We start from the raw sequence: 71,807 nt of genomic DNA, 5'->3' as shown, positions 1-71,807 counted from the left end.
ATAACCTTTATGTGTTAAGGTCGTTAGCAACAAAGACCCTCCTTAACACTAAACTTTTTAAAACTGTGGTAACTCAAAATAAAAGATAGAAGATTTCTCCTAAAGAAAATGCCCATATTTGGCACCTAAGATTAGGTCACATAAATCTCAATAGGATTGAGAGATTGGTTAAGAATGGACTTCTAAATGAATTAGAAGAAAATTCTCTATTTGTATGTGAGTCATGTCTTGAAGGCAAAATGACTAAGAGATCTTTTACTGGAAAATGTCACAGAGCCAAAGAACCCTTAGAGCATGTACATTCGAACCTCTATGATCCCATGAATTTTAAGACAAGAGGAGAGTTTGAATATTTCATCACTTTTACTAATGATTATTCACGGTATGGGTATGTTTATTTAATGCAACATAAGTCTGAAGCCCTTGAAAAGTTCAAGGAGTACAAGGATAAAGGTGAAAATGCATTAAGTAAAACAATTAAAACATTTTTATCTGGTCGAGATGGAGAGTATATGGATTTGAAATTCCAAGACTATTTGATAGAACATAGAATTTATTTCAACTCTTGGCATCTGGTACACCTCAACAGAATGGTGTATCAGAAAGGAGAAATCGAACTCTGTTGGACATGATTTGGTCTATGATGAGTTACGCTTCCTTAATGAATCATTTTGGGGTTCTGTGGTACAAACTATAGCCTATACTTTGAACTATGTTCCATCCAAGAGTGTTACTGAAACACTTTTGGAGTTGTGGAATGGTCATAAAGGTAGTTTACACCATTTTAGGATTTGGGGTTGCCCAGTGTACGTTCTTAAGGCTAATTCTAAGAAGTTGGAACCTAGTCCAAAATTATGCCTATTTGTAGGCTACCCCAAAGGAACGAGAGGTGGTTACTTCTACAATCCTAAAGACAATAAAGTGTTTGTGTCGACAAATGCTACATTTTTAGAAAAGGACCATATAAGGGAGCATAAACCACACATAGGATAGTATTAACTGAGTTTTCTAGTGAAACTACTAAACATTCAACAAAAGTTGTTGACGAGCAAAATACCTCAACAAGAGTTGTTGAAGTTAGTTCATTTAGTAGGTCACATCCACCTCAACCTTTGAGGGAGCCTCGACATAGTAGATGTTGAGGTTGATGCCCTAAATCTCGTAGGGTCCTATAGTTTGTAATTGCAATATACAAACCTTTTATTTATGTAATAAAATATGTGATATTTTATTTCAAAATTAGTTGCATTAACCACAAACCAATAAACTATCATCCAGGGTTATCTTGTAGCTTAAACATGTATGTAGAGATATACAGATGGATCATGTTTAAGTGATAACCTAAATGGTCTGTAGTAGAAGGATAAGGTTAGATACCTTATCCTGGTGACACTACGAGTATGGTCCGCTTTGTAGTTGTTACAATTATTGTAAAGTGCTACAAATGATCTGATCCTGATCATGTAGAGACATGTGAGCGGGGATATTCCATACAAAGAAGTTTGTATAAGATCGAACCATGAAATGTTTAGTCTCATTATATAACATCATACATAATATAGACTTACATTCCACCAAGATGACCATAAGTAACATGACCTGAATCTTGAGTGAGTTGTGAACTCTTGCCTGTGAGGGCGATCCTTTGATTTGTATGGGTGAGAGTGGTCAGATCACCGACTTAACAAGCCTACCATTTTATGGATTCATCTGATTGAGGAGCTAGGAATACAGCTACAGAAGAAAGACTTCACTCCTTCCTCAATGTCAAGGCAAGTAGACAAATTATTGCCTTAAGGGTTGATTCCGGGGCTTGAACAATATGGGGCCACACACTCTCTTGGCTCAAGAGGTGTTTGATCATAGTTGGGCAATAAAATTCATCCATTTCATATCTGGTTGGCTCATTGTCTTCTTCAAAGTATAAAAGGAAATCATACTCCTTCTGCATATTCCAATCCAAAGAATTTTCCTCATCAAAAACAACATCACAACTAATAATTACCTTCTCATTCAAAGGATATTGTAGAAACAATAACCCTTTAAACTTAGTGTCATAAGCGATGAAGATGATTTTCTCGCTTCAATCATCAAGCTTAGTTCTTTTTTCCTGACACATCAGCATATGCAATATGTTTCCGCCAACACTTATCTTCTTTTCCCACAAAACTTTTCCACTGTTGCTAAATTGAACAATATTTTCTTAACCAAAATCAAGGCTAAATAATTATTGTCTTCTTTGTTTCCTTTGTGCAGTAAAGATATACATGTTCATCTTATACACATATTTGACACACACAGAATACATATTGTTCTTTTTCCATCTTCTTTTTTTTGTCCCTTAGGTGGATGGGTGATCGATCCTCCTTATTTAGGCTCACTTGGGAAAGTATGTGTGTTCTTCTTTGTTAGATTTATGTGTTTTTTTATTATTAGATTGTGATATTGACTATATTTTTTTTTTTAAGACTCCTGACATTTGCTCCTTGGACTATTTAGAAGTTCTCTATTTTTATCTATATGGATATTTATCTCAAAGGTTGTTCTTCCAGTTGCCAACTCTGTAGAATATTTCTTTCTTTATTTAAATTATTCTACAGAATATGTTCTCTGGGATGTTTTCCTTTTTGGTGATTTTACAATTATATATTAAGATATTTTTTATCATTCCGTTGTGCTATTTAAGGCTAAGAAGTTTGTGTGCTAGAGTTGTTGCATGTATTGTTTTGTGAGATCTTGTGTGAATTCTTCTGAATACTTACTGCTTTGTATTGAATTGAAGAATAAGGCTTTATGCTTTGTTTGTGGCAAAGTGTTCTTCACTTGCTCTTACAGTGAGCATTTTCATAACCACAAAGGTCTATACGGTCTTAAGAGGAGCCTAAGATAAAGTTGATTGAGAAGGATTCTCAGGGGGGAGCCTGAGCTATTATTCAACGATAAGGGAGTTCTCAAGACTTAGGGGGAGCCTAAGTCCACTCGTGAAGGAAGTTCACAAATAGAAGGAAAGATATCTTCAAGTCAGAGGGAGTCTCACATGTTTAGGGGGAGCTAAGTGTTACCGTACTAATATTTATTTACTTAAAGGGAGCTTAAGTTCAAGTGAGAGGAAATTTCACATCTAGAGGGAGCCTAGGTGGTTAGATAAGTTGGGCTCTACATGTGTCACTGTAGTCTTCGCTATTTACAGATAAGTATAACGTTATATATGTTTGACCTTTATATATTAGTGGATTATCTTTCAACTTATTAAAATATAAACAAGTCATAACAAGAGGTTACTACGCAAACTCATTTCATCTCCCGGGTCGCCGCATACCCCATCCGTTACTCCACCAAACACTCCCCCTCGGCCCAACTCTGATAGCCCCGCGCTAGAGCAAAATAGCGCGGAACTTGCGGAATTGGCTCGAATACGAGCAAGAAGTTTTTGAAGAAATTTTGGCAAGTTTGAATCAGGGACAAGTCAAAGAGGAACAAGTGATCCGTCCTGACCCAACCGACGCATCACTTGAAATTGATGAAGCGAAGCGTTATGCGATGATGCTTGAAGCAGAGTTGGAAGAAGAAGAAGAATAGGGAGAAATGGAAGTTGGCCCAGAAGCATCGCATCCTCGCCAATCTGACGCAGATGAAGGGCTATCGAAAGAAAAGAGAGTGATGAGAAAAAGGAAATTAATTGTGGAGGATGAAGAAGAGAAATTCGCATCTGGTCCTAAAGGTGCAACGCATGAGAGCTACTCAAGGTCTATAGTGTTAGAAAAGGAATTTGAGCAATACCAGCCCGCACGACAGGGGCGAAGGAAGTCAGCCCTCCAAAAAGAGTTGGAAAATGAATTAAGGGAGCTGGCTCAAGAAGCAAAAGCACACGAGGCAGTTAAATGCAAGGTAACTGACGCGTTACCTAAAACGACCAAAGGGAGGAAGCGCCAGTTTAGTGACATTCTTCTTGAGAAGGGCTTTCTCCCCGAGCGCAACCCATTGCCACCATATATAACCAAAATTGTGGACGCAATGGGCTGGGGTCAACTATGCATCGGGCATACGAGGATTTGGCCCAACCTTGTCCGCCAATTTTATATTAGTGAGTTTGATATGGAGAAAAATACGGCGTTCGTTGATGGTGTTTTGGTGCACTTCTCAGCCAACAAAATTAATGAAATGTTCAATATCGCAAGCAACCCGGAAGCAGAGGGAAACCGCATCTCGGAACATCCGACTCCAAGCGAGATAGAAGATGCGTTAAGAGTAGTGGAGAAACCTAGAAGCAAATGACAAACATCAAGAAGTGGTGTAAAGATCTTAGCTTTCAGGAATCTAAAACCAGATACAAACTTATGGTATTATTTGATTAAGAAAAGCATCATGCCTACAATGCATGATGAAACATTATCAATAGAACGCGTTCGAGCCACTTACTACATCATGCAGCGCATTTCTCTAAATGTAGGGAGGACAATAAGGGACCAGATTAAAGCCATTACAGCAAAACCACAAGGACAACTTTATTTCCCTTGGCTGATCTGTGCGTTGTGTGAATGCAGGGGGAGGGGGATGATTATGAGGAAACCGATGGTCTGATGGATATCAAGTTAATCAGGCATCTTCTTCGTGGTTCGCCGCACCAGCCTGCCCTACCTCACAAGGACGCGGCAGCCAGACCTCGACCCTCCCAACACACCCCCAAAAGAAAATGCGTCCAGGGGATTGAACACAGCAATGAAGCTTCGGAGAATGAAGATTACGAAGTAGAGCATGCGTTTACTGATGAAGAAGCACGACCAGACTTAAACATCCCTCTCTCAAACTCACCTTTGTCCTCACAAGAAGGGATTCTTGATCCAACGCGGCACGAGACTACCAATTTAGATCAAGAAATCCCTAGTCCTCTTTCTTTTCCCTTACCGGCTCCAATTCCAACTTTTGTACCACCTCCAATTATTTTTTAACCAACTGGGTTAGGGTCAAGCAACGTAGGAAATCTTAAAGACCCAGTTGAAAGAGCCGAAGAGCCAACACCGCCACAACCACACATTGATCTTGACGAGTTGAAAACTTTCATTAGCAATCAACTCAGACCACTGGCTGCGTCCATTGAAACTCTTCAACAACAAAATAGGGTTATAAGGGATTACATGCGGCAATAATGAAGAAGAATGTAGAACCAGTTCGTCTATACAACGCAGTATATTAATCAGGTCTTGGTTGGAATGTTTGCCTTGCCACCGTACCTGCTCAACTAAGGAACCCTCTGTGCTTCATGGATGAAGACCCTACAGAAGAATGCAGGGATGATGCGCCAGCACAACAAGTTTGGGGGTGTTGGTTACTTTGTTCTTTGTTTCTTTTGATCTTTTGTATTTGTTTGTTATGTTTGTTTATTCCATTACTAAGTTATCCAATGAAATGAATGAAATTTCTATCATTTTTCATCCTTGCGTTTGTCCTTAGCATACCTTTTTTATTCTTTAGTTATATTTCTGGTCTTGTGCGTTGTTTTACCTCAATGATATTAGCAATATGAAATTTATAAGTACAAAGTAGGTGTTAGGAAAATCAACAAAGCCTGAGCTTTTCTAAAAAGTCTACATGTTTTCTTTCTAACGCATGCAAGCTTTAAATCAAAACTTCTTTCGAAACTCTCAAAGCCTTTTCGAAATTTTGTTTCTCTTTTAGTAATGAGGATTTAGCTGATCTCCAAAATTTGGAGGTAAGGGAAATCTGATTAAAGACAGATTAATCGAGTACATCAAAAAGAAAGGAAACAAAATAGAAAGATGTTAAACGCAAACTCCTCTGTCAATACTCTAAAAGAAAAAAAAAAAACTCAAATTGGCATGAGTTAAAAATTGGAACAGGCACTTAGTCGTAGTTAGATGCTTGTATGAAACACGTGGGGGCAAGCCAAAACAAAGTTAAGTCTCCTAGACCAATGCATCCCAAAACTCCTCTATCTAGTTTAAAGAAGTTGTATCCTGAAACGCATGCATGCTAAATATGAGTTTAGTGGTGAAGGGTTCTCACCCGTAGTTGGATGCTCGCATGACACCCGTGCAGGCAAGTCAAAACGAAAGTAGGATACCTAGAACAACGCATGGGTAACCCAAAATTCATACTTTTTCTTTTAATCGGCATCTATTTTAAAAGCATCTAACGTATTGCTGGTTTAGAAAAAATGAGAATGTTTTGAGAAACGAAAGGAGTTATTGACGAAAAGCTTGCTGCACCTTAAAAAAACATTCTTCCTTTTAGAAAAGAATCGACCTACGTTACATTTTCCAAACTCCAGTCTCAAGCTTATAAGTGAATATGATAAGAGGTGAACCCTGCACAATAAATACAATGGAGATAACAAAGAATTATTTATGGAATGCTCGAGGACAAGTATTATTCAAATTTGGGGGTGTGATAACTTGTAGAAATACAAGTTATTGTGGCTCAAAAGTTGGAACAATTAAGGTCTTTAATGATAAAATATCATCATTTTTAGAGGAAACACATGGAATTACTCGAACACTCTCAAACTCATGCAAAAGAATGTTTATTGCTAAAATACTATGGCACTAACACATGATATTGTAGGATCTCAACAAAGTCTAACGCATGATTAAGAAAAGTGTCGCAGGAAAAGTCTAACGCATGGGGCATGCGTCGGAGGGATTCAACGCAAGGAAGATTCATTGATTCAGGCTGTTTGTGTCAAATCACCACTTGCAAGCATGGGCATCTGCAGCGGGCGGCGTCTGAAAAGCATCTGAGTGTCAGGCGGCCAACCAAGGAATGGAATTTAATGTTGCCCATCATCAAGTTGAAGAAGACCGACGCCTATAAATAGAAGAAATCCTACCAGATGAATGAGCTTAATCTTAGACCTTTTTAGCTCATTGCATAATTTTGAAATTTTGAGACCGCAAAGCTGTGCTGTGGTGACGAAAGAACAAGAGGGAAGAGAACCACCACCATCGCCGATCAAGGAGCGGAGGAAACTAAGCTCAAGAGAGACATTTCTTCCAATTCTTCCACAAGTGGTTGTACACGAACCAGAATTGAGCCAAAAAGGACAAGAGATTGTACTCTGCGGTTTGACTCCTTTCATTTCATCTTACTTATCGTTTTCATCTCTTCATTTGATTAAGTGTTAGTTTTGTAAAGACAATCAGTTTCTTTATAAATTAACATATTTGATCTATCATACTTTGCCACTATTTATTTCTTGTTTATGTCAGATGCATCTATAACTTCATGCAAAATTCCATTTCAAAACGCTTAAACTAACTAAATCAATTGGTAAAAGCAGCTTTAGCTTAAATTATTCGAGAGAATAAGTAAGCCAGCATCAAGATAGAAATGCTAGTACATCTAGAGATAGACACACTGATGTTTTGTTGCATCTTGTGATTGACGCATACATCCTAAAGATAGGTATTGTATGATATTCGCATTGAGAAGTGCCGAATATAAGTCTAATGCATAAACGGAGATAAACAAGTCATCTCATTCGCATCATATTCTTATTTGTGTACATCTAACTTAGATCGACGCATATCACCTACATCAAACTCCATTTTTCACACGACCTCTTATCCTCTACTTGACCCTATTGTATCTTCTTACACACGCACAGTAACTTAGTGTAAATAACTCATTTCTACATACACTTAGGATATTTCTACAGCAGTTACAATGCAAGGCCTACGTTAGCTTTAATCTGAATCCCTGAGTTTCGACCCTGGACTTACCAGGAATCTGAGTTAGATTTATACTTGGATCTGAGTCAGAAAAACTTGAACGTCTATAGAGAAGTGTCATGCATCCTGTTGCACATCACTAACGCATCAACGCGTCACTAACACATCATAAACACATCAACGTATCATTCATATTTACACTTATTTTACCAATTACTTTATACAATACACTCCTAAGCTCGAATCATAAATTCAACGAACACAAGACCCGACATTTGCTATGCAGTAGGGATTGCTAGTCGGTATCAGTCCAATCCAGGATTTGATCACTGGACGGCGGTCAAGACGATCCTCAAGTATCTTCGGAGAATGAGGGACTACATGCTTGTGTATAGAGATAAGGATCTGATCCTTACAGGATACATGGACTCTGAATTTCAGACCGATAGAGCTGTCTCTTATACACATCTAGATGTGTATAAGAGACAGCTTGTGTATAGAGATAAGGATCTGATCCTTACAGGATACATGGACTCTGAATTTCAGACCGATAGAGATTCTCACAAATCGACATCGGGGTCAGTTTTTACTCTGAATGGACACTGTCTCTTATACACATCTAGATGTGTATAAGAGACAGAATCTAAGGATTTTATCCTTACTTGATACACGAACTCTGACTTTTAAACCGATCGTGATTCTCGCAAATCGACATCGGGATCAGTGTTTACTCTGAATGAAGGGACTGTAGTATGGCGAAGTATCAAGCAAGGATGCATCGCCAACTCCACTATGGAAGCTGAATACGTAGCCGCTTATAAAGCAGCTAAGGAGGTTGTTTGGCTAAGGAAATTCCTTTTAGATTTGGAAGTTGTTCCAAATATGGATTTTCCTATCACACTGTATTGTGATAACAGCGGGGCTGTGGCAAATTCGAAGGAACCTCGGAGTCATCGTTAGGGTAAGCACATCGAACAGAAATATCACTGATCAGGGAGATTGTGCATCGCAGTTATGTGATAGTCACGAAGATCGCATCAGAGCATAACATTGCTGATCCTTTTACAAAGGCCATCACGGCTAAAGTGTTCGAGGGTCACCTGGAGAGTCTGGATCTACGGGACATGCGGCATCTTGTCTAGGACAAGTGGGAGATGATACTGGGGTATGCCCTAGTTTATTGTATATTGTACATTTTTATATTGTATTGTACACTAGTCTCCCGAGTCATTAGGACAAGTTGTTGAGATTGGTGTCCTAATTCTTCTAGAGTCTCGTTGTTTTGTAAAGATACACATTGTTTGATGAATAAAATAAATGTTATTTAATTCTGGGATTTACTCATATCCAATAAACAAAGCTCCTTGATTATCTTATGTGAACTTAAGCATGTATATATGATATACAAGTGGATCATGCCTTAAGTGATAACCTAAATAGGTCTGTAGTATAAGGATTAAGGTGGGATACCTGATCCTAGTGACACTATTGATACGGCCCGCTTTGTAGAGGTTTGCAAGTGTTTTAAACTACTATAGATGGTAGATCCTGATCATTCATGTGGAGACGTACGAGCGGGAGTGTCCTATACAAAGAGTTTGTATAAGACCTGAACCACGAGATGACTAGACTCTGTATATAACATCGTTGATACTAGAGACTTACATCTCACCTAAACGACCATAGGTGACACGACCTCAATCCTGAATATTTTGAGAACTCCTACCTTTGAAGGCGGTCTTTTGATTAGTATGGGTGAGAGTGGCCAGATTGCCAACTCAACATGCCTACCTTTTTGGGGACTTGTCTGATTTAAGAGTTGGGAACTCAATCTACAAGATGGAATTCACTTCTTTCCCGAAGCAGGGATAAGTAGAGAGATTGCTCCCTTAAGGACTGATTCCGGGGCTTGAACATAGTGGCCACAGCTTCTCTTTGGAAGAGAGGACTCAGTCATAGTAGGACTATGACTTATGTTCTTTAGAAGGATCAGTGGTACTTAAGGAGTTAGATGTAACTATAGGGGCATAACGGTTATTAGCCCAATTGTACTTACGAGCGATCTGTGAAGGGTTGTTGCACTGCTGATTGGTTAAGATGGACACATAATATATCTGTGGTAAGGAGAATTCAGTTGTCGGTCTTTAGTGGAGTGTCTGGCAGTTAATGGATGGTGGATCCCATGACTAAAAAGTTTAGTCAGTTATTCACGTACCGTTGGAGCTTCGAGCTACAGGTTTATAAGGTCCCCTTGGTAGCTCAATGGATTCAGTTGAGGATCAGTTCTTGGTGTTAATTTGAAATGTTCAAATTGACATGAGGTATTTTGATTATATATGATATAATCGATATGATGTATGAGATACATCGAGTGGAGGATTGATGTAAATAAGATTTACATTAAGTACCATGGAATAGAAAAAGAAACTATAGGTTATAAATATAGCATGATAAGTTGGTTATCAATTATATTTATAATAATATTAATTATTGGATAATTAATTTTTTTCTTTAATAACCAATTGAGTGAGAGGTTATTGGTGGTTCATGGTAACCGTGAGATAAAAGAAAATTTGTTTTCCTAAGTTTTTTCAAAAGGTTGAAAAATTGTTTTGAGTTTTCTCTCTTGCCAAAGAAACTCACAGAAGCTTGTCAAGTAAATACAGATTTACTAAGCGTCAGCTTAAGTGAAGTAAACGATCGTGTAGTGTTTTGTAGGCGACAGACACTGAGTTAAACGATCGCTTAGCTTTAGCTAAAAAATTGGGCATTGACCTATGCGATAGGTATCTGTCTTCACCCACTTGCTCAATCGTGTACACGATTGTTCATTCCTCCTTCGTCTACCTCATTCCAAGTCCACATAGAGCCCACCCTCTGAATTATCACACCGAGAATACTAAGGTAACCTTTTTGGTGGTGTCTTACTCAACTCGACACCGTCGAGGTTCTGTAGAGGCCGTTCGTGTTGCTGGGGAGTTCGTGATCGAGGCGATCGCAGAGGACAAGTACATGGTGTTCGTGCTGTGGAGCGGTCGTGTTGTTCGAGCGTTTGAGGTTGCTGTGTTCGAGCATTCATGAGCAAGGAGCATGGAGACGAGTCGACAAACTTTCGTAGCGTTCTCTTTGTTTTTTTTATTGTTCATGTTGTAATTTCTGTATTGATTGCATAACTGTATGTTTTGTTTAGGACTGTAATTTGTAATGTTCATTCATGATTGTAATTTAGAATGATCTATTTTTGCTGCTGATGGAAATCTCGGATTCGATTTCCTTCAGTTCTATGCACCCATGAAGTCCCTTTCTAACCTCGAATGACCTTAGTGCATAATCAAACTTCGCCCCATGCCTTTACCCTTCAACATCAATGCATAGCAAAGCTTATTAACGCATGACTAGGGATCTTCAATGCATAGCTAGTCTCGGCCACCAAACTCTTGGCCAACAACTCCATGCATCCAACATATCTCTCATGCCCCGCCTAAACATATGCGTCCAACTAGCTTCTCAAGGCTGACGCATAGTCCAAATGATCGCATTCTCTTTCCCACACTTAGCCTTATGATTGGCGCATACTTCATAGGTCGACGCATAGTACCTTCGACGCATGGTCCTACAGGCCTTGGCATCGCATGAGCATCACACGGTCTTGTCAATGCCCATCGTATACCTTATCGCATAGTTTTCTAGCTTCATCGCACAGCCCCAGCCTCATCGCCTTACCTTTGCATCGCATAGCCCCAGTGCACATCGTATTCCCATCAGTCGCACGCTCCAACGCACATCGCATGCTCAGCGGCTTGCGCTTATCATCTTGCGTCTGGTCTTGTGCTCAGCCTTGCACTCATCTCCGTGCAGTCCCGTATGCAACCATACGTACACCCTCACGCAACACCCCAACGCCCAGTGCCCACGCTCGCGCGCAACCAAGCGCTTCTTTGCTCGCACCTGGCCCATACTAGACACATGATGGCCCATACTCAATGCAAGATAGCCTTTCCTCGATGACATTTGGTAAATACTCGATGCTTACCTAGTATTTACTCGATGCTTGGCCCTTCAATTCCTAGGCTACTTCCATGCTTGGCCACCATTTCCATGGTCAATACTTAGCCATCAAACGTGTTCACCTAACCTCCAAGTCCTTGTGTGTCGCAAGCCTCTTATTAGCGCATGGCACACCCTTTCGGCCAACTCATTAGCCTAGGGCATGCCTCGCATGCCAATGCTCATACCATGCTCCTTCATGGTTTTTCCGAGCACCATACCCATCGCTTAGTGTCTTTGGACGCACACTCCATCTATCACATGGCACCCCTATACACACCACTTAGCCAACAAGACACCTTCTTGGTGTTCGCCTTACCTCTAATGCCAAGACCAATGCCTATTAGTGTTACATACTAATGCCCCACAGCTTGGCATCATGGAAGTCCAACTCATGCATCAATGTTTCCTAACACCAACACATGCCTACTCTTGACTTTTATTCTTGCCAATTTTTCACTTGCTTGCCAACACAAAGACACCCGAGAGTCCTATTTCAATACTTAGAATTTTCTTCTTCCTTTTCCTCTAACCTTTTTCCTACAACATAAAATTAACTTATACCTTGTTTATCACCCTAATTACTCGGTTAAGTAGGGAAAATGGGATTCGGGTTTCACAATGTATGTTCAACATTCTTTCAATAATATCGATAGAGAGCCCTTGGGTAATGTGTTATCTCCTCCCACAAATGGTACTCAATGTTGATGCAATTTTCTAGAATGAGGTGGGGTGAAACATGGTGTCTACCAACGGGTACTTATCAAAAGCAATTTCCAATCTATCACAAAAACTCACATCAATGTGGTACTTAACTACTGCATTTTGATGCTCAATATAGCATTGGGTTTGATGTAGTGTCAAACACACCATGTATGCAATGTGTCACAATCTAACTTTGAGATAGTAGATTGGAACCCACTTGTGCAGACAGTGTAATGGTGACATGCGAGCGTCGACACATCTGGCAAAGACAGAGAGCCAAGAGACGTGTCATGATGCAACCGATGAGGACAATGCATCATCCAGCACACCAACGTAAGTGGACAAGCATGTCATGTTGAACATTAAGTAAAAGGATAAGCAACCTTGTCATCGGTGGTGTCAGTGACAAGCTCTGTAGGGGCCAGTTGGAGCCCCAGGCCGTGACCTCGGAAGGTGGGGTTCTATCGCGAATTTGGACGAGTGGCTCTAAAGTTAGATGCATATTGATAAGATATGCAAGCATGTCAAATTTCATGTCAATCGTGGTTCAAACAAACGCTCTACATTGGTGAGAGACAGTTCGCCACATTTCATATGCAAGGGTGGCAAAAAGGAACATGTTCATAATGCACTATAGGGGAAGGCATGGTATCAGCTCTTCACCACCCCTGGGCTCCATGGCCTAAGTGAGCTACCCCATGGCACAAGCGTGTATCATGGCGTGGGTGAGCATTACAAGACAAGTGTCTTGGGCATCTTCCATCGAGAATGGGATCTCATGGACAGTGTCGGACGGCTCGGGTGTGCCTGCATTGTGCCCCTTCCTATGGGCCAGAGGTTCGATGTAGCATCCAGTATTCCAATTTGATTCGACAAAGACTCGAAAGGGTCTAAGTCTCGATTATGTCCGGATGGATGGATGTCCGAGAAGTCCCGAGTTGGATTGTTGCTCATGGATCAATTGATGATGGTTCTCGATAAGCGTGTCCATATTGAAGAGAGAAAACCGATGACATCCTGACACTCTGGATGGCATCCTAAGGAATCAATGGGACTCCATAGTTCCCGATTGACCCGATACTTACCCGAGTTGTCCCGGTAAGCAATGTAATGGCCCGATTGAAGAAACTCGACTGAGGAGATTCTTGAGTGGAAAGGGATCATCCAAATTTCATTAATTATTGGAAACTAAATTTACAATAAACATACAAGATATATGCATTCAAAATAAATTATAGCATGCTTTTTACAGAAAAGGGGTTCAAGATAGTTTGGGAACCTGAACACTACCACAAAGAGTCCTTGGTATTCTCGGGGTGAGAACCTAGGAGTGGTGAGCTCTGACTATTTTGGTTAGAAGGGATAGTTTGGGTGGAGGAAGAAGAAGATTGAGAAATCTCTGAAGAACATAAGATCTCATAACAATTTTGTAAAAATTCTCAATCGTTTAGCAAAAATTACAACGTTCTTCAAGAAAGAAGAAAAACAAATTTTTCTTTTTATTCCTTTTACCATAAAATAATAGCTACCCACTAAGATGGTTGGAGAGAAAAGATGGAAAGTTATTGTTCAAATAATAATAAAATAATAGAAATAAATATGATAACTAACTTATCATATTATATTTATATTAAATTATATGTTATATCAAATATAACATATAACATATAGTTTTGATATTTTATCACATACAATATAAACTATAGTTTCTTTTCTCTACTTTATGGCATTTAATGTAAATCATATTTATATAAAATTTAACAACTATGAATCATATTCATAGAAAATATATTTGAATCCCATTCAAATATTTATTTCCTCTTTTTAAACTTTAATGTATCACATACATTATGAGAATTATATCATATATAATTGAAACAATTTAATTATCATATATAATTAAATCTCTCTATCAATTTGAACAATTCAAATTAACCCAAAAACTGATTCTCAACTAAATTCTTTTGAGCTACCGAAGGGACCTTATGAACATGTAGCTTGAAGCTCCAATGGTACATGAAGAATTAATTAAACTCTTTAATTACATTATTCACCATCCGTTAACTATCGGGCACTCCACTAATGACCGACAGCTACACTCTTCGCACTACAGATATATTTCTGTGTCCATTTGATATAACCAATCGATAATACGATGACCATTCACAAATTGCTCGTAAGTACAGTTGGGCCAATGACCGTTTTGCCCCTGTAGTTACATCTAACTCTTTAAGTACCACTAATCCCTCTAATGAACAATAGATCATAGTCCCACTATTACTAAACCCCTCTTGGGCCAGGAGAAAGTGTGGCGTCACATAAGATCCGGCATCAGCCCTTAAGGGAGTAATTTATCTACTTACCCCTGCTTCGGGGAAGGAGTGAATTCCATTTTGTGTAGCTGTGTTCCTAGCTCCCTAATCAGATGAATCCCCAAAATGGTAAGCTTGTTGAGTCGGCGATCTGGCCACTCTCACCCATACAAATCAAAGGACCGCCCTCATAAGCAGGAGTTCACAACTCACTCAGGATTCAAGTCATGTTACCAATGGTCATTCTGGTGAAATGTAAGTCTCTATTATGAACGTTGTTATATAATGAGACTAAACATTTCATGGTCCGGTCTTATACAAACTTCTTTGTATAAGACTAAATATTCCCGCTCGCATGTCTAATACATGAATGATCAGGATCAGATCATTTGTAGCACTTTACAATAATTGTAACACCTTCAAAGCGGACCATACTCATAGTGTCACCAGGATAAGGTACCCAGCCTTATAAATCTACTACAGACCATTTAGGCTATTACTTAAACATAATCCACCTGTATGTCTTCACATACATGTTTAAGTTATAATGATAACCTTGGATGTTAGTCTATTGGTTTGTGGTTAATGCAACTAAAATATCACATATTTTATAGAAAAAGTGAATAAAATATCACATATTTTATAGATAAAGTGAATAAAATATCATATATTTTATTAATCACATAAAGAGTTTGTTCATATAATGTTTACAAACTATAGGACCCTACGAGATTTAGGGCATCAAACCCAACACCGTTAAAGTTCAGTAGGTGACCATATTTAGGGCATCAAACCCAGCACTGATAAAGTCCGATAGGCAACCATTAGACTGGTAGAAGCCCGGTAGGCGCCGAAGTAGGCCGGTAGAGCCCGGTAAGTATTTTTATGTCCCAAAAGGCCTCGATAAGTGTCTGAATCACCCGATAAGCCTCGGTAAAGGGTTATAAGCCTGTTTTGCCCCAACGAGGGGTCAGAACTCATCCTAGTGAAGTTCCTAAGCGATATAGAGGTATGGGGGACGTTGTTAGAAACCAAGATGACAAAGAGAGATGCGACGTTGCATTGTGATGACCTTAGCCTCATATATGGGCAAGGTCGAGCCTCAAGACTTGGCCTAGAATAGAGAAGTCAGCTAGAGTTACACATGAAGGAAAATACACGTATGGACGACGTGTATGGCCGAATGGAGTTTAGTTCAATTAAGGGTGGAACAACCTCGCCTAAGGTCCGACTAAGTTTTAAAGAGTCGAGCAAAAAGTGGATTGGGACTTCAGCATCTCTTAAAGCTGACCATAATCACGGGTGAATCATGGTGTCGCACGATTGGAGAAGTACGACCATGATACAATACATACATTAGAGTGGAGTTATACTCTTCCTTATATTATTTAAAAGTATCAGAATCTACCTACCATGTCCATCAACTCAAGATCTGTTATCGACGAATGGTTGGTACTTTCCCAAGAGGCCATCAAAGGTTTTGGGCCAGGTCAAAGACACCCTATTGTTCACCTTGCCACGTAGTAGTCCTATTTTAAACCGTGTTTTAATGAGGTTGTCCCATGTGGCAAGCTGTTATTTGCCTCATAATACATGGACCAATTGTCATTATGAGTTGCATATTTGAATTTAATTTTTTTAATTGTTTAATCGCTATTAGAAACAGACGGTTGAAAATTTTGATTGTGTATGGATAATTAAATATTATGATATGAAATATTATTTTCTTTCAATTATTAGGATTCTTCCTAGGAAATGAAGATTCTAAATGAGATTTTTTTTTGTGGAGAGTTGAATTTTTTTGTGGAGAGTTAGCTTTTAATTGAATTGTTTCTTTTTTTTAAAAAAATATATTTAATTGAGATTAAAAGAACTAAATTGAGGATAATTTTCTAAACAAACTCGATCCACACAAATTTTCTATAGAAAATCCCTCACTCTGATCTATGAAATCCATAGAAAAAAATTTCGAGACAAAAAGCAAATAGAGGTGACAAGACTGAGGGAGCCATTCCAATCACCACCCGTCTTCTTAATTGCCTATGGGTAAGATTTTACATGTTTTGTTATCTCTTCTGGGTTTTCTTTCCTCCCCCTCTGCTTTGCAACTTCTTCCTTTCTTTTTATCTATTTTGAACATAATATTGGTTGGATTGATCCGGATTTGAATGTCTTCTACATTGTTTCTGTAGGATCTCATCTCGCAATATCTAGGCAAATTTTTATCTCACAATGGCTCACATGCTAGATGAAACTTTACCACCTCTCATCATAATTCCAAAAAAAAAATTTATCACTAGGCCACACCACAATCATTTTCAAAATTTAGGAGACGTTCAAACTTAGTTTTAATCTACAGAATGGTTCCCTATGATCCATTAAAATGTTACTCACGGATTCTTAGAACTCAGAGACACAGGTTACCTGTAGAACAGATCATGATCAAATAAGATCGTAGATCTACAAACTCTCCAATGGCCAAAAGGAGACTCTTTAGACCTCTCTGCATAAGAAATCAGAATAACCGATAACAATGTCCAGTTAATTCTAGAGCAAACATATATAAATCAGCAATTGCAATAATAACGTAGCTTCTATGGAACTAAATTCCCTAGAAATGATTATATCTTCATTGGACTTGCACCAATTTACTAGTTACAATGTTACAGAAATCTTTGAACTCACAATCTTGCAGAGAAGCTTTATACAACCGTGTACAACTAGGAGCAACTATATATATAATCAATCACACAGCTGGCTGCTGATGTTCTAAAGAATCAGCAGGCTGGGATCCAAGCCACCGAAAGAAAAAAATAAAAAAGAAAGAAGAAACAAACCCTACAACTTCACTGGGGTCTCGTTAATATAGGACCCCTGAAACTTTACAACCAAAAGCACTCGTATTAAGGATAGGATATGGGCGTAGCTTCATCCCACATAGGCATTCTCCTTGGGGCCTTGGGCAGACTTTAGGATAGTTGAAGGAAGAGGAAGAGGCAGTTGCTCCAAGTCCGAACGTGATCGTTTTGATTCCGATATTCTTACCCCTTCCACAGTGGCAGGGATAGGGATGGGGACCTCTTCTGCTGGTTTGGGCATGTAGTTGAAAGACAATTCTTTGTTAGCGGCAAGTGCCACAAGGTCTTTCTCCTCCAACCCTTGCGTGGGGCCAAGACTGCATCGATCGGTGTTGTGCTTGGCCAACGCATCCTTGAATTTCTTAATCTGTGAGATCAGACTAATTATCATCAATAAACTGATGGCGAAACAAGTGCATTAGCAGAGAAGAACAAAAAAAAAAATTACTCATGAGGCTCAGAGGAAACCACAAAGCAGCTCCATGTCAAATAAATCATGTCAAATGTTGTTAAATAACAAATTAAAACCGATAAATAACAGGCAACATCGATTAAAAGGACAACAATACTGCATGGTACATACTCTATTGTAATGCAGTTTGGTACCAAAAGCAACTGCTAATTAAATAGACCGAACCGAAGTGAGGAAAAAACTAGAGCATTTAGGAAAAGCATGCTTCCTACGAAGAACAGACAACCACAACCAAATATTACGATCAAATAACATTACAAAAGCAGAACACTCCCAATCTATTTAAAGATTTCTTACCGTTGCATTAGTGCAGCTAAAGCTGCAAAGGCGACCCTGAGCGCCTCTGTAAAAGCGAAAGAAGGGAAGCACATGAACACCAAGACTATAACACATGGATTTGTGCTCTTCATAGTTCACTTGCAAAAATTGTATATCAGGATACATCTCAGCAGATTGGCATATCTGCAAAAGATATACAAACTTCAGGAATAAGAAAACTTGAAAGATAGATTTTTCTAGACACTAAAGAATGAGGAACACCTTCGGATGAAGAGCTTTGCAGCCACCACAACCAGGGGAGAAGAAATCCACAATAACAAGCTTATCCCCAGCATTTAAAAGAGAATCCACAAGATCATGTGCACCGGTCACCTCCTTCATATTAGGTTGCAACCCTTTTTCCCACCATTTCTGAGGTTTTGGAATCCGAAAGCCACTCTATTGAATAGCAACACAAAAGGGTTAATAAACAAAATACATAATAGTTTGTATACATAATCAAGTGCTAACCGAATTAGAAACGTGGGATTCTTCCATGAATGGAACATCAATATTGGAATTTATCAGGTACATATTCCAGACAAGGAAAAGGATTAAAATATAGAAATATAAAGGTATAGGGCAACTAGTTATGTTCATAAAGACCAAGATCAAAACCATGAAGAGACAGCAGAGTTTCCCAATTAGAATCAAAATAAAATGAAAACAGAGAAGTTAATGATACAAACAAAAGTTACAAAGCAAATCCCAAAAACCCTAATATCAGGTGAAAATTCAAGTGCGAGATAGCAGTACGAACATGGGAAATCGTGGAAGATCGTGAAGGAGAAACAGAATTTCTGGAGAAACCCCAAGCTTCTGTAAACTCTATTCTTCTGCAATAGGAGTGACTACTCGAAAACGGCCGCGAGGTGGGTGGTAATTTCACAGAAAGGGGTTGCCAATTAAAGGGATGCGAAGAAGAATAGACGGATTTAAGGCCGGAAGAAGGTGGAGGAAGCTGATGAAGATGACAAATAGAAGAAGAAGAAGGCGGAAAAGGGGCAAAAGCAATCTTGCTGAGAGCGTCTGCCATTAAAATCAAGGAAAAAATTGTTGAAATCGCAGAGATGGAAGAAAGTAGGAAGGATTAGGAAGTGGGGTTGGTGGGAAATTGGGGGAAAACGAAGTAGGCGAATAGGAGGATCTTGGAGAACGAGAAGATCGGGATGGAAATGGAGGCGTTGTCATGAAATCGAAGGAGAAGAAGAAAAGGGGAAGAGAGAAGATCGAGCGGTTGAAGAAAAAACAACGAGGATTTTGGAATTTTGAGAGTGGGAAATGGATAAGGAGCGCACGCAACGTCGCATTGCTTTCGGATTCTGTGGATATCAAAAGTGAAAGTGCAGACACGTGGCGCTATCACCCCAGACACCAGATATGATTTTTTTTTTTTCTTTTTTCTTTTTTTGTAATAAATCAGATATGGATATTATTGTCCGATTTCACCTTGGATAAATAACGAGTGAAAATATCCGTTTACTTTTTATCCAAAAATATCCACTTACTTTTTATCCAAAAATATCCATTTTTTTTATCCAAAAAATGTCTATTTACTTTTGACTATTGATGGATGTGTCAATAGTCATTGGTTCATCATGCCTCAATAATGGAGACTTTTGATTTTTATCTCTTAAATTTACGTAAACTAATTTAGACTTTCATTTAAGAAGGCTATAATTGATGCATCGATAATGTTCAAAGATATTCTTAATAAATGGTCCTAATCAAAACAAAATATAAGTCTCAAACAATATTTTAAAAAAGAAAATAGAATGATAGTTTTAGTTTTACAATATCAAAATGTTCGTTTTAGTCTCTGTATTCAAAGTAGTCGTCGTCCTTGTTTGAAAATTTGGCCAAAAAAAAACTTTTTATTACAAAATTATAGCTATATTTTAGGAATTTTATTGAATAGTGGTTGGAACCAAAATAGTCATTTTTCAAATCATGAAAATCAAGAACAAAAATTTCAAAATATCGAGACTAAAATAAGTAAAAAAAAGAAGAAAAAATTGAGGGTTATATCAATTAAAACTCTAAAAATGATAATTGTATTGGTTTAAATAGTGTATCAACTTAAGTCTTGAATGTTCATTAGAATATCAATTTATATCTTTTTTTACATTTTATCTCGATAAACATCGTAAAAATAATTTTATTAATGAAATAACAAGTTTTCATAATTGAGTCAATTTAAACTCTCAATCGAGCTTTCTTTAAAAGTTGTCCTGCATCAATTCTAATGTCTACTTTTTGTTCATCTTACATTTCTAATACATTAATAAATGATGCATTGACGATTTTCAAAAGTAATCTTAACAAAGGTATTTAAATCGATTCACTTATGACAATTTAGAAGTTTAATCAAAACAATCATAAGTCTCACGCTACGTTTTCCAAAATTAAATGAAAATTATGAAGAACTAGGATGAGACTAGGTTGGTACACCTAAAGATCAAGTGGTTCATGTTCTTACATCCACAAGTTTGAAGGGAGGATATTGAGGAACAATCTTATTGTTGGCCTAATTATTGGCCTAGCCCATTGTTGAGTCCACACACGTGTAAATTTCTTGTAGAATTGTAAAAGTAGTGTGTTTCAATAAGCCAGCTCAATGAGTACACATTTGGCTATAAATGGAGAGGACCAACTTTATCAAATAATTGAATTGAGACAACTTTTCTTATCCTTTATTTTGACTAAACTATTATGAACTATTTTGGTGACATAAAGGTTGTTTGAATGTGAAATAAGTTTGTTCTTATTTGTTTCTAATAAATGTTATTATTGGATTAAGTGAATTCAGATAGACTTTTCACTATGGATTTGTAAAATTGATTTGAATAGGTAAAATTGGTTAAAATGATTTGAATAGAACTGACTATTTTACTTTTTAACTATTATCCTAAAGATTTAAAGTAAAGTTGACTTTTTTTATATTTGAAGTTAGTATACAGACCAAAAATCTCTTAATTATAAATACATATTACATGCTAATTGAGTTATACTCGGTAAGTGTGAAATAGAATGGTTTATTATATTCATGTTTTAAATAAGGTAAAATCTTGATTTAAAAAATTTAATTTAGTTTAAGATTTCATGTACAAAATTAGATTAAAAAAGTGATCAATGTAGAGATATCATCCTGGAAAAATTCTCGCATCTCTTTCACGTCAAAGAGATCACAAGAAGTTTATGTTGATTGCCAACCGTAGAGTATTTTGTGTGTCATAGAAGGAAAGACCAAAAAAGAATAATGTGAGAATACTAGTTATATCATTTGACAAGTTATAGACCAACCAAAAGTGCCAAATATTGTTACCCGAAATCAAGATGCATAAGAGCATGTTACTCACTCCTATGTACTATCTGAACCATTCAATAAAAGGAGAATAATCTTAAAAGTGAATAAATGAAAGATCCCTTCCCCTATTTTAATGTAAGATATAAAATGAATGGGCGTCCACCCCTTATTTAAGGGGTTTGCTTACAAGAGTATAAATTGAGTCAAAATAAGCACAATTCAAATGCCATAAAGATTATATTATCTAGCTCGAGGTTAAAGGTTCAATTTCAATTTAATCTCATAATTGAACAATTTGATTTTTTAATAAAAATTGGAATATGACCAAATTTTAATTTAAGATTTTACCCTAATTTGATTTGGAAATAGGATAAAAGTAAACTTGATTTCAATTTGTGATAAAACTTGGAATATGACCAAATTTTATTTTGAGATAAATTTGAAACTTTATAAAGGCTAAATTTGAATTATTTGAATTGGGATAAAATTTGGAATTTGAGCAAATTTTAACTTGACATTTTATTCATAATTTAATCTCAAAGTTGAACAATTTGAATTCAGATAAAATTTGGAATATGACTAAATTTTAATTTAAAATAAATTTAAGATTCTACTCTCAATTTGCTTTGGATTGAGGATAAAAGCTAAATTTGATTTGAATATGAGATAAAATTTAGAATATGGTCAAATTTTAATTTGAGATAAATTTGAGATAAAATTTGGAATATGTCCAAATTTAAAATTAATGTGAATGGATTTTGATATCATTTGATTTAAAGCTAATCTATTCAAACCCCACAACAATTTTAAATTCAAATTTAAAAGATAAGATATTTTTGTTCAAATCTTATCAAAATCTTTTAGAGATATAAGATTTTAGTAGAAAATCCAAATTAAATTAGGAATTTGAGTACATCTTGACCTCTATAAATAAAGCTCACCACATACATCTTTCTCATTTTCGTCTCCCGCTCCAACTCTATTCTCCTCTTTTTTTCTTCCTTCTCTTCTTTTTTCTTTTTTTTTTTTTTTTTTTTTTTNTTTTTTCTTTTTTTTTTTTTCTTTTCTTCTTTCTTTTGTTTTCCTCCTCTTTTTTTTAAATTTTTTTTTCTTTTTTTCTACAATGCCCCATATGTGACCGCCACCCTGACCACACATAGGGATGACCTCAAAAAGGTTTAAACAATTCTATTATATTGTTACTGCTTGATCAACATAAGGATAACCCCATAAATGTCTAAACAACTTTATTACATCGTCACTTCTTTATCAATATACGGATGACTTCGGAAATGTCTAATCAACCCTATTACATCATTTCTCGATCAATATAAGGATGACCCCAGAAAGGTCTAAACAACCCTATTACATCATCACTTCTTGATCAACTTAGGGATGATCTCGAAAAAGTCTAACAATCCTATTTGATCAACATAGGGATGACCCTGGAAAAGTCTAACATCCCTATTACATCGTCACTTCTTGATCAACATAGGGATGATCTTGGAAAGGTCTTCTTGATCAGCATAGGGATAACCCCGAAAAGGTCTAAACAACCCTATTACATCGTCACTTCGTGATCAACATAGGGATGACCACGGAAAGGTCTAAACAACCCTATCACATCGTCACTTCTTGGTCAACATAGGTATGACCCCAGAAAGGTCTAAACAACCCTATTACATCGTCACTCGGAAAGGTCTAACAGCCCTATTTGATCAACATAGGAATAACCCCAAAAAAATCTAAACAACCCTATTACATCACTTCATGATCAACATAGAGATGACCCCAAAAAGGTCTAACAATCCCTATTTGATCAACGTATGGATGACCCCGGAAAGGTCTAAATAACCCTATTACATCACTTTTTTATCCGACTTTGAAGATAAGACAAATATGCCATCGAGTTTTGAAGATGAGGTTGATATGCCATCAAGCTTTGAAGATGGGGAGAATATGCCATAAAGCTTTTGAGCAGAGTCAGGTGGACTGGATCGCATATGAGGCAAAGCGAGGCGGACTAGAGTTGTTCATGCGTATGAGACGGAGCCAGGTAGACCAAACTTGATTTTGCATATGAGGCGAGGACATACCAACATTTTTTTAGAGGGAGTGAAGCTACACCAACATTTTGAGGAGGGAGTGAAGTTGCACCAGCATTTTGTAGAAGGAGCAAAGCCTCACCAACATTTTTTGGGGAGGAAGCAAAGTTACACCAACAATTTGGAGAAGGAAGGAAGTTGCACCAATATTTTGAAGAGAGGGCGAAGCATCCAAACCTGACTTCGAAAAGGAAATGGTGAAGCCTCTAAACTTGAAGATGGAAGAGCATTGACGAAGCCTTTGAACTTGAAGATGGAGGAGTATCGATAGAGCCTTTGAACTTGAAGATGGAGGAGCAACGACGAAACCTTTAAACTTGAAAATGGAGGAGCATCAACGGAACCTCTAAACTTGAAGATGGAGGAACATTGACGAAGCCTTTGAACTTGAAGATAGAGAAACATCAACGAACCTTCGCACTCGAGCTAGACAAAGCATTGACGAATCCTCCGCAGTTGAGTTTAGCGAAGCATAGGCGAATCCTATGCATTTGAGTTTGACGAAGCATCAATGAATCTTTCACATCTGAGTTTTGACAAAGCATCTACGAATCCTCCGCATTTGAGTTTGATGAAGCACCGAGGAATCTTCCACATTAAGCTTGACTTTGCGACTTTAAGCATGAAGATGACATTGCAAAGCCTCCAAACTTAAGCATGAAGATGGAGCATTGATGAAACCTCTAAACTTGAAGATATAGGAGCATCGACGAAGCCTCTGAACTTGAAGATGGAAAAGCATCGATGGAGCCTCTGAACTTGAAGATGGAAAAGCATTGATGGAGCCTCTGAACTTAAAGATGCGGAAGCATCAACGAAGCCTTTGAATTTGAAGATGGAGGAGCATCGACAAAGCCTCTGAACTTGAAGATGGAGAAGCACCGACGAAGCCTCTGAACTTAAAGATGAAGGAGCATCAATGAAGCCTCTGAACTTGAAGATGGAGGAGCATCGACGAAGCCTTTAAACTTGAAGATTGAGGCAAATTGACGAAACCTCTCAACTTGAAGATGGAGGGGCATTGACAAATCCTCTAAGCTTGAAGATGGAAGGGCATCAATAAAGCCTCTGAACTTGAAGATGGAGAAACATCGACAAAACCTCTGAACTTGAGGATAAAGGAGCATCAACGAAGCCTCTGAGCTTTAAATTTGATGAAGCATTGATAAATCTTTCAAACTTGAATTTTAAGAAGCATTGGCGGAGCCTCCGAACTTAATTTAAAGAAGCATCGACAAAACTTCTTAACTTGATCTTGAAGAACATCTATTGCTTAAAATGAAGAGTCAAACTATAGATGAATGATGCTTCGAACTTGAAATAAGCAACGCCCAACACTGCTTCTTTGTTTAAATGAATGAAAAAATGATTAAATTTTTTAGCATAACCTTATTGTATATATCCAACCTATGTAGTACCATGCAGATACCATGCATCTTCAATTTGTTGTGTTACCCTAGTAGAGATATCTTCAATTTTTTGTGTTGCCTTCAATAAAGATGAGCATCTTCAATTTGTTGTGTTGCCCCCCCAGTAGAGATGAATAACATCATTTTTTTTTTTATCGCCACACGTAGGGTGATTGTGTCACTTCTTGTTGGATTAAACTTAAATTTTTTTTAAGTTGCTTACATACTCTTAAAGAAAGGGATCAAGTCATGAAGTTCAGGAGAGATATTTTTTTTTGCTTTTTTTTTCTTTTTATCTAGACTCAGCTTAAAGTCCTTTAAGTTGTCTACATACCATTTACAATGACAGGGACCAAGTCATAACGTAGTTCTTTTTTTTTTTTTTTCCATTCACCTTTTAAGCTCATGCGAGTCAAGAGCAACATGTAGTTTAGGCTCTTGCAGTAAGGAGCTTCTATATTTAAACTTCAAAATCTCTTATTTCATCATGGCTTTGATCATCCACTTCATTTGTAGGAGTCGTCAATATGATGAGTTTTAGCTTTACCATCAAGGAAACTGTTGTATTTATATCGACAGACAACTCCCTTTTCATGCGTGAAAAGACACGACTGTGAATCTTTTCGTTGTTGTTTTCTTCATGAAATGGTTTTGCCTTCAAGGTTTTCATCTTTCTTTTATGTTGATCGCTTTTCATCTTGAGACGATCAAAAGCAGATGTCGAAGGTCAATCTTTCTTTGACATAGAGATACTTAGCCTTTTGAAGGCTGAAGTTTGAATGGAAGTAGACGTTGGATATTGGTTTTCTTCTTCTATTGTGATCATACTCAATCTTTGGAAGACTGAAGATCGAGTAATTGAAGGCTTGATACGATCAAAGGCAAAAATTCTTTGCTTAGTTTCTCTTGAATCGTCAACTTCTTTAGCAGTTAAATGATTGTTATTGACTTCCGTTATGGTAATAGTGTGACATGCAATAACCTCCGATACTTCCTCGGGATGATTATCAAGGAAGTTCCTTAGGAAGAATTCAGCCAAAGTCACTGGTCGTTGAAGTTGAAGGTCTTCGTCTTCTTCCTTACCAGGCTTAGGCTTCCATGCCATGTTTCTTTTTTTCTATCTCTTGGCTTTACTTTCTCTTTCTGTAATTTTGATAGAAGCACGACTTCTTTACGGTGGAACTCGACTTTCCTCTCTTTCGAAGAGTCACAAGGATCCACCATTTTTCGTTATCTTCAACAGGCTCATCTTTCTTTTGGGAGTCTATCGTTTAAATCTCTTATTGAAATCGAACAACGATAGGTTCAAGTTTCCAAACTGGATCAGACTTTCTCTTTGATCATAAAATGATGTCGAGAGTGAAACATTTGAAGCCATTATCACTTTTGTATGATTTGTCTGGGCTACATCGTCACCATTCAGCTCAATCTTCTTTTCACGAGCTAACTTTAGAATCAACTCCTTCAGCATGAAGCACTTTTCAACAGAGTGACTAACGACCCGATGATACTTGCAATAGTTAGGATTGCTTACCTTTCTTAATTGCTCCGGTCGCTTGCATTCAGACAGTTGAATGAGTTACTTCTCTAGCAGTTGTTCCAGCATGTCTACAACATTAGAGTCAGGGAATGGATAAACCTTCTCTTGTCTTTCTTTGAAAGTTGGGCGATGCTTCTAGCCGCCATCATGTTTTCTTTCAAATTTTGTTTCTTTTCCTTTGGAGGAAAATTTTAGCGGGGTCACATGAACGACCATAAATTCTTTTGTGACACACGATCTTTTCATTGCCCTTGATTTTTTCCTTAACCTTTCTCTCTTTAGAAACTAGGAAATCTTTAATTCCCCTATTGGCGATGCTTAGTTCTATATCATGAGCATGTGTCGCCAACTCCTCGAATGTATGAGGCTTTATCCCTTGTAGAATGTAGAGAAGTTCCCAGTGAATGTCTTGGGTGCACATCTCCACTGCAGATAATTCAATAAGTCTATCTTTGTAATCCAGACTCAGAGCTTTCCATCGGTTTATGTAGTGGATGATTGGCTCTCCCTTTTGTTGCTTGGTGCTTGTCAGCTCCATCATGCTTAACAGTGCACCTTGTGTTGTAGAAGCAGTTCAAGAACTCTCTTTCTAATTGTTCCCAATTTTCAATCACTTTTGGATCCAAATTAGTGTACCAGTCAAAAGCATTCCCTTTTAAGGTTCTAAAAAATTATTTTGGATTGTTTTTTCCATCGAACTGCTGGAACTTTGGAGGTTGGTACCCAATTGACATTCTCAAGTTATCAATTCTTTTGGTGTACGGCTTGGAGTACATAAAAGAAGTTTACGACGGTCCTCCATGTTGAGCTCATATGGAGTTTGTGATCATATCCTACAACTGTTGAACTGACAAGAAGGCAACGGAAGTGGATTATGGCGACCGGCTTTCCTACAAAACAGTCTTTCCTTTATCATTGGCTTTGACAGTAGAAGTTCGACTTGTAATCTGCAATTTCTCAAGCCTGCATTTGATCTATTAAGGCAGCGATTTCTTGATCTCACTCCTCAATAACTTTCATTAGAAGATCTATTTTTCTTTCCATTTCTATCATGGTCGACTCAGCCATTACGTCAGTCATCATGACAGACACTACGTCAAAGTATGATTCTTTCTCTGATGGATCAGAAGCAAAAGCATAGTTGTCAAACAAAAGATTTTCTTTGATGACAATCCCGCCTTTGGGAGATTTTACCAGTTGTTCCCAGATTTTCTCCGTGGTGACAGAGTCTATGTAAGTGTCGCTTGTGACGGTAACTTTGGATGCAGCTTTCTTTGGTGCCATTTGTCGATTTGTTGACTTGGATGATGAGAGAGAAGAGGGGTAGAGATATCTCACTGAGCATGCCAATTTGTTTGCATGAGGTTTTCGAAGAAACTTAATTCATGAAATTTGAACATTGTATTTGTATTGATTTCTATATAGCAAATACAATCTCTAATATATAATCTTTTTTTTATATTTTCAAAATAAACTATAATCTTTAAGGTGGTTGATCTTCTTGGATGATCGACCCTTTAGGCTTGTTGATCTTCTTGGATGATCGGCCTTTAAGCTTATTCATCTTCTTGAATGATCGGTCTTTGGGCTTAATGATTTCTTGGAGGATCATTGTTCGTACAAGGTTTCCAGAGAAAAATTGTTTCTTAGAGTTGAACTTGAGTTGATTTTGATGTTGATTTGATGCGATGTAATTTGATCTCTAGTACTTGATCCTTTGATTCTCTCTCATTCGAATGTGTACACTCGATTTGAGGAAGTGAAGCACATGATGTTCTTGGAGTTGAAGTCTTGGAAGAATGCTTATACCTCCGAAGGACTTCAATTTTCAATTGTAGTCAGCTTTAAGAGTCTAGGAGTCTTCTGATTGTTGAGAAAATTCTCTTTGGACTCTCTGGAATGTAGATTTCTTTGGTGAGAAGTTTGGGTTTGGTTGGTTTATGGATCTAGTCCTTGAACCCAATTAGTTAGACTTGGGCTTAGTTGATCCATGGATCTGACCTTTAGACCTGATTTGATATTTAAGTCAAATTCAACCCATTTTGGGCTTAGTTGGACTTTAACCCAAATAGTAATATCAAATTGGGTCAAATTAATCTTATCTAATTCAAGGATCATAATGAAACCACGTGACATTATCGGAATTTGTCTTCAACTTCAATTTGGGACACATGTCAACTCCTAATTGATCCCAAATTTGATTATTTGGAATTTCATCATTAATTTAATGAATGACATGACAATTTATGATTGATCCAAAATTTCTCATTCAACAAAATCATTTCAAACTTCATCCACAACAAGTCAAGCTTCATTTATGAGACTCAAGATCAAACTACTTCATGCATTGATTCATTTACATTTGCAATATCAGTTACAATTACTGTCTTCAAGTTCTAGCTACATAAAGTCTTCCTTCAAGTTGATTCAAACTTAGAATTTGGAGTTTTAGTGCTTTGCCCTGAAGGGCTCTAATACCATCAAACATTCTTGACATCACATATAATAGCATTCCTAATTGAAATCATAAATCAGCTTTAAAGAAGTTGTAAAAGAAAATTCCAAACAAGAAAAAAGAAGAATGGACATGCTCCCAATCCACTATGTTCAATTGTGGTATTCTGTTTTTAAAAGATCAATACTGGAGGGGAAAGTAATATAAGGGCCATCATTCTCCAAGTATATTAACACATTATTTGATTAGCATCTCTTTTCAGACATCATACTGATTTTTTAAGGCAGATATTTGGAAACATTCAACAAAGCATTGACCAACTTCATATGCATAAATAGTTCTAACCCAAATGCAAGACACATAAACATATCTTTGGTTGAGCAAAGCTTGATTTTGAAACAGCAGCATCTGGATCATATGGCAGCCTCCCTGGCAATATTTCTAGCTGAAGGCAAACCAGCAACAACATCTTCCTCAATCCCACACTCATTCGTTCCTCTTCTTATCTTGAAGTAGCCATCCTAAAAAATTAAATTTAAATGCATTATAGTCAGATAGCCAGAAAGTACATTAAAAAAAGCACTTCAATAAAAAAAATTGTGCACACTTGTGTTGATTAGTATCAAATAACTTTGATCTTTAGTTCTACGTTCTCAAAAGCTTCATGGTGAAACAATTGAACTAAAAGCACCCAACAAATGCTTTCTCTTTAAACTTTTTCCGGAAATACTTTTGCTTTAGAACCAAACATAATTGGGTTTGAGTGGTGGTGTTTCTGACCATGGAAAAATTGTTTTTAGCCATGTTAAAAGCACTTCCAAACATAACCTTAGGACAACAAAATGTCATGAAAACTTACATCGCCCCAGCCTCTATTCCACTGATTTGCCAAAAGCTGTGACAAGAAAATGAACGTGATTAGCATAATATCTCAACAAAATTGGCGGTTACAAACTTACAAGTTAGAAGATAAAGAGGAGGATATCTCAACAGACCCAATAATCCTCTCCATCATCCGTTGTTCCCCATCCAATAAGCTTTACAGCATGCCCTCCCATTACATCGCCAGTAATATATTTGTAAACCCCAGATTTATAGTGAGCAAAATCCTGTATATCGGTACAAGAAGCATTACTTTTACAACTAAGAGCGAGGTATAGGATATTGGTAGCCAATAAGATTATTACTTATGAAATATTTTATAATTATTTTCACAAATTCCTCAAGAAATGTCAAAAACACAATCGAAGGACCAAAGATTTGCAGATTGTTTGCCCAGCTTTATCCGCTGCCTAAAAGCTACAATCCATTTAGGCCATCATATTTAGCCTTATCTACAGCCTTCTATAGCTTTTTCAAATATTGATTAGGCCTGTAGCCTGATGACCGCAAGTCAGAAGCAACATATAGTGTCACCTTGGGTTCTATCTCCTAGGCTTTTTGTACGGATGACCCAAATTGGGAGAAAACGAGATCTGCCCTGCTTTTTTAGAGTTTTTTTTTTTTTACGCTTTTCTGACGTCAACACCGGGTGAAATTATTGTGAAATCCTCGCACGCACACGAAGACGACCAATCTCGCTCTTGGCTCTCTCTCTCTCTCTCGCTCTCTTTCTCCTCTCTCTCTCTCGCTTCCTTTCTTTCTCTCAAAAATCACTCTCCTCTCTCGTTGTCTCACTCTCTTCTCTCGTTGTCTCGTTCTCTCCTTAGTCTCGCTCTCTTCTCCTTTGTTGTCTCGTTTTCTCCTAGTCTTTGGCATTTGGGCACACACTGCCAAGTTGGTGCTCGCCAGATCTGGTATGGTCGCTTGCCGGAGAAGAGGAAAAGAAGGAGGGAAGAAGAAAAAAATCTTCACGCAAACCTCCAGAGAAAAGAGGAAGAAGAAGAGAAGAAAACAGGAGAGGAAGAAGACGAAAAGAAGAAGAAAAAAATGCCCAAACCCACATTTCACGAAGAAGAGGAAGGAAGAAGAGAAAAGAAAAGAAAAACAAATAAAATAAAGGCAGATCTGTACAAAATTACCCAAACCTACGATTCATGGGGAAGAAGAGAAAGAAAAAGAGAGAATAAAATAAAAATAAAAATAAAGAGGGCGGATCTGTAACTACACTCATTTATGATGTCATCAAAAAGTCAATTAGCAATGTTTTAAAAGGCGAGGCATTTTTCATTTTGGACCTCCAAAATAGGTCACATGTGCAATTTTCTCCTATCTACTTTAATTGCTAGAGTTTCCAAGAAAGCAAACTGTTGTTGTAATGCCATGTACTGGATTTGAGTACCATGGACTTGCCAATGTTGAATTAATAATAATTGTTAGATAATATATAATTAAATATACCTTCACCTATCAGCTTAAGCTTTTGGGTCAATCGGTAGTTTAAGATAGTATCAGAGTAGGAGATTTTGTGTTCAAAACTCTGCAATGTTGTTTCTTCCCAATTAAATATTGATTTTCACTTGTTGGGTCTTTCACATATTTCAAGCCCACAACTGAGAGGGAGTGTTAGATGATATAATTAAATTTGCCTTTACCATGAGCTTAAGCTTGTAGGAAAACCGATGATTTAATAATAATATTGCTTTGATTTTTATTTTTTCCTCTGTGAATTAGCTTTTCTTCTCCCAGTCCTCTATTCCATGTGACAACCTCTATTTTGGTAGCGGTGAAACACCTCAAAACTTTGGAGTTATAAGGTGAATTCTACCAGTATGAGTGATTTGTGAGTGTGAGGTGTAATTTCCATAGGGACATTCTAGTACTTCTGGAACCCATTTTGAGCTGGTGGAGGACGCTCAAAGGAAGAGCAAACAAACAAAGAAGAGGAAGAATATATTTCCAAAAGAAGATAGAGATTCTATATCGTCTTTCCATGAATTTTGAGGAAGCCCTGCCCTTATCAATGGGTAAAGCTTCCATAATACTTGTAAACCGTCTTTCTAAATATGCTGACTTACTATCTTTGTCCCACTCCACTACTACAGTGTCATGGAGATAGCTTGCAGATTTTCTGACAATGTACATGGCTTTCCCAAATTTATTGTTCTTGATAGGGAGCTTAATTTTAATATTCAATGTTGGAATGCATTCGTTACAATTCTATATGGACATCTTTCAATTTCAACTTAGTTATCATCCACAAAATCCACAAACAGGAAAGACAACTGAAGTAGTTCGATCTTAGAAACATACTTGAGGAGTTTCACTTTTTTTGGGGGGGGATAAGAAACAGAGACTTGTATTAAAAGAAGAAAGAGAGTACAGCATAAGGGCAAGGGGTTGAGAAGACCTCCCCCCCAAAAAAAAAACAAGAAGAGCCTTCCAATTGTTAATAATCTTGAGAAGGCTATAATTGCAAAAGAACTTTGTGTAATTTGTACATCACCAAGAGGCTGTATGTTACACAAGAGACCAAAAAGAATCAAAAGAAATGAACTTATCTTCAAACATCCTACTATTCCTTTCATTCCAAAGATGCCACAAAAGCGCATGAGTAGCAATCTTCAGACGATTTTTCCTTTTCCACAAAAGCTACCACCATTCAAGCCATCCATTATCCAGTCATCAATCTTCTTGGGGAGATAACCATCCAATACAAAAGTATCAAAGATCCTACTCCACCCTTTCGAAGCGAAATCACAATATAAAAATAGATGATTCACGGTCTCAACCTCCTTATGACAAAGATAACACATGAAAGGGGAGAGAGACCAATTAGGGAACTTCCTTTGAAGCTTGTCCTGAGTATTTAGGCTTCTATAAGCAAGGGACCATAGGAAGAACTCCACTATTTTAGGAATTTTCGATTTCCAAATAAGATTGACCATAGGGAAATTAGTTTTTGAGGCCCCCATAGTCAGCTTTAGAAAAGTAGACTTGGAAGAAAAATGGCATGAAGCCTCCAACTTCCACAGTAAGATATCCTTTGTTCTACTCACAACCCAATCGGTCAACAGTTGAGCAAGAGTAATATAGTTGCCAATTTCTCTATCAAACAATCTTTGCCTCAACCCCAAATCCCAAGCCTGACTCGAGTCAATCCAAAAATCCACCACCACAACATTCTTTTTGGAGGAGATAACATAGATGTCATGGTACATGGTTGCAAGAGGTTGGGGAGCACACATCGATCTTCCCAAAACCTTATGTTTCTCCCATCACCCACTTTAACGAAGTCTCTGACAAGCTTCTCCAAGCGAGACGTATAACACTTCAGAGCTTTCAATAAAGAAAAGAAGTAGCACGGTAAACTTTGAACCGACTGAGCAAGAGTTAGCCTACCCCCTTTAGAAAGGACCAAACCCCGCCATTTATCAATTTTCGTTTTAAATTTCTCCTCAAGAGCAACCCAAGCCGCCTTAGCTGCAAGCTGCCCACCTGAAGGGAAGCCCAAGTAAATAAAAGGAAAATTATCAGCTTTGCACTCCAACAAAAAAGCACTAGAAGCAGCCTCTTCAGAGCTAAGATTGATCCCAATAAGAGAAGTTTTGGATGCATTTAGGGAGAGGCCCAACCCCAATAAAAAAGGTTAACTATAGACCACCAAGCCCTCAGATTCCCTTCGCATCAAGAGCAAAAAATCAAAGTGTCATCGTCCGCATACTGAAGATGGGTAACCTCCAACGGGTTGGCAAAGGAAAAGCCTTTGATCATTCTTTTTTCAGTACAATATTGAATGGTATTAATGAAAGCATCACCAATGATAGTGAACAAGAATGGAGAGAGGGGATCCCCTGACAAAGACCTCTTTGAGCCATAATCTTCCCTCTCGGTCTCCCATTTATAGTGATAGAGAAGTTGGTCGAGGAAAGACAACCCCAAATCCACTTCCTCCATCTTTTTCTAAACGCTTTAAGCTTAAGGATCGCATCGAGAAAAGCCCAATCCACTTTATCATAAGTCTTTTGAAGGTCAAGCTTTAACAGAGCCCCCTTCTTCCCAATCGCCGTCCATTCTTCTAAAAGACTCTAAAGCTGTTAGAATGGCATCAAGAATTTGCCTCCCTTCCACAAACTCCAGGCAACAAAAATTTGTACAATGGATTTTATGGGCAAACTAGTGTTATGAGCTAGCATTCCATTGAAAAGAATACTCAAAATTCAAAATAGTTTATGGCAGAGATCCAAGAATTCTGTACAATATCCAAGGCTAGCACTGATAGATAGTCTGCAAGAAGCGTTACACTAATTCAATGAGATGAGATCCTAAAAACTTATCATAAAAGCTTAATCCAGGATGAAAAGGTTTAATGGCTCTAAACATTAGGAGAAGGAAACCTTTGTGGATGATTTGGTGTATTCCAAAACCTCTAAACTATAGACAGCAGACCGTAGTTTCACAGGTTGGAAGTAATCCCTAATTCTGAGGATACATCTTGTGTTCCCAGCTCAAAAATAAATTTGGTAACATCGAACTACACTGATCACATTCCTACTCATGCACGAAGATTACACTGATCTCATTACTGCTCAAAGCTTAATTATTTTAATCAAATAAAGAAAGATAGAGTATTCAAAAAGATAATCTAATAATAATAAGGTTAAAATACCATTTAGTCCCTATACTATGAAGTTTGTTCAATTTTAGTCTCTATACTTTCAAATGTCTAATTTTAGTCCTTGTATTTTTTTTGGGGGGAAAGAAAAAACTGATCTAATAATGATGATAGTGATAATAATTTTTCAGAAAAAAGCTCCAAGGGAAAAAAATAGAAGAGAGAGAAAGAGTATTTAAAAAAAATTGTTATTGTAATTAAAATAATTAAATTAACAAAAAAGAAAAGAAAGAAAAAGGACTCTTATACAACAACAACAACAACCACAAAAAAAAAAAAAAAAAAAAAAAAGGGAGGAAAAAGAGGAAGGATGATAACCATGGGGACACTATTTAACCCCATGGTAAAAGGTCAAGGAAGCCGAGGCTTCTTAAACTCTTGCCCCAAACAAGGGTTAAACTAAATTATGGCCTTCTAATGTTGGTTTAAAATTGTTACTGTAATCAGACTTCTATATCCTCTAGTTATTAATATGTAAACTTTAGCTTTAAAGCATGTATACTTGCTAAGTATAGATGCGAAAAAGATATACACTACAGAAATTTTATCCAAAAGTTTGAACACATTAAACCGAGTGCAAGGTAAGATGTTTCACTTACCTCATACACCGTAAAGGAAACCTCGACTGGCCCATTCTTATAAACTTCCGCCATGATATCAGAGGGATCTGCTTTAATCCTATAAGCATTAACACCATAGTGCTTTGTTTTTCTCCAAATCTGGTTTTTATCTACACAATGCCTGACACATCTAGGTGTAGGATATGCAGGTTCACAACCAGGGTGGGAACAACCAGTAGTGTCAAAATACGGATCACACTGCAAGGTTTCAGATAGTTATTTTATAGCGTTTATCAACATCAAAAGCACATAATTCAATAGCCATGTGTTAAGACAAGAACAAGAAAATTCCAAACGACAGCCTTAAATTACGCATGGAGTGTCATTCTCCAATTAGCTACATGTTACCTGTTCAGTAACAACTCCATGGCGAACAAAGTATCGCCATGCAGAAATTGGGTAACCCCCATCACAGCCGTCACCACACATGAAGCCACAGCATGCCAAAAGATCATTAACAGACAAAGAAATGTTCTGAAACAAATATTATATTTGATTACCAATAAATAGGGAAAACAAATGGGCTACTTATACATTAATACTATAGTGAACAAGAGTAACAGTGTAGTTAACAAACCATGTCAAAATGAATGCAAAAGCGATCTGAAAGTGACTCAACAGCACCAAATGCCCAGCAAGAACCACAGTGCCCCTAAAACATAAAGACGGGATGAGAATTTTCATAAATCATAATACAGAAGAGGAAGTTTTTTTAAATTAATGGAAAATAATTACCTGATCTTTATGAGGACATTCATTCAGAATTTTGACGTTCACAGAGGGAAGCATGATCAGCATGTTTTTATTTGAAAATAATCTAAATTCTATAACAGTAACGTGATATGAAGTAATTAACCTAGAATGGTTCCAATGCTGATACACTGAGGCCAAGCTTCTCTTGCATCAAAGCTTTTTGGCAACTTCAAAGACTTGGGATGGGATAAAACAGGGGTACTTTTCAAATCCTTTTCAGGAGTTTGTTTGACACCAAGCAGGTACTTGAATTGGCTAACCTGCACAATAAACAATAGTGTCAAAACATCAACAAACATAAAAAGAGTTCTTACAAAACTTAAAGAAGAAAACACTTGGGACGTTCAGAGAAAACAATCCAAATTCCAACCATCAATAATAGAATGAAGTTAATCAAGTTGAAACTTACGGAATAGTTTGAAAAACGTGGGTTCATGGTAGCTTTCCAGCCAGCCTGTGGATGTTCGTTTACATGCCGAACAATAGACTCCTGCAAGACAAGACATCATAAAAACTACTAGAGGTGTTTCAAATTACAATAATAACAATTTATAAAAATAGAGGAGAGATATTAAAGTATTCAGATGGGACATATTTCAGGTTAGAAATGCTTCGGGTTAGTTAAACAGGCTCTTGATAACTCAACCTGAACAAATTAATTAGACAAAACAAATTGAACAGATCCAGTTCACAACAATAGACGGGCACACCATATTTAATTAAAAGGATAACTGTTATTTTTATTATATTAGTATTAAACATCAGAATGAAGTTTAAAATTATTAATATTCACATCTAAATGAGTTAGTATAATACAAAAGTCATTAACAAGTAAAATTTGATAACACGAGTAGACATATAGATTCATTTTAAAAAACTGAAAATCCAAAGGGACCCAGATGAAAAATTGTTATTTAAATGGTTATAATCTTTTCTTCAAACTGTTCAAAAGTCATTGTCAATGAATTGGGTTAAGGAGATAAAGGGACGAGTGTCACTATCTTTGGACCATTAAAAACCACAAACTTGCTAAAACAGAAAGTAGGACCTGAAGAATATCAGCGTTGAATTTGAACTCTAGAACTTGTTCCTCCGCATAGACCTGCTGTCAATAGAGTGTGCAATATATTGAATAACAATTGAAAAGGATCGGATAGATTCTTAAAACAAACGAATACTTATAAAATATCTTCTCGTGAAATGTTCTGAAATGGCTAAAAATCAAAAAGTTACAGCAAATATTGTACAATGATCAAATCGAATAAATAACAAAAGCAGCAGAAGAATTTACACTCATTGTTGAAGTTGCCAAGTGGTGAACGTTTTCGGATAATTCAATGAGCCGTGTTAGCAGAGCCAAGGGTTTTCATATCCTTAGTAATTGAATAAATGTCTGACTATGATAGATTTAGTTTCGCAGAAAGGAACTAACCAACTCCCCTATTTGCCATGGATTATTCCCATGGATTCGCAGGACCCCTTTTTAGTTGAGAGTTGTTGAAAGGTGGAATTCCACCGATATAAAAAAAACCAACAATAATAAACTGAAGACAAGTAAAGTAATGAGTTAACCATTATAAAATCATTATCAATTATGTAAACCCCACAACATATAACTTTTACCTAAATCAAATGCTATATTCTATCAATTTTTTTAGCGATTGAAACTAGACTATGGGTACACTCGACTACGATCACCTCCAAAGATACAGGAAAGTTGAAGAGCTGCAACAACACAAGAGAATACCAGAAGAAGCCAAAAAATAGAATGAAAAACTGTGAAAAAGGCAGAAAAGAATCAGGAACTTCACCTGATGATGGAAGGTGCAGACGGCGGCCAAAAATAGCAAGGAAAGGGAAGAATACAAGTGAGATGATGCCATTTCCTTGCTATTTTGGAAGGCAAGATCAGAATCAGAAGCAGAAACAGAGGCGATGAAGATGGAGGAGGAAGAGAGAGGTGGATTGGGGAAATCGGAAGAGATAACTGATGAGTTCCGTATAAATAATTGAGAGTTGAGATTTGGGAAAAAGGACCAATCAACACTTTCCCATTGGTTCAACGTCCGAGTTAACGTCACCCATGTTCATACGCCATGCTGCTGCCATTGGCGGCCAATCGTTTTCGAAGAAAAACCCTTTCTCGGGCTTCACAATTATCTCACACTTCTATTCATCGCGATAGCCATGAAGATAAGATATTTCTGGAAAATGTTGATTTTTAGTTTTCTAGTCCAACTATTCCAAATCAAGATTAAACATATTGATGTTGACAAAAAAAAAATTGAATAAACGTTGATATGATATTTTTGAAAAACATTACAAAATAAAATATTTAGGAGAGGTTTGACACACCAACATGAGTGGAAGTTGAATTGAGTTGGTAAAAATTATCAACTCAATGTTTTCTCCACCAACTTTAAATATAGCTAGAGTACCACACTCCGACATGCTCCAATGACCACCTTCACCAGCCAACTTCAGGCTCCAGCAATCACCTTCGACAATAACTCCACGACCATCTTTGCATAAGCAATTCCGATGACCACCTTCGCTTAGCCAACTCCGACAACCAACCCTGTGCTGCAACAACCAACTCCAATAGCTAACTCCGTACTCCAGCAACCATCTTCGATGACAACTTCAACAAAGATCATCTTCGATGATCAACTCTAGTGAACCTCATCTCTGTCAACTAACACTAACATTCACCTTAGACGACCAACTCCAACGAAGGATCACATCTAACGAGATCCTTAATGACAACCCTATTTAAGCTTGACATTTCGATCTAATTCATTTTGAACCTTTGAAGATATGTTGCAGTATATTTGACTTTAAATTTATTTGTATTTAGCTTTATTCTAATCTAGTTATAGTTTGTTATCTTACTTGTAGGGCCCAAATTAATTGCACAATTCCTCCAATAATTAGTTTGAGGTTCAATAGTTTTAAGTTCGGAGTACTTTTTATAATTCAAATTTTGTTTAATTGTTGGGAATAATATGTGATGTATCGAGTGTTATTCATTGCTATACATTTTTTACATGTACATAGACATTTTTGTGGACATTATATTTCATTTGTAAGTCATCAGTTAGACATAACCATAAAAAATATTTCCAAAAAACAAGTTTGCACAAGGGGAAAAAATCATTTCGTAACATTTGCACAAAAACATAACAAAATCATTAACCATAAAAATTGAAATTCATATTTTAAAAGGGGGCAAAAAACAAGATAAGATTTTTTTAAAAAAATTAACATTTACAGTTGAATTAAATTTATCAAGAGTTTAAAATTGAGGGTTAGGGATTAGAGCAAATGTTCATTTTATTGGAATATGACAAGTCTTTGGGGATGTACATAAAATTGTTATGCAGTCGAATATTCTAGTTGTGTGGTGAAAATGAGGGAAAAATAAAAAGTTGTTCCATTTTTAAGCCTCTTCAGTGTTCATGATTGAGGGCTAAGTAGTTGTAAAAAAAAAAAAAAAAAATTATTTGTTTGATGTTTAGGAATGGAAAAAATATATGTTATGTAATTGAGTGTTCGAAAATTGAATTCAAAATTTATGTTTAGTATATTTTTATTTTGTAGGAATTTTCTATGTTTTAAGAATGGGAAAAAATAATAAAACATTTTTTTAGTGTTAAAAATTTTAGAAAAATATGTGTATAGTTGGAAATTTAAAAAAGAGAGAAAAAAGTTCTGAGATAAAATTAACTTCGATTAGAAATACTGCACTAGATACCCAAACTAAATTTAACTCAACTTTGCACCTCAAACATTACAGATTTGTAGACTCAACTCGGCACTTCAAACACAGACGTTCCAACTCACTCAATCCAACTTTGCACCTCAAACAAAAATAATGACGTTCCAACTCAACTCAATCCAACTTGCACCTCAAACATAAACAATCTAACTGCACAGATAATCTAACTTCCCACATAATTATTACCAACTCAATTCAACTCAACTCTGCGCATCAAACGCCCTTTAAGGGTAATTGTTTTAAATAGTAAAACTGCTGAAACTATTTTCAAATATGATAAAATGAAATGTCTTTGACCGATGGATAGTGACATTTTGCTATATTCAAATATATGTTTGGTCATTTTCTTATATTTGAAAAGAAACCTATTTAAAACAAGTTAAAATATTATTAATAAACATATATATTACACCTTTCAAAACATGTTAAAATATTATTATTTATATTGTTACTTATTTTTTTGTATTTCACATATATTTTTATAATATAATGTAAACGTCAATTTACTTCTAATATCTCGAAACTATGAAGTCGAAGACGATAAATGAGTATTACACCTTTTATAATATTGTACTAGCAAGTTTTGTCTAGTACAATAGAATAGTAATGGAGATTTAGAAATCAAATCGATTGGTCACTGACCTAGGCTAGTTGACACTCACTTTTACTAACTTCATAATAAACTTTCAATAACTTTCACATTTATTGTAATTTTATACTCTAATAAATTCACTCATAATGGTAACAAAAAGTGAGTAAGTTCGTTATTAATTTAATATGTTAACTTAGGTTTGATTCTGTTATTGCAAATATAGTTTTTACTTAAAAATGTAAAATTAAAAGCATGGGATGTCTTTTGCTAAAGCTTTTATTGATTGGACCGTTCGAGTATGCTCGTCCGTCTATAGCTTTGGATTCTTTTTCAATCTATCATAAAGTGGGAGACAGATAATACGGAGGTCTTTAATAAAGTCTCCAATATAATTTACACATCCAAGAAAGCGTTGGAGCTGTATCTTGTCTTGAATAGTGTCTGGAAACTTATCTACGAAGTCTAGCGATCGTTGGATTGGTTTGATTATTCCTTGATTAATATCATAACCAAGAAATCTAATTTTTGTTTGAAATAACTTGATCTTTGGTAAAGAGACCACAAGACCATTTGTCTTAATGATGTTGAAAAACACTTGCAAGACATCATCGATATATACGATGGTGAAATCTTGATATTTGTTGAATATGTCGTTCATGACATTTTGGAACTCCGAAGGAGCATTCTTTAATCCAAAGGGCATGACATTCTATTGGTATTGCCCGAAGGACGTTGAAAGCTATTTTATATCTGTCATTTGTAAATACTTGGATTTGCCAAAATTCAGACTTCATATCGAACTTTGAGAAAACTTTTGCTGAGGTTATTCTCTTTAATAAATCTTATCGATTAGGAGTTGGGTACCTAATCCATTTGAGAGCCTTATTAAAGGGCTTATAGTTGATTACCAATCTTGGAACTCCTCGTTCCTTCTCAGCTTGATTATTGACGTAAAAGACTGACGTAAAAGACCGCACATGACTATGGGCTCATGGGCTTTTTGATGGGCTAATAAGCCCTTTTCGGAGGAGCTCATTGATTTCTACCTTGCAGATTTTGATCAGATCTTTCGATATTTGAATGGGCATGGCCTTTGTGGAAATTTGGTCAAATCCATCAACATATGGGAGCTCGACTATATGTCTTTTGCGAACCAAAATACATTTGGAATGTTCGAGCAAATTTCGGTTTCCATGTTCTTTAGTAAATGCTGAATTTTCTTCGGGACTGAAGGTCTAAAAAGTGAGTAAGTTCGTTATTAATTTAATATGTTAACTTAGGTTTGAGTCTGTTACTGCAAATATAGTTTCTATTTAAAAAAGTAAAATTAAAAGAATCTAGATCTTAATGTCATTTAAATTATATTGAATACCTATTTGATTTTTATTAATTCTTAGTTTAAAAAGTTGTGTTTGTCTCACAAATTTTTTTACTATTTTCTTTTGTCTTGTCATAATAATCATTTTTAAATTATTAACCAAAATTTAAAAACAAACACAAAATTTTAAAAGCTATATTTTTAGATTTTAATAGTTCACCTAGATTTTAATAACATGGTTAAAAATTAGATAAAGGTGTAATTTTCGAGAACTAAAAAAAAAAATTTAACATCTCTTTAGCAACTATTTGGTTTGTAATTTTTTTTTTTCTTTTGAAAATTAAGCATGTAAACACTTTTTTTGTCCTTAGATTTTTTGATTTATTATTTACTTTTTATCAATGCTTTCAAAAATCAAGTCAATTTTTTTTAAAAAAAAAATTTAAAGCTTGTTTTTATTTTCAAACTTGAGTACAATATAGTAATCACTCTATTAGTGCTAATAAGACCAAAATAGAGACCTAAAAAAAGGAAAGACCACACGTAGTACGACTATTAGCGTGTAGCAAGTCTCGTCGCTAGTCTCATAGCGAGAAAAATTTTATCTCATTTTATAGTTGGTCTTTATTTATGTTATTCTAATTATTTCTTTACGGGTTAAAATGAATGCAATATAGTAATCACTTTTTTTGACGAAGTTAGTTGTTTGTCCCACCATGGCATTGCAAACAAGGCCATTAAGAATTTGGAGTATTTTAAGATATTGGACTTGCAATGATGGGTAAGGATAAGTTCAAGATCTATTTTGACAAATTATTGTAGAGATTGGACTAGGGAACCATCATATGGGATAGGACATTGAAGTCCATGAAGTGTTCTTGCTTGGAGAACAAAGTCCCTTCATGTAAGCAAAAAGCCACCGTAAACAAGCATTTTATTGTCAAGTATACCCTTACTTGATTCCATTTGCATTATAGGTATTTCGGATTCCCATATACTGTCGTGTGTGTTTTGAATCTTTTTATGTAATATATGTTTCTTTTTTGTTTGTAGGTTTCCGCATGTGAGACATTATTCACATTAGCAGGGAGGGTTATAGATAAAGTCAATGAACTTACAGTACCTCGTGTCACAATCTAACTTTGAGATAGTAGATTGTGAATCCACTTGCGCAGACAGTGCAGTGGCGACACGTGAATGTCGATACATCTGACAAAGACAGAAGGCCAAGAGAAGTGTCATGATGCGACTGAGGAGAACGGTGCATCATCTAACACACCAACATAAGTGCGCAAACACGCCATATTGAACATTAAGTAGAAAGACAAGCAACCATGTCATCGGTGATGTCAGTAACAAGCTCAGTGGGGGCCAGATGGAACCCTAGGCCGTGACCTTGGAAGGTGGGGTTCCGTCGCGAGTTTGGATGAGTGGCTCTAGAGTTAGATGTATATTGATAAGATATGCAAGCACGTCGAATTTCATGTCAATCAGAGTTCACACGGGTGCTCTACGTTGGTGAGTGACCGTTCGTCACATTTCATATGTATGGGTGACAAAGAAGAAAATGTTCAGAATGTACTATAGGGGGAGACATGATGTTAGCTCTCCACCACTCCTGGGCCCTATGGCCTAAGTGAGTTATCCTATGACACATGTGTGTGTCATGGCGTGGATGAGCGTTACAAGACAAGTGTCTTGGGCGTCTTCCATCAAGAATGGGATCTCATAGACAGTATCAGACAACACGGGTGAACTAGCATTGCACCCCTTCCCATGGGCCAGAGGTTTGATGTAGCATCCGATATGTTGTCTTGATTTGACATGGACTCGGAAGAGTATAAGTCTCATTTATGTCCGGATGGATGGATGTCTAGGAAGTCCCGAGTTAGATTGTTGCCCATGGGTTGGTTAACGATGGTTCTCGATAAGCATGCCCGAGCAGAAGAGAGAAAACTGATGACATCTCGACGCTCGAGATGGCATCCTGAAGCATTAATGGGATTTGATAGTTCCAAGTTGGCCCGATACTTGCTCGAGTTGTCTTGGTAAGCATTGTAATGGTCCGTTAAAGCCCAGTAGGCTAGTAAAGCCTACTAAGCATTGTTATGTCTCGGTGAGTCTTGGTAAGTGTTATAAGCCTGTTTTGGCCCAACGAAGGGTCCGAACTCATCCTGATGAAGTTTCAAAGCGATGTAAGAGTATTGGGAACGCGTTATTTGGAACGTAGTGATGAAGAGAGATACGACGAGGATGAAAGAACCTTGCCTAAGGTCCAACGAAGCTTCAAAGAGTCGAGCAAAAAGTGAATTGGGACTTGAGTTCCCCTAAAGGCTGACCATGAGCGTGTGAGAATCATGGTGCCGCACAATTGGAGAAGTACGACCGTGACACCTTGCATGCTAAGATGGTCATTCTCCCACCTTGCTAGATTTGATAAACTCTGACAACATGTATTCAAAAGTTCTAACGTTAGAAACATGTACATTTACTTCACATCTACAACTACTTGTATATCACAATGCAAGTAGACGGATCACTCATTTGTGTATACTAACTTGTTCATTCAATGCAGACAGTGGAAAAGTGAGCAACAATGCCAGGATATGAAAGTTGATTTGAGACTCATGTTTTTTAGCTTAGAGCAATTCATGTTGACTGGGCTACCCGAACATCAACATCACAAACGGTTTATTTACCTTGTTGTAAAACTTACAACACGTGAAGATGAATACATTGATCGAAAAGATGGAAACGTGACTTTGAGATTGGATGTATGATTGCAGATGACCAGACCACAGTTGTAGATGAAGAGTTCAATGTGGATAAGGCAAAGTTGTAGCATCTTAAAAGGCATGCCGATGATGGATTCAATAAGGTTAGGGAAGAGCTGCGGTGTCTTGAGGAACGTGTTGATAATGGGTTCAATGAGGTTAATTACAAACTTTTACATTTTGTATGCTTAATATGTACAAGGGATGTGCTACGTAGGTACAAGAGTGATTGGAAGTGACAGAATTACCTAAGTAAATAATTTGCATAGTACTATTATAACATTTTTTTCCTCCCAATTAAACATTCTTTGATTGAACAAAACCCACGTCTTTGCAAATAAGGAACAAGATTACCAAGCCTTCGATATTATTACTTTTTTTTTTTAATCTCTTTGGTGTGAATTGAATTCTGCATGTAATTATAGTTTATCTAATCTCGTGGTCAATTGGAGAAAATTTTGTGATCCATTGGATAGAATCTTCTATAATTCCATCTCGTCAATCAAATTTTCTGTACATATAAAAAAAATAAAATATAAAGTAAAAAAGAACAATAATAATCAAGTGTCGTTGTCAACAAGGAAAGGCAAGAATCAATTAGAAGTAGAACAACAGAAAATATGTTGAGAGAAGTAAAACATAAGCCTTCAACTTCAAGAAAGGAAAGATATTTAAAGACACAAGACCTGGTAATTTTTTTTTCTCCTCACCTTTTTCTTTATTAAAATTTCGAATCTATTCGAAGTTTAGAAACTTAAAACAGGATATTATTCTCATTATGAAGTGCCAACAAGATTCATAATGCTATTTCACGTTAAAAAAATAATTTATTCATAGAAATTATTCTAAATGAGTTAAAAAAAAATAAAATGAAAAACTTGGCCTTTAATCCTCGCGCCAATTATGTCTACAATTTTCGTTCATGCACTTGTAAAATGTTGTAGCAGGTTCATCAGCTGATCTCAGTTGTATTTGTATAAAAGCAGCCTTTCCAAACGCGCAATTTGGACATGTTGCTACATTATGGGCAAAAAAACAATAACCAGTTTAGAGAACAGAGAGAAATAAACAACAAAGGAACATCATTCTAAAACTTCACATTTTCTGTAATATATCTACCTATACATTCAGAAAACAAAACAATGCCAATGTTTTACATCTATTCAGAATTAACAGTAATAATAATAAGTTGTGCAGGATAATAAGGCTATACTAATGTTGTACAACTTTAAAAAATGAATCACCATATTATTCAATGTCCGTGTCCTCGATGTAGAGATAGTTCACAACCTATAAAATCTTCTTTCTTCCTCTCGTAAAAAGTTCATGGATTTTGTGTGATCTCGTCTAGTCCATTTTCTATTTTATGCAAAAATTACCAAATTGACAGCTTTTATTAGAGTTCTATTTTCTTGCTGGACTGGACGACCTTCTTTTAGATTGTCCCATGAAACCCCTGGCTTATCCCACATGTGCTTTCACAGTCCCCCACATATTCAACCGCGTGCTCATGAAGGCAGCCATTTCCCAGAAAGGGCTACAAGAGAATTGGCTACTCCTGTTTATGTGACGAACTGAACAAACACCATTAGGGCCCAAATTCCACGAACTACAAAATCTAGATCAACATTTGATTTCCACGACATGGTATGATATATTGATTCAAAGAACTGATTTTTAGTTGCAAGTCATCCATTCTACACTGCTGCTAGGTTGTTTCACCTTCCCACTTCACAGAGAAGTGCAGCTACCGTTTGCTCAGCTACATGATAAACATGTTTTGAGTTAACTGAATGTTGAGTGCTTAAGGGAAGCTTCTCGTCCCAATTTCCAATCCTAATAAAGAGCCTCAGATCTAATTTCCATTCCGGCCCCTACTAGTTCTTTCCTTGGTTATACCAGCAATTTAGCATAACATACTAGGGTCAGACCACTCAGATATTTCCAGTTTTACAGACTTAATGCATACATCTTCCTCTCACGCCAAGTCAGATGCAATGGAAGCACCATGTAACACTTGTAAGATTCACAAAAGGCAAAAGCTATATTTCTTAACGTCTGACGAAGATTGAAGAGGTAAATCATCTATTCAGGTTACAATACATGGAAAAGGAAAGCCCGTGTAGAAGAAAGAAGCCCAGAAAGGACTCAACTTTAAGCTTGATTTAGAGAATGCTAAATACACAGGGATTTCCTTGACTTGATTCCAGAGAGAATGTCTTGTCTTCTACAGTTCTAAGAGAATAAGACCTCCTTTTCTCACTCTTGGTGGCTGCTAATTTTTATCAGATTTCTCTCCTAGGCACGATGATGAAAATTGTTGAAGGTTTCACTCTTTAGGGAAATTAAGATTCCTTTCATCCTTTTACACACAAATGATATTGTTTTATTATCAACATACAGAAGTTTTTGTCTCCTTAGAACTCAAGAACACAATTATACAACCTGTAAAACAAAACCGTTCATGTAAGGCCGTACATATCGAAGTTTCAAATCTTAAACTTCTAGATATTCTGAAGTTTTATTAATTTGCTTTTGAACTTCTATTAATTTATCAAAATAGGGGAGTGGAGGCAAGAATTAATTTGCCTGAGTTGATGAAGTGCAATGATCCCCTGTCATCAAGGGAGGCGTCTTGCATTAGCTCAGCCACCCCTTTCTCATTTCCTCCTGTAGTATCTTTCAGTGTTCCAATTTCCAGTAAAGTTGTACCAGCAATTGTGAAATACATCGGAAACTTCTTTCAGCGGGATCAGATTGGCAAAGATGGGAGTCATCAGGTACATGAAATAGTCTCCTTTACTCATCAAATGGAAGCCTAAATATTAGTAATATTCGACAGGAAAGTTTAGCTCTCTTTTGTCAATGGTTATGGGATAGAAACCCAATTTTCTTTAGCACAAAATTATTATAAGGAAAAATAGGAGAGATTACTCATTTTCGGTTGTTCTTATGGTATGGATAAAACCTCCTGGAAGTCTGTTAAGAAGCTAGCTCCCATACTCAACAAAATGCTGCATATCTATGGGTGCATTTCATCTAAAGACGTGCGGCAAAAGGATACCTTTTGCTGTAATTTGCGGCTTAGAAGAGGACCTTTATACAGATAATAGAGGAGCGGGCATTCCTGTGCATATCAACCATGATTCCCTCGACCAATATTTTAGAATATTAAGCCTCACTCCTTCAGGGTCTTTCTCTGTCAACTATCTTAATCAATCTATAGTCCATAGATAGGCATCTATCCTATTGAAGTTCTGTAAGAGGATTGGACGTCAAAGCTTTCCAGAAACTGCATAGTTACAAGTGTTCTATCTTCCTCTCCGACATCAGTGAATCTAACAGTGTTATCCCAAGGACAAGCTTTCATTGTTCCTCTAGCTCAATTGGTGTTTCCTTTTAGAAGGATTAACTGACTTTCCATATTTTTCTGGAGTGTTGGTCACGTAGATGGAAATGTTTTGAAGTTTGTTGTGCCTAATAGCTTTAACACTTCATTTTTAAGCTTCAAGGAAGCATAAAGATAAAGACAGTATTATGTGGGTTAATGGTATTGTTGCCAATTTGTAAAATACTCCAGCTCAATTATAACCTCAGACAGTAGGATTCTTTCATCCTAGCTACTTGTGACTACTGGTGACTTAGACCCTTCGTAAATCCATTTAATTAAAGGAAATCTAACTGCCACCCTAGTTTGGCCTATCATATACGAGTATATGCATTAGCACTTGAATAATTTTAAAGGTGAATCAGGTCATTGTCCTTGCAGTAGCTATATGATTATATCTTCTGCATAACTCCAGCAGGTAGAATTTTAATTCAAAAACAAAGACTTAGCACAGAGGAGAAAAAAACCTAGAAGGGAAAGATGTGTACCTTCGGTTTGAGCTGCATTTTTCATATCGTCATCAGAGATTATGGGTTCTAATTCCTTTTTTACCAAATGTTGCTTTCTTTTGATTTTTACCTGAATAGTAGAACCACGAGAATGCACTTCTTAAGTCACCACATAAGAAATTAATATGCAAAAAAGGAAAGCGAAACCACTTGAGGCCTTACTACTAAAAAAAAGAAAAAATCAGCAACCCATACCCTGTTCTCCAAGTAGGACACATATGGACAAGTTGGGCAGAAGAATCTGGAAGATTTACCCATATTGGGCAACTCAAATTGCAGCATGTTCCCACAAGTTGGGCAAAACTCCATTAGCTAGGTCCTAACACAAACCCATCATCTATCAATCAATAATCTGACTTATGAAACACATAATCCACTCACTCAACAGATATAATCAAACGAGAATAAGAAAGTGAAAGCAAAAGAAAAGGATCCAAAATGCCAGCTGCCCTTCTTCTGCGCATGTGGGAGTTCAAGATAGAGAACCTGTGGGTTGGGGGTCTTTGCGACTTGAATGTAACTTTTAATTTTAATTCCTTTTTCTTTTCTTTTAACTCTCTATCTCTCTCATACACACGTGTGTGTATAAGCCTAAATCTTCTTCTTTTTCCTCTTCAAATTCCAATTTTTTTTATCCAAATAACTCCAAAACTTTCAAATTTCTTATCAAACTAATTAAAACTAATTATCTTCTCAAATTATCTCAAAGGCTCCAATAACAAAAATTAAAGGGAAAGAAAATCTTAATAATTTGTGATAATAAATTTAAAATACACCTTAACATCGAGATATAACAGTTAATCTATCTATCTCTTACACGTCCTTATGTTGCATATGTTGTAAGCATTGAAAGTCAATTTATGCATGTGGTTGGACCAACATTTTGAAGTTGCTTATAGAATTTTGAGATACCTAAAAGGAACTTTGGGGGAGGGTATCCTATTCGAAAAGCACCGTCACTTTCAAAATAGAAGTTTATACTTATGCAGATTGGACATGAAGTGCCACAAATAGAAGATCTTATTATTCCTTTCTTGGAGGGAACTTAGTTAGATGAAGGAGCAAAAAACAAAGTGCAAGCAGCGTTGAAAAGAATTTAGAGCTTTAGTACATGAAATTTGTGAACTGGAGTTCCTTCACAAGACACGTATATGAATTTATTGTAACAATAAAGCTGTCATTTCAAAAACTCATAATCCAATTTCTACATGATAGAGCGAAACATATTGAGGTTGATAAGTGTTTTATTAAAGAGAAGATTGATGTAGTTGTAATACGTATTTCTTATCTTCCAATGTCAAAGCATATTGTTGATGTATTAACTAAAGGACTTCCAAAGAAGCAATCTGACAAATTAATTAACAAGTTGGCTATGGAAGATATCTTCAAACCAATTTGGGGGAGAGTGTGTGCAAATATTAGTTGTCAATATTTAGTCTTTGTTACTATTCTTTCCATTTATGTAATATCTTTTTCTACTATATAAGAAGACCTAAGTTGCGCTAGCACTGTCTAATATATATCAATATTTTTATACTCTTTATTTCCAAATATTGCCTCGTAAATAATCAATGTTTGGGCAAACACAAGAAAATTCTATCAGAAAGAAATTAGCAATTAAATCAATTGACTTTCAGTTTGTGATTTCTTAAAAGTTGAAACCCATTTGCCTGTATAGAAATCCAAGATTAGCAATTAAAACAGATCATGCGGCAGCTTCAAACTCTTAAACTATTAAACCATTTTTTTTTAATAATCAAAGTGTACAGACCAGCTTATCTGCATCTCGATTAATCTCACAAGACAACCTGCCTAACCCTCTTCAAATTCCAATTTAGGTGCAAAAAAAAATTCCTAAGTAGGTGGTCATCATAGATTGAACTCATTCCTCTTAGGAGGGTAAAAAAAAATTCGTTCGATATTAAATCCTACGTAGGTGATCATCATGGATTGCAATCATTCCTCTTTATCCTTTATCAAATTCATGCATTTATTTACCACTAGGCAAATCCATGAGGTTCTATTAAACCAAAATATAATCCCCGAAAACAAAGCCTTATTTTGGTCCTTTCACAACAACTGACTTATTGCTCTTCTCTCGATATCAAAGTCTTCGTGAGGATTTTAATCAAACTGGTCAATGGCACTCGAGGGACAGAAACAACAACAACCAGTTAATTGCACTGAAGAAGGTAAGATCCACAACCCAGTGCAATCACAATCAATTTAATACACACACCAAAAAAAAATTTTCAATCACAAGATGAAGAATAAACAACAATTAATGACTGTAACAACAAGAAACCCGACCATTAATGAGATAACAACAAGGAACTCAGTTTAAAGCCAGACAACAATTCCCATCACAAGAACAGGAAATTCATTATTGGGTCAATAGAATTAATAAGTTCAAATACCCTAGTAAGTGAGATTACCTGAAATATCAGAAATATCAGCGAACAAAACCACAATGGGGACAGAAGGTTGAATCACGTTTCGACCAAAACCAGAATTCCCCGAGGATCGTTACTTCTACAATGACCGTGATAGAGAGAAAGAGATAGGAGAGGAAGGCGCCTGCATAAATGTAATAATCCATAAGAGGCTACAAAACAGAGCTATAAGTAAAGAAAACAGAGGAAAGACCGCCCCGAAGCACAGCATCACCCACCTTAAAGTCTGGCATGCAATCAACTTCCTCGATGACCGTCACTTCTCCGATGTCGACGCGGATACTGCCGATGTTAGCAGAGAAGAGGGCGAGCCTAATTCCTGGCTTATCCCACGTCGACTTCACGGTGATTGAGTAGTATACGGTAAAGACGGCTGATCGGCGGGGCTGAGTGTGAGTGAGGTGACGACGGCGAGACGACACTCAAGAGAAACAGAGTTTTTCGTGTCTCTCTATTGGATAAAAGAAACCCTATGGGTCGGTTCGGTCAAACCGAACCTCATCGGTTTGGTTCTCTAGTTCGGTAGATTCCTTTCAACTTTCATCCCTCCGAGAGGGTAATGAGCAAAGTAATTAAATCAAGAGTTGTTTTAATATGGGGAGTGAGTTTGGAAAGTTATTTAATTTATGTTTGGAGTCTAAAAGTTACATAGGTCATGTTTTCCTACATAAAGAGTGGGGTTCAATTACTTATCATTTTTTGTGTTTACCAACTTTAATGAATAATGGCCACAGGTGAATTAAAAGAGTGCATCATTATCAAATTTATTAGTAAATGATTGACAAATTTATCAATTAAGTTTATCATTATCGAGTTTATCAATCAAGTATATTAAGTTTATCGAAAATATAGATAAGTGTATGATAGAAAAGTATATCAAATATATTAAATATATCAGTCAAGTATATCAAATATATCATGAGTATATCAGTAGCGACTAGTGAGAGCATTTACGACATTTTACATTTTTATATCTAGGTTAGGCTTCGTTTTTGCTCTTTTGCAAACAACAAACATGTAGGCTACAAGTCTGATTAATATACTTTGTTTTGCCACAAGTATCCCTAATATATATATAAATCAAAGATTTCGTTTAAGTTATAAATTTATTCATTTGCCAACTACACCTTAATAATTGATATAATATTTTCTCATAGAGGTTAGAGGTTTAATCCCCAATATCTGTAATTGTTGTACTAGAAAAGACTTGCAACTTGATCCAATAAAACTCATTCTCATTTGAATCATATTCCATAAATCTTATTTTGAAACAAACCGTTACATTTTAGGAAAAATTTGTACCCTCACCTATTTTAGAGACCTAAAATCTTAAATAACCATTTTTTTAGAAAAATGTCAAATGACCTTCTGTTGATGTTATGGTTGGTTGAAGTTAAGAATGTGCCCTTGATTTATTTATTCCTCTGTTCTCTTTCATTCTGCGATGCAACCACAATTTCGGCGAAACTCTTTTTTCTCTTTCCTTCTTTTTCAGCGAAGCAACTTCGGCAAAAAAAAATTCTTTTTTTCCTCTTTTGTTCTTCTTCTCTGGCTAGAGAGAGAATAGTGATTTGTGAGTGAAAAAAAAAAAGAGATAGACCAAGAACGAGACCAAGAGATAGAGCGAGGGCGAGACCAAGAGGGAGCAAGAGCGAGATGGTTTTTTCGTGTGCCCACAAGTATATCTTGGTAATTTCACCCAAATTTGACTTCAGTAAAAGGTCATTTGGCATTTTTTTAAAAAAAAATTGGGTCATTTGACATTTTGGCCTAAGGTCATCCGTACAAATTTCACATACTTTAGAACATATAAAGCTCACTTCTAATTAAACACATTATTCAATTATCAATTATTAGGGCTATTATCAAATATAAAAAAATGAACTAAAATATTTATAAATAATAGTAAAATATTATCGTCTATGTGTGATAGATTGTTACAAATCGTGATAGATTACTATTTGTATCTATTACAATATATATAGACTATAATATTTTGCTATTAGTCATAAATAATTATTTATCTCTACAAAAGGAATTATCATTTGTTAATGAAAAACTAGGCTTCATCGATATTTTTTTGCCGATCAGCCCGTCACGCAATGAAAACTTGCATAGCAATTTAAAAATAAAAAATAAATAAAATAAAATAAAAAATTATTACTATTATTATTATTATTGCTATGTTATAAAAGGGACGCCGGTTGTTAATTTTTCGAATTTGTGATTTATCTTGTTTAATTTCGGGGATTTTAAGAGCACTTAGCCGAACAAAAAAATAAATAAAACTTCATTCTCTTGTCTTCTGGCGCGCTAGTTCATCAAACTGACGTACGTGCAGAAGGCAACCAACTTGAGAAAATTGGTAAGGAATGTCGATATCGAACCGTATTTTCTCCATCTTTCGAATGCTCCATATCATGATTCGTTTGATCTTGCTGTTCTTCATTCATATGCAATTACTTCAAGTTGTCCTATAATTTGATCATCACAGTTTGGTAGACAAACATTCGCTTGAATCAATTGCCATAAGAATAGTAATGATCAAGAATTTAGTATCGATTCTTTATGAAACCTGTTGGTTTCGCCATTTTCTTCTCCTTTTCAAATCATGCTACTGGAAAAACAAAAATGATTCCGCGTTGTGTAATGTCTCATGGAATAAACTCTTGACGTTCATTTTGAGTAGGCAAGACGGAAACGTATTGCTATGCTATCAAGAAGAATTTTAACGTCGATTGATGTGTGTAATCTTACGTTTGAGGATCTTACTGAAATTCCGTTCTGATTTCAACTTCTTTGTAGTTTTATTTCAGACTGTTACAATTTCACACTTCTGCCTTTCCCATTCCAAATTCGGTTTTCTTTTCTCCCGATTTAGATTTAGGTAAGCGTTTAATCAATCTACTTGTTGTCGTATGAGTTTCCCTCTCTGTGTGTGCATCGATGTGTGCTTGCGTCTAAAAAATTAAGCGCTTGGCATCTACAAATCCTTACGATGATGTTGACTAGATTCTTTCTCATTATACGATTATTTTTCTATGAGAAACTTCTCATTATCCTACAGTTGATTGATAGCAACTGCATATTTGGAATGGAAAGCAATGGAACTGAATTCACTGGAAAACGCATGAAATTAGCTGTATGTTTACTCGTTTTTCTATCTCATTATTGTTCATGCCAAAGTAAATGAAAATTGAGAAATTCAACAAATTTACACTTTCTCAGATGGAAGAGCAGGGAAAGGATACAGGCATGTCCAACGTTTTAGAAAACGAGCAATCTGATACGAGCATTAGGGGATCCGAGGAGATGGAATCAAATATAGCTTGCCTACTTGAAAAGATCGAAAGCTTCACACAGCTGGTAGGTGGTGGCTACGTTCAGGGCTGAAAATATTGCAACAATGTGTGTTAGTTTCAAGTTTTTGTTTGGCTGCAAAAATGTTTTCTACTGATCCACATTTTTTCTTCTTTGAAGGTGTCTGAACTGCTGGAGTCGGGAAAGACTACTTTTAAAGATCTTAGTAATGAATTTGAAGAGCGAATCATCGCGTGAGTTGAAATTTGAATCCTTAGCCTCAGAACATTTTTGTTGAGGACTGTTTTCTTAACTTAATTTTTCTTTCTTTCTTTCTTTTTCTCTTCCCAGCATTCATAAGGATCATGTTGAAAAATGGCAACATGAGATTAAAGAGCTGCGGTTGCTTGATTCATCAAATGAGGAGGCCAGTACTATTTTATGCAATGCTCGAAATTTACTTCAGAATGGTCATATCCAGTTTTGAAGGTAACTTCAAACAGCACTATTTCCTTCCAACTTTGTTATTAGAAATTTGATTTTGAACCATAGTTTGTCAATGGCTTTCACTTTCAGAGAAGCTAAGCTAAAGAGGTAAATAAGTTTGTTGTTTGAGAATTGAGGTTGTTGTTCTTTGTTGGACTGTTGACAAGGCTACTCTGTTTTTCAGTTGATTCTTGTTAGATGGTTTCCCTTCTGATATTTTTGTTAAAGTGTAACTGAAACCAATTCACTGAATCACTATAGTTTTTCTTCCATTCTCTATTTTATATATAAGAGAAATGGAAGTAAACAGGTTGGTTTTAAAAAAAGGGATCATCTTATCATGAAAGTATTTCCTTCTCTACTCTAATTTTTGTAGGAAAATAAAAGTATTATGCCGTCCATTCCATGGCAATGATTTAACGCATTTAATCCATCAATTTAATTTTACACTTTTAAATGTAATTTTATATAATTATAATTGGTTTTGATTGATTAAAAGTAGGTTTCATTGTAATTTTATAAACGAAAAAAGTGGTTAATACTTTATTATTAAAAAAAATAAAGTAATAAATTATTATTATTGAAAAATAAAGTTTAATACTAATTAAATTTGACGAATCACGGTTTATTAATTAAATATATTTAAGATATTATTAGTTAATAAACTAATAATTTATATAAAAAATATGATTTATTAAAATAAATATTTATATTATTTTTATTAAATTAATATTAATTAATAATTAGTTAACTATATTCAAAGTGAAAGTATATGTAAAATGAAAAACAAATAGATAAGGGAAAAAAGAAAACCATGGATTTGAAAGGGAATAGAAAACCGTTATCCGTGGGAAATGAGGATGCCTGGGAATAGCTTATTCCAGAAAAAGAATTGAAAATTGTGAAACAAACCTAGGAATTGGATACCTGTGCCAATTTACATGCAAAAAACCCGCCAACCAAACGGCCCCTAAGATGGTATCAAAATTCTAAAATGTACTTCTTTTTTTAATCTTTGTTTTAAAAAGTAGTAGAGAAATTAGTTGAGAAATTGTTGGTTTTTATCTAAAAAATTTTTTCCAATTCAAAAGTAACCTCATTTTTAAAATCTACATTTTTTAACATATTTTCCATCTTTTTAGTCTTTAAGTAGAAAGACCCACAATGTGAAAATATTATTTTGCCCCTCAATAAATGGTCATTCAATTGTCTTGAATATGAAATCACCCAACTTACCTAACTCACATATGTTAAATTAGAAACTTCAATCTTCAATTTCACATTTTGTGTTTAAGATAGAAATGTTTTATGTTAGAGTCCCAACATCAGAGAAATAATCCTTTTTCACTTGCCTCTTTTGGAACTCTAAGGAAAGAAATTGTTTCTATGAACTTGGGACCCTCACGTAAAACATTTCTTGTTGGGAATATCCTAGAACTCGCAGTTCATGTTAAACATTCTATTTGTCAATAAAATTGTTGATCTTGCACTCTATTATGAAAATCCAATAAATATATCCATGGTTATAATATGAATACTTTAAATTTATGTAGTGACATAACATGATCAAGTTAATAGTATATAACCTAAATGGTCTATATAAGTATATGGATGAAATTGGATGTCTCATCCTGGTAACACTATTGGATGCGACCCATTTTGTATAGGTAATATAAATGATGTGATCCACAAATCGAGACATGTAAATGAGGGTATCCTATGCAATGAGTTTGCATATAGACTGGACCAGAAAATAGTCACTTTTCTTTATAACGACCGTTTACTATTAAAATTGACTATTTCATACTTAAGTAACTTATGATAACTCAATCTTAATCCTAAGTTAGCTATGAACTCCTGTTTATTTGGGATTATCCTTTGATTTGCATGAGTGAGAGTAGTCCAACAACACTGCTCAATAAGCCTTTCATTTTGGGATAAGACTGGATGAATAGCTGGGGACATAGTTCTACAAGATGAAATTCACTCCTACCCATTTTAGAGTTAGCAGATAGGTTGTTCTCTTAAATAATGATTCCAGGTCTTGAACAATCGGGGTCCCGCCTTTTCATGATAGAGAAAGGAGATAATTCAAAAATAGTATTATGAATCGAATTGTTCATTAGAGGGTCAGTGGGAACTTAAAGAACAATACGTATTCATAGGAGTAAAATGGTAATTTTGATCCAACTGTAATTACGAACAATCTGTGAAGGATCGATTTACTGATTATAGTTTATATGGACAGAAATATATCTACAGTGAGGAGAGTGCAATATCGAGCTATAGTGTGTGTCTTGATAGTTAACGAATAGTAATGAATTCGACGAATTAATTACAGATTGTTGGAACTCATGATCTGTAGATCCATTAGATCCTGGCTCATTAAATTGGAATAACAAATTGAGTATTGATGTATAAAATTTAGGTTACGAATTTGAAAAGTTCAAATTCAATTTTAGGGTTTTCGATTGATTGTATATGATACAATTATAAACGTTTATTTTAATTGAAATTAAACGAAATTGGAAAATCAATTAGTATTTAAATATAAAATTGATTTATTTGTGATATTATATTAATTTAATATTTAGATATTAATATTATTTTTAATTCAAAAATTTAATTAAAAATTAGTTTTATCTAATTAATTATTTTGAATTTATTTTATAAAACTAATTTAAAATAAAAAAAATTAAAATAATAATTTTTTTTTCAAAACATTTTTAGTTAGTGGATTTTTCCATTTTTTTGGGAAAAATCCACTAACCATATTTATTGGAAAATCATCAAATTTCATTGTTGGTTTTAATGATCTTCAAGCTGGAGCTGTTCTTCATGCAACCCTACACATTTGCATGAATTTTACCTATATATTGAAACTCCATGCATGAAGATCATCGAGATTGCAAAAATATATTTTCTGAATTGATAACCTGAAAACCCTAAGAGCTCATCATCAATTCAACTTGTTCAAGTGTTTCCACCACACATTCCAGCATGAGCATAATAGAAAAGATCTCGGTGGTAGTTCTCTCGGTGATTCAAGCTCTATCTTGGTGTTTTTCAGCTGATTTCATGGATGGATCTTCAAAGGTAATATGTGTTTCAAACTCTATCATATGTACAACATCCTTAAAACTCAAATTAAATGTAGTTTAAGTGCTTATTGATTCTGTAGTCTTCTATTGCTTGATATATCATTCCTTCATTTCTATCTTGAAAACATAATGTGAAACTGAAGATTGAAGTTTCTAATTTAAGATATGTGAGGTATGTAAGTTGAGTGATTTCATATTCAAGGCAATTGAATGACTATTTATTGAGAGACAAAATGGTATTTTCACATGATAGATCACTCCACTTAAAGACTGAAAAGATGGAAAAGATGTTTAAAAAAATAATTTTTAATAATGATGTTACTTTTGAATTGAAAAAAACTTTTTAGGTCAAAATCGACAATTTTCCAAATTAGTTCTATGTGAAATTTGTCGAGGACAACCATTTTTTGATGATAGATATGTAGTAGTTTTGTTAATTCTAAACGAGTTTGTTTATTCATATAGGTGAATAAATTACATTTTCTTGTGCTTCATGATTGAGTTATGTTGTAATTTGATTTCTATGATTTAAAAAGTAAGACTTTTTAGTCTCTCATATTTATAAAAAGGTGTTACCTGTGAAATCCTATAGATCAAATATAAACTTAACCCCATCATTTCATAAATTGTTGGACTTTTTGTTTTAGTAGTATATAGATGATATAACGTGTAATAATCACGGTATAGTAGGTATGTTATATAATTTCTAATGTGGATTAAATAATATTTAGAACTATTACATCTCATTAAATTAAGAAAAGTCAACAAAATAATCAAGTAAAGCACACTTTTCTCAACACATCTACAAATCTCTGTATTTACAAATCAATGTTATCGGTACCTAGATTAATTGCATTTAGAAAAAGGATTAGGCAGTTAGATTTCTCCATTGCAAAAACTAGGATCCCTATTCCCTACATCTTCTCCTTTTATGTAGGTCATTCAATGAACAAAGAAAATTCCATATGATATCAAGTGACTTTATTTTTTTTCAACCCGAAAACATCAAATCAATATAGAAGTTTTTTTACTTATATACCCATTAATCTATGATTTTATTTATTTATTTTTAGAACTTTAAGTTTCAAATAGTGCATTTTCGTTCATTAAACCTTTAAGCCATGTTTACTAATTTATAATCAGAATTGGTATTATTGTAATGAGTTTTCATTGATGCATCAATTGTGATTAATTTTTCAATCGCAAACGTAATTGGATTACTTTTGATCATGTGTACTTAGACATTTTTTACATGTAAATTGATAACAATTGAGACTGTTGGATTGTCTTGTATCATTGTCTTCTTACCTTTACTATTATCACTATCGTTTAGGGTCAATTGATAACCGTAACAATAATTGTAACAATATCTATATATGTATCCAAAAGTTAGAAAATAGTTTAAAAGTATATGAAAAAATATTAGTGGACCCTACGTAATTCTCAAATGTTATCGAATTAATCTCTCATTCCATAATTGAATTGCGTTTGTTGATTATGAATTTAGCTACATTTCATTACAATTATAAAACACAAGTATAAACATGTTCTAAACAATCATTTTAACAATAGCTCAGTGCAGAATATGATAACATTTATTATGAAAGATATATCTAATTTTAAAATGTCAATACAAGAACATAGATGAGAGATAGGAGGGGAAGAAAATTGTCACCTATTCATTATAATTACATGTAAAGTCTAAAATTTCAGAATTAATTTTTACAAATAAAGTGAAATATTTAAGGCAATTGATTTAAATGACATAATTACTAAAAGTATTTTTAAATATAGAAAAATATTACTATTTATTAGTGATAGATATCTATCAGTGTTCATAATAGACACTAATAGATATATTTTGCTAATATTTGTAAATAAATTGACTCATTTGCTTATATTTAAAAACATCTCAAATATCTATATCTAAGCCTTTATTTAATAACCATTTTGTTTTTTGTTTTTATTTTAAAAAATTAAGCCTATAGATACATGTTCCACCTCCTAATTTTTTCTTTTGTTATCTACTTTTTACCAAAGCCAAATTTATTGAAAAGTTTGGAATTAAAAAAATGTTATTTTTGGAATTTGGAATTTGGCTAAGATTCAACCATTGTACAAGAAAGATGCAAATCGTTATAAAAAAATGTGAATAAAATAGGCTTGATTTTTATAAATAAAAACAAAAAAACCAAATAGTTACAAACGGAGCCTAAGCTTTCCATATTCTATATCTAAAGTTTTCATATTATTATTTTGAATGGATAACATTGGGATACTTTTATCCGGTTTTAAAATTAGTTCCCATACACACGTTGATTGCATAGGAGAATGCCAAAATTGACCGGTAAAACGATTTGGTACTTTTTTCTCGTTCAAGATAAGGTAGGGCAAAAAGTATTTTGACAGGGAAAATAATAATTTCATACTTTCATTTTCTGCAGAACAAGAATAAGGCACAAAACATTGTATTGACATTCGTAGACTTGTAGTTCCTAGGGGATAATAAGGTTAAAATGATATGAACTATTTGATGTAATCCTATAAAAAGTTTAAAGGTCCTGACACTTTGGGTCCTTAGTAGTGATTGGTAGAACACAAAGAGAAGCGGAGCAATATTGAAGAGAAAAGAGATGCAAAATGGTTATGGGAACTAATGATAGATTAAGCTATTTAGAAGGTACCATAGAAGTCTTATAAGAACCAAGTATTACGTGGAGTTTGTGCATTATATTATGTGCAAAGAAGAATTTATATGTACCACCTAAATACAAGGTCATTGCTCACTTGACAGATATTGACGCCATTCTTCAGGGGTCCCCTTTCTCAGTTTCAACATCTTTATTGCTGTACTTGTTAGAGGAATGGCAAGTATATCATAATCTTTAGGGGCCTGCAAAATTCCAAGTAAAAATCAATGTGCATGAACTAGATGAACTCAAACCTGATCAAACGTTAACGCAGACAGAAGAAAAGAAAATCTGAAGATCAATTTCTCACTATAAACAAAACGTAACATAGTTACCTTGGGAGTTTTTTTCAGCTTCATATTTGCTTCTTCTACGGTCTTTTGGCCTTTCTTTGAATTACATTGTACACAGGCAGCAACCTATTGCAACATAAGAGATTAAAGAAAACAGAAAACAGCGAACCAATTTCGTAAATGAGGAGATGTTGGGAAGTATCATAGCAGATGAATTGTTCAGATTAAACTAAAGATTTCTTTGCCAATTAAGTTTTTCTGTTCCTGTTATTAGGTATGCTTCCGTGTGCTATTTTACTACCTAGAAAATTTTAGGACATTCAAGTGTTTTGGGATCAGGATCAGTCTTCTGATAATTGAAAATTTTATTATTACGGCCAACTGAAAATTCAGTAGAGTATTTGTAATATCATGTTAATATCTACAGTATAACTCACCAGGTTTTCCCATGTCCATTCTCCACCCCGGGATATGGGCAAGACATGGTCAATGGTCAAACTCTCATGTGATGAACAATACCTGTTGATAAAAGACCCATTTGAGGAAACCAAACCATAAAAAACAAAAAACAAAAACAAAAAACAAAAACAAAAACATAGTGAAAGATTTTCCATATACATCCTTGCACAATATCATCCCTCATTTCAATATTAATAGTCTAGTCAAACCTACCGAAACTGATCAAACTCAGTCAAGGACCTCGAAAGCCATTTTATATAATAAGCTATAAGGCTTCGTTTCTACACTGCAGGTTGCCAATGCCCAAACCTTCTCTACTCAAAAGCCAAAGAAGCCACCCTCCAATTAGCGTACAAACCCCAATATTGAATCCCATGCTAAAGATCTAGCCAGTGTTCACTATCCTCAATGATCATAAACTACACATAAATCTTAAGAGTTCCACTTTGCAAAAAAAGAACTTGGAATACATTGAATCTCATCTAAAGGTGTAAAGGCTCAATAAGGAGCAGGCCTTGATAAGTGTCCAACTCTGAAATCTTTGAAAAAACTATTTGATTATCTGGGAATGACAGGGTACTACGGTTGCTTCATGACAACTTTTATTGATGCCTCTTCTCCCCTTGCCAATAGCTCAAAAGGGTACCACGATAGCAGGCACTGCATATGGGCCTTACCTGATTTTCCTTACTTGTTATAATTGGGAAGAGGGCTCCAGGCATAAGATTGGGGGCAGAGCTAATACCAATCGAATGACCAATAGCTTGTTTTATCCAAGTGTGGTAAAAATAAACAATGATCTTGCCAGAAACCAATTTATAAATGAGAGTTGATGACGATTATGTTAGGCATCCAAAATGGAAACATTATGTAGTATGCAGGCGGTTTGTTGTACAAACATATGAATTTATGCTATAATAGAGGCTAGTGCAATTGCATACTGGAAATGGGCCATGAAACTGTAGGGGTTTGATTTCGAAATACAATATTGGTCGGGGGTTGAAAACAAGGCCATAGACACTCTTTCTTGCTGTTCTCCCACTGGCAACAATATTAAAAAGCACTAAAAGAAACAACGTGGAGTGTGGCATCTGTCGTCATAAAAACTAACGATACAATTAAAATGGAAAATTATGTTTAATAGAAGAATCATTAAGACGATTATATAATTGATACAAGTTCCCCCATCATAAAACTAGAAAAGCATCTCAAAATAATTTCTTCCATTTCAATTTTAAATGATAAATTAGACTAAACTGGTCAATTGCAAACATTTATTAACTTACTGACAAGTGTAATTGTCCCGATAAAGTATGTTTTTACGACTCAAAGAGTTCTTGATTCTTCTCCTCTTAACAACTTGCAATAAATGGGGAACCTGAACACAGAGATGATATAGTTAGTTAAAAGGCCTTTGACAAGGAAGAGATTCAAGTAAAAAAAAATGAAGACAATCTTGAACTTCTCCTGGTTATGGAAATGAAGACCAATAATATGCAATCCTTTTGGGGAGGGGACACATGAATGAATCAGGTAAATGATTTATGCATACCCGTAAGACTGCTGGTATATAGAAGGATCCGCTTGGAGAACTCACAGTCTGGTCATAGTATTCCAAGACATCAGCCTGGGGAAGCCAAAAAGCTTTGGATAAATAAAGTATGGGAACATTAATTTAACAATCTATAGACTAAAAACTACATGATCAACCTCAATCAATTGATAGGACCAAACCATCATTTAAACCTTTAAAAATCCATAATCAAAGATATAAAATTGCCATTCTTCCTGCAAAGATTTAAAAATTGCAGAGAGTGACAATTTAAATACCCAAGGATTGACATTCCCATGTGGCTTTTCTTTGTCACTACTTGGACAGTCTTTCTGAATTTCCCTAACCATGACCTCAAAAAATTTAAAGAGATCTTCTAGACATATTTTTTATAATAACTATAAAACCAATGAAATCGACACGTTAGGAACTATATATTATTGCTATTTTTATACATAATACATAAAAAGAGATTTGTCAAACCTTCTCCATGAACTCCAAACAAATTGCACGTTTCCAACAAACAACATTAACTGGCCTGAAGCAAGGAAAACAACAGCAAAAGATAAATTGCAAACCCTCAGGTATACAAATAACATGGAGATATGAAAGCAATATGAAACAAGTATATCAGACAACTGGAGGTCAATCCATTCCTCATACTGAAATTGAGTCAAGTATTTGTTTGCCTAAATAGCAGCACATGAACCAAAATTTTTAAGCAAAAAGTACTGGAAAAGAGTGGAGTTTGTTTGTGTTTGTTTTCTCTTCAATGCATGGTTCCACATGCAGGACGTGGACCCAAAATATTATTGGTTACTTCATGCCTAAATAAAATAGGTGAAATGTTGAGAATGAAACATTATCTAAAAAAGAAACCACTTCAGTCATCCCTGGAATTCATTGTACAACATTTGCAAGAATCCCAAAACTGTGGTGCGAGAAGCCAAGAATGAATTGGCTGTCAAAGTGAAAATGGCAGTCGTATCTAACAATTGTATTTTAAATTATGCTACTTGAAGGATGAACAACAAGGTAAAATTTGCTATGTTCCCTCGAAAGACCAGAGGCTCCATATTTTCACTATAGCTTTTCTAAGAAGCGACTTTCTTTGTTTACGTCTGACAACCTCAATGCGCAGGATAGATCTTGCTTGGGGATGGGGGTGGGTGCAAGTGCAACCCATATTCTTTTAGTCAACCCCTTTTCTTTCTTCATACTTTCATAGGCCACTATCTTGCCTTAGAAGGGATGCATCAAGTTCAGTATGGTATATGGACTGTTGGGCAGCCAACCTGGTGACCAGCAAACTTAACCACCCAAACATCATAAACGAACATGGAGGCCCTTAAAACTGATTATAGGTAATGAAAAGGCTTGAAAATACAACATGTCTGTCAGATTTCAATACCCTTATCCAACACCTCAGCATTGAATCATAGGTTATTCCACTGGAGTCATGTTCCTCATGTTCCATAGCCATACATTTTCAAAAACTGATTAGCATGACAAACTTACTAGTGCTAATGGTATCTTCAATAACATACAGGTTGCAGATCCTCGGATGCACAGGCACTTTATAAAGAGAATTTGGAGAATATAGAAGTTCAAGTTCATCACTTTACCTCAACAGCTAAAATGGCTGATATCATTTTTTTTTTAGGGAAAAAAGGCTTTTCCAAGAGGTCGTTGTGACAAGCTCAACATGCAATATTAGTCTTAAACAAGTGCGTACATGTATTGAATAGAAAACTCATTCAATATTTTTATTCTTATTATCAACTTCGTTTCTTTATTCATATTGCTTTAGACGTACAGTACATACGCCTTTTATTCTCATCAGGACTTTGAGCTGGCCATGTATCCATATCCGGGCACCTAGACTATAAATAGGAAAAACACAAGGGCTGGTTATTGTGCCTCCTAGAAAACTTTCATCAAACCCAAAAGCCTAAAAGTATTTCATAATATCAATTGAAATTCTATACCTAGTAATACTTTGAATACATGGTATATTCCCTCCTGATCACGCGGACAGAGTCAAGAATAATCCATTTGATATACTTGCTGCTGCTGACTTCATATTTTCTCTTGTGTTAATGTCTACCCCACTTCAAGCTCCAATATCAGAAGTTTTTTAAATCGTTGACTCACTCTAAGCTAGCATTTGTTTCAGCACAAATAAAAGGAGGAATCTTTTATTTGTTTGAATGCAGTTCGACCAAGTAAAACAGCTAATTTGAAAGAGCAATATCAATATCCCTAATAAATAGGTCTAGAAGTCGAATTCTACCCATAATTTCACCCAAAAGAAAAATGTAGGAGAGCGTTAAGATTTTTCGTCAAAGATATCGATAGGAAGCAATATGATAATGTAAGAATTTCAATTTCTTTTTTCTTTTTTTAAATGACAAGTTATTAGATGCAGTTCAAGAAGAAATTAGAAAAACAATAGCGGATAAGGCTCACTCCCACGTCCTACAATTGATCAACTTCTAAAATTATGCCGAACTCTTAGCCGACTCTGTCCAACTTCCTAACTGATCAATTATGCCACCGTCAATATCTTGATAAGATTCCAGTTATTTCCCTATAGTAACACTCTAACAGATTACAGAGTTAGCAGAGCACATCACTCCAGAAGAACTCATCCATTAGAAGAAAAGTGGAATAACCTGTAGGAAATATCCAAAACGAGACCTCTGAAGCAAGCCAAATCGTCGGTCTCAAACTCGTAGTCATAATCAAGATCAACAATGGCGTCGTCACCGCTAACGCTCTCACCTCTCACACCAACACGCACTTCCGCAGCATGCTGAGCGGATTTCCTCAAAGCTGAAGCAGAGGATGTAGAAGGAGAGGGACCAGACAGGGGGATCCTGCGTTTGAGGGTTCGTACTAATCTGAGCTTGTATCTGAATCGATCTTTGGGTTCTGAACCGAATGGGACTCCGTCACCGTTGAGCAGCAACTTAACCCGACTGTGTGCAGTGAATTGGGCCATTTCTGAACTGAAATTGGCTCCGGCGAGCAGTCAATGGAAACGGAAATTGAGATTATTGCTGCTCATCGGATGAAGAAATCGAAGCCCAGTAGTTGAGGGGAAGACGAAAAGAACATTACATGCGCACGGAAAAATCCATCACCACATATTTTTCCCGCACATTTCACTTCATATCTTCGGTTTCCAAAATTTGCTTTGTCAATTATCAGCACAAAATTGGAGTCCTCTATTTTGTCGCCTAATCCATTTCCACTGGCACGTGCATGCAGTGAGATTTTTTTTTTCTTTTTCTTTTCCTTACTTTCTAGGAAATTTTCATACAATGATCCAAAAAACCTCCAACTTATTTATGAGTGACCCATCTATTGAACTTTTTGCAACGTAAAATATCAGATTCACCCCCCAAATTTAAAACCTCTTAACCCACATACTTCCTCCTTCCTCCTTCCTCCTTCCTCCAATGATTTCCTCCTTCCACGATTTAACAAATCTATTCAATACAATACCAATATTTTATTAGAGTATTTATTCTCAACTAATATTCTACCAATAGAATTGAATCTTAATGATATTAAAAATAAAAGGTCAGTTGATGCTAAAAAAAAATCTATCAACCTAACCCAACCCGTGAGGATCAACTCAACCCAACTCGTGCGGTTTGGGTTGACTTATCAACTCTTTTGGGTTGGGTTGAGTTCAAATAAATGAAAAAGTCATGGGTTGGGTTGATTCATGAGTTCACCTAAAAGAATCTAAACCACCTGAACTAAAGAATCCAACCCAACCCGAACTTATTATAAAATTTAAAATGTATATTTATTTTAGTTTTATTTAGTTTCATTAGTTTTTTTTATATATAATTTAGTCTCCAACAATTCTTTAAAATAATTTTTTAGTACTTTGGAAAGAATTACATTATATAAACTGAAATTGAATTGTTAATTTTAATTCAACATATGAAAATAATTAAATCAAATTTCTACATATTAACATTTTATTTTCTTTTTAGAACAGAAATTTAAATAAATTATTCGAGTAACCCGAATGTCACACCCACTTCCAGATTACCTTCTTAATTTAGAAGAGAATGTGACGACAACAGATACCAACCCTTTTGTGGCACTTACTAACTAACCTAAATTCCTTTACCTGTTTAGAAATCCTTGGAATACATAAATAACAATTTAAGATACTTAATCTCAGATATCACAATCACGGCTAAACACACAACATTTCTACATCATTAACATATACAGAGTTCAGTGGGTCCCCACACTTAGCCCTTGTCCCTAACATGAACAACACTTATGTACAGACATTTACAAGTAAACACCTAAAACTTCTCTTTAAACTGGAGTCTTTGAGTGGCAGAGTAGAGTGCAGTTAACCTCTAGGAAATTGACCACTACTTTGAAAAGAAAACATTTAAAACGAGTGAGCTACTAGCTCAGTGAGTGGCTAATAAATCAAAACATCATGCTTAAAACTGAAAACTACCAAGTAAACTTATACTTAAAACTTTCAAAACATAACATAGCTTAACATGATCCTTAGTTGAGAGATAACCTTTTTGCTCAATCCCTCAATGACAAACTTTATTTGGTATGGAGTATTCTCAACACAACCAATGCAACTCTACCTATGTGCACGTGGTAATAACTAAGTTCTGTCATACCTTAGGTATTACTGTCCAGATACCTTCTCAATGTTCTTCAGTATCAAGTTCTAGTAATCATCATAAAACTCATACTTTGAAGTAAAACATACTTTGGGAGCACAAGCAACATAAATCATATACTTAAACATATTTACTATAAAGCATAAAACTTCCAACATATGCTTCTTGAAAATTAAGTATAGAAATACTTAAATCATGCTCTCATAAACTTCCTTAAACTAGCATGCGTTAATAAGTTCATGAAAACTAGTTTGCTTGAAAACTATCTTAAACATTCTTTAAACATAAGCAAGCATGAGTCTAAAGATTTAAGTAAAGCATGTGTTACTAAAACATTGAGAAAACATTAGTTTTGTCACTCACAGCCTCGGGTGTTCCTCCTAGGGTTGATAAGACTTTCCTATTGGCATTAATCTTGTGGAAATGATAACCATGTTTAGTCGTTGTCTTTAATCCTTATGTGAGACTAACTCACCTAAATAAGCTTAACATTTAACTTAAAGTGTCACATTTCAGCTCAACGCATACCTTCTTTATGCGTTTAACACTTAGAAAATTCTTGGTTGCTAGGGCTAAACCATGCAGCATCTAACATCACCCATACACCAACACATGTCCTAGGCTCTCAACCAGATGTGCGCCCTTGTGTACACTGCATAGCCCTTGTGCTTAGCACCTTGCGCAACCTGCCACTTAACCTAATGCATCCCTCACATGCAACTTAGTCTTCGCGCGCGCATCCACTAGCACCACTGTCTAGCTGTTCAAGCTGCTTGCTTGCTCATCCTAAGCAGTTGTTTGCTTGTTCAAACCAAAATTCCAGATTCATCTTTGAGCTCGAATATCTTATTTCCCATATCTTATCTTGAAAATTTTCCTTCTACAAAATTGTTTAAAAACATCTTAACTTACTTACCTTAAAATTTGAGCTCTGAATTCCTCTTGATTCGGCTAAAAACCTTCAAACTTCACCACTAGCCTAGATTCATCTGAGAACCAGACCTTTTGGAAGATTTCTTTAGATTTCACCTTGAATCTTTTGAAAATTCCTTTCGGCAGCCTTGGAGCTTTAACTACACTCAATCCTAATTTAAATGGCTCTGAAATCACTTCAAAAGTACGAGTATTTTGCTCAAACTGACCATTTGAACTGAGGTTTTCCGTTATATAGCTGAGACTACATGCCTATAAATCATCCTTAGCTGACAACTCACACACTAAGTGGGTTTAGTTCCCCTAACCTTGACAATTGGCCCACTAGAGTAGATGACTAAGCTATGATCACTTATTAAACCAATGCATGGTTCAACACCCTCTACCCATCGTATGGCACATCTGAACGCACACCCTCTTGGCCAACACACACACCCAACGCATCTTACGCTCATCGCTTGGCCTAGTGTCATCGCTTGTTATTCCTTGCTCGTAGCCTTTGCTTAAATAATGCATAGCCTCAGCCATGTGTCCAAGGCCTCCTTATGTTGTTGCGCACTTCCTTGCCCAACTAACCTCTCATGAGGTTAGGCCAACATATAGCCCACATCCATCGCATGGTAAACACACGACCAACACCATTTTCTCCATGCAACATGCCCATCATGCACTCAACTAACCTCTTAGGAACATGACTGCCATACACCTCAACAACATTCAATGAATGGGCTTCCACACTTAGCCAAATTTTCCTTACTAAGTGTCATTACTACTTTGCTACCTGAGAGCCTTGTTTCTCAATACTTAGAACTTTTCCTTCTTCTTAACCATCCTCAAGCTTTTTCTACAAACATTACATTAACTTATACTTAATTTTAATTAACATACTAATTATCATACTTAAGTAGGGAAAATATGGTTCGGGGTTTACACCGAACCAACCCAACCCAAACGTTGCATGATTGGGTTGGGTTAGGTTCACTTTTTAATGAAGGTTTTTTAATTGAAGAAACTTATAACCCGAACAATTGGGTTAGGTCTAAAAAATTCTTCAACCCAACCCATGTGTTTATAACTAAACGATCACTTACATTAATATGGACGATTGCTTATAATTTGTTAGGTGAGCTTACTTTAATAGCAATTCGAATCCCATTGTGAATTTTCTAATTGCAAACCAATGACAGTAGTTCACATCTTTGTACGATTTGGTGGGAAATGAGACCAATCCATAAGTAATTATGTTGGAGGTCATATGAAAGGTCTGAAGGACATAAATGGTATAACATGTAGAACTATTGAATATTCCGCACCAACGACTAAATATCAACTCGAAAAATGTTTGATGTACACATCAAGTATTGTTACAATCTATTGGTCCCAGCTCCCCCAATTGATATAGTCGATGATGAAGACCTTAGTTTTTTTTAGAAGGCAGTAATGAATCTCAGATGTCGTTGTTTGTATCAGTTACACTTCATGAAAGTCATGCAGTATATATAGATAATATGTATCAGCAGTGCAATCTAACGATTCAAACAATTCTAACAAGTCAAAACCTTAAGTGTGCAACCATTCCAACACATAATATCCCCAGCATGTCTTCACTAAATGAGAATATTGAGCCACGTAACTTGGGGGATGATAGAAGTGAAGCTTGGATTGGTCACAACATCCAATCTAAATGTACTCCACATTTTGATACTGACCATGTATATGAACAATCTTCATGACCACAAACAGTTCTGACACCTTCCATTCATGTTCCAACCCCACCTGCTCCCATCCCACAAGAGGTATTGTCTTCAATTAAAATGCATTCCACTGTTCCAACCCAACCATTTATAGATAAAACCACACCATCAGAAGGCCCATCATATGACGACCTTATCACAAATCCTCACGACTGTTCAAATGACGATGATATAAAGGTGTTAGGATTTATGTCATAAACTCGTAGTTTGTAAATTTGTAAACGATTTTCTATATGAATAAAATATTATTTTATCTTTAATAAATAATGGTTATTTCTTTAATCACATATCTCAAGTCCAATAAACTAAGATCCAATGTTATTTTCATGTAACTTGAACAATATGTGACCGACATACAAATGAATCATGTTCAAGTAATAACCTAAAAAGTCTATAGTATATGGATAAGATTGGGTGCCTTATCTTGGTAACACTTTGGATACGACCCACTTTATAATTGTTACAAATTATTTGATTCAAATTGTTCATGTGGAGACATGTAAGAGGAGGTATCCTATGCAATGAGATTGTATAAGACCGAATTGCAAAATATATAGTCTTTCGTTACAACACCGTTAACTAAAGAGATTAATATTTCAAATGATTACCATGTAACTCAATCTAAATCCTAAGTGAGTTATGAACTTTTGCTCATAAAGGTCATTATTTGATTTATATGGATGAGGATGACCCTAGTTGTCAACCCGATAATCTACCATCTTGGGGACAATACCGAGTGGAGCTGGGAATATAGCGTCACAAGACAGAATCATTCTTTCTCTCCTTTATGGTAAGTAGATAGATTGTTACCTTAAGTGCCGACTCTGGGACTTGAACAATGAGGCCTCACCCTCTCATTGGCCCAAGAGGAATTTTGTTTATGGTTGGATAAATGGATTGTTCTTTACAGAATTAGTGGTACTTAAGAGGCCAGAAGTAACTACAGGGGTAAAATAATCATTTGACCTAGTTGTAGTTACAAACAATTTGTGAAGTATTGACTTATAGGAAATGGTTAAAAATCAATGGACACATAGATATTTTACAATTCATAAGAGTGCAACTATGGGTCTATAGTGAAGTGCCCCATAGTTAATGAATGCTGATTAATTTAATTAAAGAGTTTAATTAATTAATATTGTATCATTGAAGCTTATAATTGTAGGTTTATTAGGTCAATTTGCTAGCTCATAAAGGGATTAAACAAGGATATAGGTGTTATAAATTTGAAGTGTTCAAATTATTGTTAAGGAAATTTATTGTATGTGAACTGTAAATTTATCAAGCAACTTTCTTAAAACATGAAGCATAAAACATAACATCATTCTTTAAAACTACCTGAACCTTAGTTGAGAATGAACATTCATTACTCGAGTTCTCAACATCATGCTATGGCCAAGAGAGACCCATAATTTGATCTCTTAATACTGAAATGTGGCCGAGAGACCCATACTTCGACCTCTCATACTGAACTACTGTCAACACCTTAAGTACATTACTCGGATACCTTCCTTTAGTATCCGGCCCATTAGGGCTATATAGTGTTTAGAAACTTTGATAAATAAAGCTTTTAAGCATAATATAAAACACTGTAAAAATTTT

At 35.6% G+C, this 71,807-nt stretch overlaps 5 protein-coding genes and 1 long non-coding RNA gene across 8 annotated transcripts; 2 read left to right on the top strand and 4 right to left on the bottom strand.

Moving 5' to 3' along the window:
- The first annotated feature begins 16,656 nt into the window (after positions 1-16,656).
- LOC120091927 lies at positions 16,657-17,573 on the top strand. The gene is made up of 2 exons (XR_005485864.1): positions 16,657-16,798; positions 16,945-17,573. It is a non-coding gene; the product is annotated as an uncharacterized LOC120091927 (long non-coding RNA).
- On the bottom strand, positions 17,360-19,666 carry LOC120091926 (thioredoxin-like 1-1, chloroplastic). Its single transcript, XM_039050096.1, has 4 exons — positions 19,161-19,666; positions 18,623-18,799; positions 18,380-18,544; positions 17,360-17,977 (listed from the first exon to the last, which is right to left on the bottom strand). Exons 1-4 carry the CDS (start codon positions 19,434-19,436, stop codon positions 17,681-17,683), a joined length of 915 nt encoding a protein of 304 aa, XP_038906024.1. The 5' UTR covers positions 19,437-19,666; the 3' UTR covers positions 17,360-17,680.
- A 9,670-nt stretch (positions 19,667-29,336) lies between these two features.
- LOC120090035 (cathepsin B-like protease 2) lies at positions 29,337-38,298 on the bottom strand. Of its 2 annotated transcripts, none has more exons than XM_039047520.1 (11): positions 37,955-38,298; positions 37,192-37,248; positions 36,553-36,633; positions 36,247-36,403; positions 36,126-36,130; positions 35,968-36,042; positions 35,739-35,864; positions 35,370-35,588; positions 30,212-30,325; positions 30,076-30,111; positions 29,337-29,737 (listed from the first exon to the last, which is right to left on the bottom strand). In XM_039047520.1, exons 1-11 carry the CDS (start codon positions 38,024-38,026, stop codon positions 29,630-29,632), a joined length of 1,050 nt encoding a protein of 349 aa, XP_038903448.1. In that variant the 5' UTR covers positions 38,027-38,298; the 3' UTR covers positions 29,337-29,629. The 2 variants fall into 2 exon arrangements, with proteins under 2 accessions (XP_038903448.1, XP_038903449.1); XM_039047521.1 differs by having other exon boundaries at positions 37,192-37,245; positions 37,955-38,295.
- Positions 38,299-45,356: 7,058 nt separating this feature from the next.
- Positions 45,357-51,522, bottom strand: LOC120089755 (DNA-directed RNA polymerase III subunit RPC10-like). Its single transcript, XM_039047141.1, has 5 exons — positions 51,174-51,522; positions 50,938-51,079; positions 48,698-48,821; positions 48,482-48,572; positions 45,357-45,621 (listed from the first exon to the last, which is right to left on the bottom strand). Exons 3-5 carry the CDS (start codon positions 48,809-48,811, stop codon positions 45,491-45,493), a joined length of 336 nt encoding a protein of 111 aa, XP_038903069.1. The 5' UTR covers positions 48,812-48,821; positions 50,938-51,079; positions 51,174-51,522; the 3' UTR covers positions 45,357-45,490.
- On the top strand, positions 45,628-55,071 carry LOC120089754. Of its 2 annotated transcripts, XM_039047140.1 has the most exons (5): positions 53,191-53,320; positions 54,023-54,097; positions 54,184-54,321; positions 54,436-54,509; positions 54,607-55,071. In XM_039047140.1, exons 2-5 carry the CDS (start codon positions 54,050-54,052, stop codon positions 54,740-54,742), a joined length of 396 nt encoding a protein of 131 aa, XP_038903068.1. In that variant the 5' UTR covers positions 53,191-53,320; positions 54,023-54,049; the 3' UTR covers positions 54,743-55,071. The 2 variants fall into 2 exon arrangements, with proteins under 2 accessions (XP_038903067.1, XP_038903068.1); XM_039047139.1 differs by lacking the exons at positions 53,191-53,320; positions 54,023-54,097 and adding an exon at positions 45,628-47,385.
- A 5,405-nt stretch (positions 55,072-60,476) lies between these two features.
- LOC120091663 lies at positions 60,477-66,027 on the bottom strand. Its single transcript, XM_039049764.1, has 7 exons — positions 65,512-66,027; positions 63,320-63,374; positions 62,837-62,911; positions 62,571-62,662; positions 61,263-61,344; positions 60,868-60,951; positions 60,477-60,735 (listed from the first exon to the last, which is right to left on the bottom strand). The coding sequence occupies exons 1-7, from the start codon at positions 65,838-65,840 to the stop codon at positions 60,619-60,621; spliced, it is 834 nt and encodes a 277-aa protein (XP_038905692.1). The 5' UTR covers positions 65,841-66,027; the 3' UTR covers positions 60,477-60,618.
- Positions 66,028-71,807: the final 5,780 nt, after the last annotated feature.

The sequence above is a fragment of the Benincasa hispida genome, chromosome 11 (genome assembly GCF_009727055.1).
Source record: "Benincasa hispida cultivar B227 chromosome 11, ASM972705v1, whole genome shotgun sequence".
Classification (NCBI taxonomy): Eukaryota; Viridiplantae; Streptophyta; class Magnoliopsida; order Cucurbitales; family Cucurbitaceae; genus Benincasa; species Benincasa hispida.
This window is presented reverse-complemented; position numbering and strand designations above follow the sequence as displayed.

Excerpts from the sequence above, each read along its gene's own strand:
- LOC120089754 (XM_039047139.1), top strand. The coding sequence starts at position 47,203 with ATGAAGTGCAATGATCCCCTGTCATCAAGGGAGGCGTCTTGCATTAGC. Across the intron at positions 47,386-54,183 it reads GCAAAGATGGGAGTCATCAG|ATGGAAGAGCAGGGAAAGGA; the intron begins GTACATGAAATA and ends ACACTTTCTCAG. Across the intron at positions 54,510-54,606 it reads TTTGAAGAGCGAATCATCGC|CATTCATAAGGATCATGTTG; the intron begins GTGAGTTGAAAT and ends TTCTCTTCCCAG.
- LOC120091926 (XM_039050096.1), bottom strand. The coding sequence starts at position 19,436 with ATGGCAGACGCTCTCAGCAAGATTGCTTTTGCCCCTTTTCCGCCTTCT. Across the intron at positions 18,800-19,160 it reads GATCTTCCACGATTTCCCAT|AGTGGCTTTCGGATTCCAAA; the intron begins GTTCGTACTGCT and ends GCTATTCAATAG. Across the intron at positions 18,545-18,622 it reads GCAAAGCTCTTCATCCGAAG|ATATGCCAATCTGCTGAGAT; the intron begins GTGTTCCTCATT and ends TATCTTTTGCAG.
- LOC120091663 (XM_039049764.1), bottom strand. The coding sequence starts at position 65,840 with ATGGCCCAATTCACTGCACACAGTCGGGTTAAGTTGCTGCTCAACGGT. Across the intron at positions 62,663-62,836 it reads ATATACCAGCAGTCTTACGG|GTTCCCCATTTATTGCAAGT; the intron begins GTATGCATAAAT and ends CTCTGTGTTCAG. Across the intron at positions 60,952-61,262 it reads AATGGACATGGGAAAACCTG|GTTGCTGCCTGTGTACAATG; the intron begins GTGAGTTATACT and ends ATGTTGCAATAG.
- LOC120089755 (XM_039047141.1), bottom strand. The coding sequence starts at position 48,811 with ATGGAGTTTTGCCCAACTTGTGGGAACATGCTGCAATTTGAGTTGCCC. Across the intron at positions 48,573-48,697 it reads TGTCCTACTTGGAGAACAGG|GTAAAAATCAAAAGAAAGCA; the intron begins GTATGGGTTGCT and ends TCTACTATTCAG. Across the intron at positions 45,622-48,481 it reads AAATGCAGCTCAAACCGAAG|CAACATGTCCAAATTGCGCG; the intron begins GTACACATCTTT and ends CCCATAATGTAG.
- LOC120090035 (XM_039047520.1), bottom strand. The coding sequence starts at position 38,026 with ATGGCATCATCTCACTTGTATTCTTCCCTTTCCTTGCTATTTTTGGCC. Across the intron at positions 36,634-37,191 it reads TCAACGCTGATATTCTTCAG|GAGTCTATTGTTCGGCATGT; the intron begins GTCCTACTTTCT and ends CTTGTCTTGCAG. Across the intron at positions 30,326-35,369 it reads TTTCCTTTACGGTGTATGAG|GATTTTGCTCACTATAAATC; the intron begins GTAAGTGAAACA and ends ACCGATATACAG.